At 33.8% G+C, this 53,591-nt stretch overlaps 3 protein-coding genes and 1 long non-coding RNA gene across 4 annotated transcripts; 2 read left to right on the top strand and 2 right to left on the bottom strand.

Annotated features, from left to right (window-relative positions):
* Nucleotides 1–8,970: 8,970 nt before the first annotated feature.
* LOC121173518 (uncharacterized) lies at nucleotides 8,971–11,518 on the bottom strand. The gene is made up of 3 exons (XR_005888589.1): nucleotides 10,062–11,518; nucleotides 9,300–9,786; nucleotides 8,971–9,213 (listed from the first exon to the last, which is right to left on the bottom strand). It is a non-coding gene; the product is annotated as an uncharacterized lncRNA (long non-coding RNA).
* Nucleotides 11,519–11,781: 263 nt separating this feature from the next.
* LOC100795035 (photosystem II 5 kDa protein, chloroplastic) lies at nucleotides 11,782–13,230 on the top strand. Its single transcript, XM_006598207.4, has one exon. The coding sequence runs from the start codon at nucleotides 12,707–12,709 to the stop codon at nucleotides 13,106–13,108; it is 402 nt and encodes a 133-aa protein (XP_006598270.2). The 5' UTR covers nucleotides 11,782–12,706; the 3' UTR covers nucleotides 13,109–13,230.
* A 15,636-nt stretch (nucleotides 13,231–28,866) lies between these two features.
* On the bottom strand, nucleotides 28,867–29,515 carry LOC100527666 (photosystem II reaction center subunit T-like protein). Its single transcript, NM_001248748.3, has one exon. The coding sequence runs from the start codon at nucleotides 29,473–29,475 to the stop codon at nucleotides 29,161–29,163; it is 315 nt and encodes a 104-aa protein (NP_001235677.2). The 5' UTR covers nucleotides 29,476–29,515; the 3' UTR covers nucleotides 28,867–29,160.
* A 9,516-nt stretch (nucleotides 29,516–39,031) lies between these two features.
* On the top strand, nucleotides 39,032–52,961 carry LOC100794153 (actin-related protein 7). Its single transcript, XM_003546842.5, has 7 exons — nucleotides 39,032–39,290; nucleotides 39,430–39,645; nucleotides 40,110–40,251; nucleotides 41,417–41,661; nucleotides 45,252–45,435; nucleotides 52,003–52,070; nucleotides 52,433–52,961. The coding sequence occupies exons 1-7, from the start codon at nucleotides 39,213–39,215 to the stop codon at nucleotides 52,583–52,585; spliced, it is 1,086 nt and encodes a 361-aa protein (XP_003546890.1). The 5' UTR covers nucleotides 39,032–39,212; the 3' UTR covers nucleotides 52,586–52,961.
* The last annotated feature ends 630 nt before the right edge of the window (nucleotides 52,962–53,591 follow it).

Genomic DNA, 53,591 nt, shown 5'->3' with positions numbered 1-53,591 from the left:
TAGTTAGGTTCTTGAACTTTCTTATTTGGATTCTGAACTTATTTGTAGTATGTACCGAAACTTTAAAATAACAAACCTTTCTTAATGAAGCCTTAAAAATTTGTATTTTTTTAGTCAATAGCTCATTCATTGAAAATGTCCCACACTTGTACAAGTAAAAATGATGCTATAAAAGAGTACTACCACAGTGCTCAACAAATAAAAAATGGTAAATCAGACACACGCTCAAAATTATCAAATTAGCAACCCTAAACCTACAATAAAAAAAAACATAGAATCATAATATTCACTTTCTCATGTTACAATGAAACCTTAATAGGGCCATGAGCTTGTCTTTGCTTTATATATATATATATATATATATATATATATATATATATATATATATATATATATATATATATATATATATATATATATAAAATTACATTTTTGAAAATGTAGGTTAATGACCAAAATCTTAATGAACTTATCTCAATCTTTTTTTACTGGCAAATGTTAGTTTTATTAGTAAAAAAAATCACACCCACAACTTTTTTCTCCTTTTTTTCTCTTTTAACCATCCAAGTTACCTTTATATATATATATATATATATATATATATATATATATATATATATATATATATATATATATGAACTTATCTCATTCTTAAAGCAAAAACCTAATCCAAAAGCATACAATGGATTTATATAATCACATAAACAAGTCAAATGAAATAAGAATCAGGTCCAACAAATCATGATTCAAGAACCAATGCACAAACATATTGAAGGCAAGGCCCCCTTGCAAAGACCAAATCCAAGTGCAATGAACCTAGAAAGGGGAAGTTATATGTCAACCTGTTGCCTAATGATGGTCTCCCAATACATTAGCTTTAATCACTATGCTACCTATAAATAGCAAATAAACTTAAATGAAAAATCTTTGAGGGAAAAAGTGAGTTCTACAATCGCTTTAAACCTAATTATATTCTCAATCTTTTTAACTTAGTTTTTACCTTGAGGTGCTTAAAAATTTAAATGACCAAGAAGCAAAACATCAGGCAAATAAACTAAAAAGATTAAAGAGGCCAAGGCTATAAAATCACACTTTGATGAGAGAAAACTTATCTTTTTCTTGGATTCTAAAGTAGAAGAATGGTCAATTAAGACTTAAGTTCTCAAGCTAAGTAAGATTTTTTCATATTAGGTTAGCTTAATAAAAGGTTCTTAGATTTTAATTGATTCTATATTATATTTTAGAAGAAAAAAATGGTTATGCACATATTGAGGTGGTTTTCAAAATGTGTCTTGTGAAGTGTGGACAAATTATAATATGATAATTAATTGGTTATAAGACAAGTGTAGAAACTCTATTATCAATGGATGAATCAAGAAAAGTGTCTTGAGATCGATTAGAAGTCATTACTAACAACATGAGTCGTCATTGAGTATGAATATATATTAAGGTGTTGCAAATGGATCAAAATTTGCATAACCGATACTGACTTATTAAGATTCCTTTCTTTGTTTATTATGTCCTCATCAACTCTTGTAACTTACATAATTTATTTTCCTCTTATTAACAAGTTGGAAAGTGGCAAGTTCTTTGCATTTGTTACTCTATCAAACAGTTATTATTCTTTTGATAGGTCTCTATAAATAGTGTGGTAAGTTCTTAATTGACTCTATAACACATCAATTTCTAGTCCAAAGATATTGTTTGAATTTTTTTTTAAAATACATGACACTAATTTTAATTTCTACTTTCAATTTGGTAATATATATATATATATATATATATATATATATATATATATATATATATATTTTGACAACGTATCATTCGGAAAGCTATAAATCTCTACATCGAATTAAATAAGTACATGTACAAAATAACGTAGTCTTCATGCATAAATAATGTAACATAAACAATGTCACAGAAAAATAAATATGGATACAGTCCATAAGTGTTTCAAAGTGAGTGAAATAAGTTATACATATTTGCTACAACAAGATATTTTCACTCGGAAAAATCATCCCTTAAAATACATCAAAATAAGCAAAAGAAACCTAAGATGAGAGTAAACCTCTACCAAACTCGAACAATTAAACTATAACTAAGACATGTCCTGTCATAGATTCAGAAATAGGCCTAAGATGTAAGATTCAGGAGTCAGAACAAACAAGGATAAATTAATTGATGATAGCAAAGAAAATTATATTGTACGTATTACGTTTTTCATGACAATAAAAACAATTTATTATTTATTCTTTAATTGAAAAAATGCATAATTGAAGTCATTATAATAAGTATAATTTTTATGATTTAAGCATTCAAATTACTAATATCTTGATTCAAATTATTAAATGATAACAATAATGTATATTCTAATTCAAATTTATAACAAATGTCACGCTGTCAGTTAATTAAAAAATAACTTCATAATATAAATTAACTGGTTAAATATTGAACTGGATATTATATGACACGTAAAGACACGAAAAGAAGAAACATAGAGTAGTATATGTTTCTGCAACTTGTGCAATAGAAATAAATACATAAATAAGAGAACTATTGAACAAAAAGTTAAGGTACGTGATGTTTTAGTTTTGATTGATTCTATACAAAGGAGTAGGTACTATAAGAACTGAATATGTTTACCTTCTGGTTACTGAACTTGAGTGAGAAATCACCACCAGCAGATGATTTCTTGTTTGATGATCCCGCCAGCTGTTGCATATTACTTATAACTTTCATGTCATAAGGTTATAGTTTTGCCAACTGATTAGATAAGCAGAACAATTAACCTCAAAATCATAAATTTAAACACATGTTTATTTACTAAAAATATTTCGTACTGTGCAATTTTTTTTAAATTCAGGTATAATCTTAAATTGTTTAAATTAAAATACAAAATATTTAACAAAAAAAAGGAAGATTTATTTTTTAAATTAAGAGTCTAAATTATATTCGATCCATACATGTAAAAAAATTTATAATATCAACTAATCTGAAATCATGAATAATTTACTTATAAGGTAAAATCAAATCATAAGTATATGTTTTAAAAAAAATTATCTTCTTAATTTAAATAAAAAGTTTACGTTTCTAAAAAATAAATAAAAAATAGGTCACATTCGAAAAATAACGTGAATAATCAAATCACTTTAAAATATACACAATACTAGGCATTGTACCTCAACAAATGCGGTTGAGTTTTAGCTTAAACATAAATAGAAGTAGAAAAGCAGTTCAATATCATAACGAAGTTCAGAACTGCTTCATGTCTCGTTCATTTCAAAAAGCATCCATGCATTAACTTAGTTATATTGCATTGACAATACTCATCTGAAAAAAATGTTAATAAATTCAAAGGCATGAAATGATCAATGCGTTATACATTTTCCATAACTTCCAAAATCATTAGTAAGTTTGCAAAGCATGAAACAGCAATCCAGTAGTACTAAAAAGCCTACTCATCATTCAAACAAGCAAATGGTATTTTTCCTGTGTAGGGATCCGATTTAAGAACATGCACTCTAATATGCCATTTATAAACATTTTCAAGTTGCAATGTTGGGAAATTAATTTGGATGACAAGAAAATATGCAGAGTTTTGCAGACAGTTATGTAAGAAATACCTGATGAGTTCTATATGCAAAATGCATGCCCTGAAGAAGAAGGGATTCTTGGCTAGACTGCTTGTCTGAGTTCCGAGCTGATCCAAGCTTCAATGTCACTCTTTTTATATACATCTTGACCAGAGTCATAGAAGCCTGCCTTATCTGCAGACATGGCATAGAAGCCAGGTCAAGAAAGGAATAATTTATTCATTTGAATATGCCACGGGGGAAATTAAGAACCAGAACAGCTGTCTAAACATTAGTTAAATGAAGAGGACAAATAACAAATGCATGTCAAGGGATTAACTAAAAAATGCAGATACACAACACTTTTCTTGTTTTATAGACTTCACCTAATACTTTCAACTGATAATCCCAGTTGAGGGTGTTAGATATTAATTAGAAAAATAATAATAACAAATTTTATGAGGCTTAAATTGTGGAAGATGAAAGTTGTAAGGTTGTGAGTTACAAAGTCTTGAATAAGCAATTATGTGAGTATTTAGTATTCTTGAATAAACAAATTATGTGAGTGGTCACTCTATTTTAGTATAAATAGGGGATCATACTCTTGTATTTGGTGTGCCAAATGAAATAAAATCTTCTTCTTCTTCCAACAAAGTGGTATCAGAGCTTGAGTTCTAGAGTGTTGAGAGAGAAACACTTTGTGAGTTGAGAGATGGCAAGCAATGGCTTGAGTATGTTTCAATTCCCTCGTCTTACCAAAGAGAATTATGATAATTGGTGTCGTCGCATGAAAGCCTTGTTAGGTTCTCAAGATGCATGAGAGATTGTAGAGAAAGGTTATACCCAACCTCAAAATGAGGCTATTTTGTCACCAAATGAGAAGGAGACTTTGTTGAAGTCGAAGAAGAAGGATCAACAAGCACTTACTTTCATTCATCAAGGTTTGGATGAAGCTATGTTCGAGTTGGTGTCAAATGCAACCACATCCAAAGAAGCATGGGAGATTTTGAAAACCTCCCTTGAAGGTGTTGATAAGGTAAAAAAGGTGCGCCTACAAACTCTACGTAGAGAGTTTGAATCATTGCATATGAAGGAATCTGAATCTATCTCAGATTTTGGCAACAAGGTGTTGGCTATTGTGAACCAAATGAAGCGTTATGGAGAAAATATGGAAGATGTTCGTGTGGTGGAAAAGATCCTTCGCTCCTTAATCACTAAATTTGATTATGTGGTTTGTGCTATTGAAGAGTCTAAGGATTTAGACTCAATGACCGTAGACCAATTGATGGGTTCTCTTCAAGCCTATGAAGAAAGGTTCAATAGAAGACATGATGAGCCATTGGAGCAAGTCCTCAAAGCCAAAGCTTCTTTGAAAGAAAATGGAGGAGAAAGTAGTCAAAAAGCACGTGGACGTGGAAGAGGACGTGGTCGTGGACGTAGTCATGGCCAAGGAAGAGGAGGAAGAGGAGATCATGATAATTTTGACAATAATGAATGGAGGAGCCATCAATCCACTAGAAGTCGTGGAAGAGGAAGAGGAAGAGGTAGAAACAATTATGAAAAAGCATATGAAAGGAGGTATGATAAATCTAATGTTGAATGTTTTAATTGTCATAAATATGGCCATTACTCTTGGGAGTGTAGAACAAATGTTGAAGAGAAGGTCAATCTTGTTGATGATAAAGAAGAAGTTGAAGAGTCAACACTACTACTATCACTTAATAATGGTGAGAAGGAAGACAAATGCTTATGGTATCTTGACAATGGAGCAAGCAATCACATGTGTGGATGCAAAGAGAAATTTGTGGAACTTGATGAGAAGGTGAAAGGAAATGTTTCTTTTGGAGATTCTTCCAAGGTGCAAATCCAAGGAAAAGGTACCATTTTAATTTCTTTAAAAGATGGTGCTCACAAATTAATCACGGATGTTTACTATGTTCCTAAACTAAAAAGCAATATTTTGAGTTTGGGACAACTTGTTGAAAAGGGGTATGAAATTCATATGAAAGATTGTTGTTTATGGCTTCGAGATAAAAATTCTAATTTGATTGCCAAGGTGTTTATGTCAAGAAATAGAATGTTCACTTTGAACATTAAAACCAATGAAGCAAAATGTTTGAAGGCTAGCATAAAAGATGAATCATGGTGTTGGCATATGAGATTTGGGCACTTGAATTTTGGAGCACTAAAATCCTTAGGAGAGGAGAAGATGGTGAAAGGGATGCCTCAAATCAACCATCCTAATCAATTGTGTGAAGCATGTCTCCTTGGAAAGCATGCAAGAAGGAGTTTTCCAAAAGAAGCTAATTCAAGAGCAAAGGAGCCTCTCCAACTTGTTTACACCGATGTGTGTGGCCCAATCAATCCTCCTTCATGTGGTAACAATAAATATTTCTTGCTTTTTATTGATGATTATAGTAGAAAAACTTGGGTTTATTTTTTAAAGCAAAAATCTGAGGCATTTGTAGCTTTTAAAAATTTTAAAGCTCTTGTGGAGAAGGAGAGTGGTTATGTAATCAAAGCTCTAAGATCCGATAGAGGTGGCGAATTCACATCAAAAGAATTTAATGAATTTTGTGAAAAATATGGGATTTGTCGCCCTCTAACGGTTCCTAGATCTCCACAACAAAATGGGGTAGCGGAGAGAAAAAATAGAACTATTCTTAATATGACTAGATGTATGTTGAAGGCTAAAAATATGCCAAAGGAATTTTGGGCCGAAGCTGTTGCATGTGCCGTTTATTTGTCCAATCGCTCCCCAACAAAGAATGTCAAAGATCAAACACCACAAGAAGCATGGAGTGAAGTGAAGCCAAGAGTTGATCACTTGAGAGTATTTGGGAGCATTGCATATGCTCATGTACCCGACCAAGGAAGATTCAAGCTTGATGATCGGAGTGAGAAACATGTGTTCATTGGCTATGATGCAAGCTCAAAAGGCTACAAATTGTACAATCCAAACAATGGAAAAACAATTGTGAGCCAAGATGTCGAGTTCTATGAAGAAGGCACATGGAATTGGGAGGAGAAAGAAGACACTTATGATTTTTTCTCGTACTTTGAAGAAATAGATGAAGAAGCCTTGACTCCAAATGATTCAACTCCAGCACTTTCACCAACTCCTTCAACCAATGAAGCCTCATCATCTTCCGAAGGGAGTTCAAGTGAAAGGCCAAGAAGAATGAGAAATATTCAAGAATTATATGATGAAACTGAAGTTATAAATGATTTGTTTTGTCTTTTTGTTGACAGTGAACCCTTAAACTTTGATGAAGCAATGAAAGACAAAAGGTGGAGACAAGCCATGGAAGAAGAAATCAAAGCCATTGAGAAGAACAACACTTGGGAGTTATCAAGCCTTCCCAAAGGTCATGAAGCAATTGGAGTCAAATGGGTGTTCAAAATCAAGAAGAATGCAAAATGAGAGGTTGAGAGACACAAAGCAAGACTTGTAGCTAAAGGTTATAAGCAACAATATGGAGTTGATTATGATGAAGTGTTTGCACCGGTTGCCCGCATGGAAACCATTCGTCTTCTTATTTCCTTGGCAGCTCAAATGAAGTGGAGAATTTTTCAGCTTGATGTAAAATCGGCATTTCTAAATGGCTATCTTGAAGAAGATGTCTATGTTGAACAACCAATGGGTTTTGTCATCGAAGGTCAAGAGGAAAAGTCTTGAAATTGAACAAGGCGTTGTATGGTCTAAAGCAAGCACCGAGGGCATGGAATACTCGCATTGACAAGTACTTCCAAGACAATGGGTTTGTTCGTTGTCAAAATGAGTATGCTCTTTATGTTAAAACTTTTAATAATGGTGATGTCTTATTTATTTGTCTTTATGTGGATGACCTTATCTTTATCGGCAATAACCCAAATTTGTTTGAAGACTTCAAGGAGTCCATGTCTCGTGAATTTGATATGACAGATATGGGACTCATGTCATATTACTTGGGAATGGAAGTGAAGCAAACGGAGAATGGTATCTTTGTCTCACAAGAAAGGTACACAAAAGAAGTGTTGAAGAAATTTAATATGCTTGATTGCAATCCCGTGAACACACCTATGGAAGGTGGCTTGAAGTTATCAAAGTTTGATGAAGGAGAGAAGGTAGACTCCACGATCTTCAAGAGTCTTGTGGGGAGTTTAAGGTATCTAACTAATACAAGGCCCGATATTCTATATGCGGTGGGAGTTGTGTGTCGCTTTATGGAGGCTCCTACCTCTCCTCATCTAAAAGCCGCAAAAAGAATTCTTCGTTACTTGAAAGGTACAATTGATTTTGGATTGTTTTATTCTCCCTCCAATAACTATAAGCTTGTGGGATTTTGTGATAGTGATTTTGCCGGAGATGTTGATGATAGAAAAAGTACTACCGGATTTGTATTTTTTATGGGTGATTGTGTTTTTACATGGAGTTCTAAGAAGCAAGGCATTGTGACACTTTCTACTTGTGAAGCCGAGTATGTAGCTGCAACTTCTTGCACATGTCATGCCATTTGGCTAAGAAGATTGTTGGAGGAACTTCAGTTGTTGCAAAAGGAAAGCACAAAGATCTATGTTGATAATAGATCTGCACAAGAGCTTGCCAAGAATCCGGTGTTCCATGAACGAAGTAAGCATATAGATACAAGGTATCATTTCATTAGAGAGTGCATTACCAAGAAAGAAGTAGAATTGACTCATGTGAAAACTCAAGATCAAGTTGCGGATATTTTCACCAAGCCTCTCAAATTTGAAGATTTTCGAAGATTGCGAGCAAGACTTGGTGTGCAGAAGAATTTTCCAATTAAGGGAGGATGTTAGATATTAATTAGAAAAATAATAATAACAAATTTTATGAGGCTTAAATTGTGGAAGATGAAAGTTGTAAGGTTGTGAGTTACAAAGTCTTGAATAAGCAATTATGTGAGCATTTAGTATTCTTGAATAAGCAAATTATGTGAGTGGTCACTCTATTTTAGTATAAATAGGGGATCATACTCTTGTATTTGGTGTGCCAAATGAAATAAAATCTTCTTCTTCTTCCAACAGAGGGAAGGTTAATAAACTTATCAGTCTTATGATACAAAATATGGTTATTTTATCACAGAAAGATGTTGTGATAATTGGAGGGCATAGTCAGTATGGCAATTCCCTAAAACTTCAAACTCATTCGTTGCTAGAGCAAAGATAAGGAATAAAAAAAAACAGAGAAAATCTAACGATTGTTTGACCTTTACTACTTCAGGATGAAAACAAAATAATGCAAATATGCTTTATGAAACTAGATAGGCCTCCTTTTTATCGGGTAATCTGCCTTTATACTAACTTTTCAATTTGTGCATTAGACAAAAATTTAATGGGTTTAGAATCATAATCTCATTCCCAATGTTTCCATTTATAGGATATGGTCTCATTAGACTAAAAGGCTAAGCAGATGGGTAGATTTATATACTTTCTTTTGCACAATAAAATTTCACTTCAAAACAGAAGTGTTGCTAAAATTCCAACTCTGTTTATGAGAAATACCCTGAGTTCTTCAGCCATCCTGTCATTTCATGTATTAGGAACACCTCGTTTGATGGCAATTTTGCAATAGCACTTGTTTCCCACAGCTTCACCATAGCACGAGCCAGACCTTGCAATTCTCTGTTTCTGCCTGCATTAGCAAACAAATAGTATCTATTAGAAAGAGACATTTGCAAACTGCAAGACATGAATTTAACTAGATAGTTTCTTGCATACCAAGGGCAAAGTGTGGAGCTGTTGTTCTTGCAAGCCTACGGAAGTTAGTCATTTCCTTGTTGGTTAAACAAGGCCTTCTCGATAAGGAAGAAGTCTAAATGGGGTTTTATATCCTGGAACCACATCTGGCAACAAGTATGCGTCAACAGGCAATGGTTGACGGCCTGTCCAACCTTTGAAACGTGGATACCTTGGTCCTAGAAGCCTGCTTTATCTGCAGACATCTTGACCAGAGTCATAGAAGCCTGCTTTCATATCAGAAAGGCAAGGTTTACTAAGTATGATTATTGTTATCACATTCACAAAGAAAGCATAAAAAGGATACATTGGTCATGATTCCTGAATCAAGCATCCAAGCAGTTGGAATTTTGTACTCTTGATATGAATGCATTGCAGAATTTCGCAACTTGATTAGCCTCTATATGCTGCTCTCAGACCCATCACAACCAGAGGATAGGATAGAGTTAGTATCGTCCAAACTATGAACCTGGCATATTTAACATTAAAAGAATAAGGACCAACCCAAATGCATTAGTTTCAAACAAAGTTCTGATTACATCATCTTCTTCACTACCCTTCATGAAAGTCTTACACTTTCTTTCTCATCCACACACACAAGAGAAACATAAAAATCAACACCAAAAGCTCTTCCAAGAAAAAAAAACAAAAAAATGGCTTTTAGCATTTGAAGCAGAACCCATTTGAAATCTAACAAAAAAAAAATGCGTTTTTTTAGAAAGAAGAAGAGAAGTAGTAGTTTACTTGGCATTGGGGACCCTGGCAGGGATCTCGACTTGGAACTCATAGGGAAGACCGAGGAAGCCATGGAGTTGCGATTCTCAGTGGCGAGAACCCGCGGGATAATGCAAAGATTCTTCCTGAATTTGAGGTTAAGGGAGAGGATCTTGGTGGTGGAGCCAAGGTGGTAGAGCTAGTAATCAAGGAGAAGACAGCTCAGCGAGCGTCTTCTCCGTCTCATGGACGGTGCGGCTGCAATAGAGGAGCTTGAACGGGGAATGGGGCTTCGAAAGAACGTAGCTTGTGATCAATGAGAGGAGTGCGATGGTTTTCCCTATGCCGATGGGCATTTCCAGGAGGCAGTGGCCCTTGGCGTCGAGGAAATGGTGGAGAGAGGACATTGGGAAGAGAAGAGAAGGCAGTGGGAAGAGGAGAGAGGGCATTGAAAAGAGGAGAACAAGAAGATGGCTAGTGAAAGGAGAGGAACGACAATAGGTTCAAATTTATAATTATCCAAATTCAAAGATGATTTTGCAAAAACCGTCTCCGTTTTACACTATTCAAAGACTGTTTCACGAAAATCATCTTTGAAATGTTGATAATGTTTACAAAATTGTCATCGCCCCCAAACAACGATGGTCTTTCGACAACCGACTTTAAATACATGTCGTCAAAAATATTTTTTTTGGTAGTGTAAGGCCTGTGAGTTTCTTGTGCAAAATGAGTATACCAAATGTTAGGTAGTCACCACTTGCTAATTCCCCTAAGTTCTTCGAATCTCTTTGCCCACTATATCCCAGTGTATTTTTGTCCATCATCTACTTTCTCAACATAATCTCACCTCCTTGCAAATGCAATAGAACCATCGATTCCTTACTTTCTATTCAGTCCTCTTGACTTTTGTCACCGCATCGTGTGCGTAGACCTAATGCCACGTACATCAACAATCTCGTACATCCAAACAAATTAGAGAAAGAGACTCAGACCTACATACTACTCTCATGGAACCAATCTTGGCCTCTCAAGCAATAGAAATCACTTGTCACATAAATATATCGAATAACATAACGACTATAATAACAGCCATCTAACAATCATAACAAACAACTTGTCGAGGGTCGAACACCTCGGGACCAAGACACAACGCGTATAGATAGAATAACAATATACATATATTGCAGAATGTAAATTCACACACCATAGATATAATTTGTTGTAGTTCACACTCTATAGGTCTTATCATATAACAATAACAACAATTATTTGTATGCATCTCAGTAACTCTATTAGTAGAAAACTGCCACAATAGTCATCAGGTTTTACAATCTATCTTAGCAATATTCTTGCTTATTGTCCTATAGTTTCAGAATAAATAATCATAAGGTCACTTCATCTAGAGGTACAAATTATAAAGCTTTCATGTTACTAGTTATTCTTCCAATTTCAACAATTGTATGTCTAACAGTTTCAGTTTTAGTTTTAGTTTTTTTTAATCAGCAAGTGCTAATTGTTTATATATATATATATATATATATATATAAATTCCTGTTTTTACTATATGGAGGCGAGGCACCATGGCAGATCTATCCATAAGAAACCCTTCTTTATCCCTTTAACTGTCTGTCATGAAGTACTCTACTATTCTCTAGTGAAATTTTCAACCAAATGTTTGGACAAAATTCTGTTGGGGACCCCATGTTTATATCAGTTACAATTTTAGATTAGAGATGAACTTAGATAGGAATAAATTGAACCAAAAACAAAATATAGAAATAAAAAGATGTAGAGATCATCCCTGTAAATACTGAGCTAGTGGAGTGAGGTTCATGGCCAAAACAAGGCAAAATAATAAATGTATTCTTTTGTCAGTGTCTGGTAATTAGGGATGTATACGCACTGATATAGCTAGTTCCTTCTTTACCTTTTATATAAGGTACTTCTATCATCTGGACTAGTTTGGTCAACTCTGTACTATGCAGATATCATTTAGTGGTCTACTTATCTTGTGGCATAATTTTAATTCATCTCTTTCCTTTGTTTACTGAAACTGTCTTTTTATACTTCTGCCGCTGCATTGCTTCAAATACTAACTGAATTTTTCAACCATGCAAACAATTAAATCATTTTTTGAAGAAACCCTGTAGTAATTCCTGATGTCTAGGATTCACCTGTTGCGAAACCACAATCTGGTCGTGGAGATCTTTTTGCTAACATACACAGTTTGCTGCCTCCACCATATAGAACAAGAGAAGAGAATGTCATACAAATCGATCAGTAGTCTATTATAGTCAATTGACTCTGAGATGATATGTAACCCATTCGAAGTAGAAATTTTAAGTAAAATTCAGGAAACTGCAATTTTTTGTGGCTCTTACCTTTTTACTATTGATTTTGGTGAAATATCTAATGTGTTAGCATCTCTTTAGAAGAATGTTGGGTGGCTTGTATTAGTCTATATCAGATAAGATCAACGTGGCATTATTTAAAGGAAACAGAAATGTCAAAGCCAGTACAATCCTCATTTTTCTGATCCTTCTTATTAGCATTTCATGAAGCATCTACAAACGCCCTAGGACCACTAGGCTCCATTATATTATCAATTATTCAACGTGGCAATAACTTATTGGTCATTTCATGAAAGAGATAAGATATTGCATGGTCATACCACCATGTCCTTTTTTTTTGTGATTTACGTTCCATATATTCATCCTTTGGTCCATTCTTTGGTTCAGTATTCAGATTACATTGCAAAAATGGCATCATTCACCATGACAGCTTCCATCCTTGGCGGCCCAGCCGTCACCAACCGGTTGGCAGTAGCAACGCAGAGGAGATCACTCGTAGTGAATGCTGCCAAAGCTGTTGAAGCGGAAAAGGTCAGTTATGACAATGACATGGATGGTAGCAATGGAAGGAGGAACTTGATGTTCGCCGCGGCGGCGGCGGCTGCTGTTTGCTCTGTTGCTGGGATGGCAGTGGCAGATGAGCCAAAACCAGGAACCCCAGCAGCCAAGAAAAAGTATGCTCCGATTTGTGTCACCATGCCAACTGCTAGGATTTGTCGCAATTGAGGGACTCGGTTTTTATTTTACTTCTGATGATCGGAAATGTGCATTAGGGTTGTAGTAATGTTTTGATTTCACATGATCCTCACTGTACTAGATGTTCATAAAACTATCGACTTTGCTTTGTCTATTTGGTGTCGCCAGTTTATGTTCATAAAACTAGATGTTCATAAAATCATTACGTGGGGCGGAGACAACTAATTGTGTGCATTTATGCTGTGATAGGCGATGGGTGGTGGGTGTTTGTAATTAATTACATTACTGCAAGTCGTTTTCTTTATGGGGGCCGATAGGTTGGTTATGATTTATTAAGTTATCATACAAAACTTAATACAGTGTAACCATCGCTGGGGGTTATTATTTGTAATTGATGCCTATTGCTGTTAATTGGCTGGGTATTTCTTGTACCTAGACTTATTAATGAAGTATTTTTGGCATTGCAAAAAAAAAAAGTAACATTATTTTCCCTTTTGATTTTCTTTGTTCGAGGGGAAAGAAAAACAATTTGTAGTTAATGAAGATGAAAGGAGATTGAAAGTTTTTGCATGTACAAAGCATTTGTAAAACCAAAATGATCTGGTTGAGCAGTTAACTAGCTGGTCTGAGATGACATGGGAATATCATTCCCGGGGTATTGGTAACATTTTAATATTTCTGGAAATAATTTTTAAAATTTAAAACAATTTAAAAATAAAAAAGGAAACTATATGTGTATTAGACAATAAATTTTCGCATGAATATCACTTTCCTACCCCTCTTAATGGGAATGTGAAAGAAAACATGATAAAAAAGGAAATTACAATATTTTGCAGGCTAGGGAATCAATAATACTCAGAAATACTTATTAAAAACTTATAATAAACATGAGAATGCATATATTCTTGCGAATCCTTGAAGATTCTGTGATACAAAGATCGTCTAAATCATCCCAATATGCAGACAAGTTATATAATTAAAGATTGGTTCAATGTAATTGTCACAGGATAAAATGCATTTTTGGATTCAATAACCAAAATTTGTTCTTTGTGTGAATTTTAATATATATATATATATATATAAAACTTTTTTTATTAAATTGAATAACCGACAATTATTGAATTTTACAAAGTCAACATTTCATATGCAAAGTGTTCACATGATGAGTTTAGCTTAATTCTTATATGACTCAAAATTATGATAAGGTTCTTTGCTGGAGTCAAACATAATACGATTAAGACATAATAATATATGAAAGGAGATTGTGTCAACTTCATTTTTTGACATAATATATAAATTTTAACATGACAAATGTATGAATCATGGAATTAAAGCATAAAAACTAAAACTATGGTACAATTTATAATATATTTTTAGAAACAAATAATATAAAATATATAGACAGCTTATCATCTAATGCAAAATGTTATAAATTAAGTAAAAAGAAGTCTTATTATTAATGCATAATTGTTTAAAAAAATAGCATAAATTTTTTAAGAATATTGGATATAGGTTAGCAGGACTTGGAGTGTAACCCAAATTCATCCTTCTACCATATTGGATCTAATTTTTGAAACTTAAATTTAAATCTATCAAAACTAGGGATATTCTTCCTGCATCAGTGTTCTTTTTCCTACACCCAGTAAATAATGTGAAATACCAAGTTTTCCTTTCACTTAAAATCTGAAATACACTATCTCTCCACTACTATGCACCCATTTCATCTACACATCTCTTCTCCTCCTCCACAAGTCCCTCCTCCTCCTCGTGTTTGTTTTCAATTTGTGTTTCCTCCACGAGTCTCTTCTCCTCCGTCGTTGTGAGTACTATTGTGTCATCAATGGTGAGTCGTTTTTATTTTTGATTGTGTTTAATCCATACAAATTGACAATTCGTATGGAACATGCAAAATGGTAATTTATATGACCATCCGGATTGACAATCCATATAAGTTATACTTTTATATATTTAAAAATCAATGCATAAATTAATTTCGTTATTAAATTATTTTATAAATAAATATTTTAATAATTTTATATATTTAAAATAGTTATTTATAAAATAACAAAATCTGGAAATTTTTATGATGTAATTTTTTGAAAATTTAGCTAAATAACAAAAATAGGTAATATTGTATAAGAAAAATGTTATTTATTAATATATTTGTATAAATATTATTACATTAATAATATTAAATATATATATATATATATATATATATATATATAAATATTGATTTCAAGTATAAAAATTTAAAAATTAATTTCTACATTGATTTTTAAATATACAAAAGTATTAAAATAACTATTTATAAAATAATTAAATAGTTAATTATAATATATTCAAAATAAATTTGTACATTGATTTTGATGATATATTTTACTTTGCTCAATTAATCATTTAGAGTTAATTTAAACTTTTTTTTATTACATTTCTTAAAATATACTACATTTAATAAATACTAGTATGGTTTTAGAACATTTACTATTATGGTTTTATTTACAATTTAAGACTATTTTGTTGAAGTTGTGGGTTGATTTGAACTATTAGACTACTAGTGTGGCATGTCTAATCTTTTGATCACACACACAAGGAGATATTGTAGATTTTAGGTCATATAATGCTGAAGTGAATGTGTATCTTGGTGAATAAACTGTTTAGGTTAGAAGAAAAATATAATCAGAATATGTTTAAAAATATCATAAATTTTTTAGTTACTTTTTGAGTAATAGAATGGAAAGATTTTTTTTTTATCAAATATGAAACTCAACTATTATTTGAATGATGACATTAATTGATATTGATGTGCAAATTTTTAGATTATGGTTAGAACCAAAGGATTCTGTCGGGCTTTAGGCAGAGTTTTAGGTAAAGCCTTAGGTAGATAGGTTAGTGATGATGAGGAAGTCACTCAACGTCAAAGGCCGACAACATTGACACGTAGACAACGAGCAATTGTAGTTGTTGCCGAGGACATAGAGCATATGGATCATGCTGCTGACGAGGCTCATGAGGAGCATCATGATCCAGTTACGGATGATGTAGGTGTTGATTCATAGGATTTTCCATGTGGGCCCCAAGATACAGTAGTGTTGACATTATATGGTGATTATGTGACATCCAAAGTGTGGGTAAGAGAGAGGTGGTTATTTGTTTAATTATAACATATTTAAATAAGTATTTGTTATTTTAATTTACCTAATTAATTTTAATTATTTGCAGGAATGTACTGAGTTGAAGTTGGCCTATCATGGGAGGAAGATGAAGAAATTTGAAAGGCCTGCACTTGAGATTGAAGGTATAGTGGCTGTTACAGACTTAGTTCTCTTATTACATGTTCACTAGAGACAGGAGACATGGGACTTTTGTTTGCTTTTGTCTGATTACTTGTCTGCTCTATACTTTTCACTCCTTTCACAACTGTTAGACAAATTGTCTCAGTTATCTTACGAAAGAGGTGTTGAATTAAGATACAAAAACTATTCCCCAATTAAAATTTCACTCTCTCTTTTTGGATTAACAATGCACCCTTAAAGCAAAAGATAAATAGCAATAAATAAAAGAAGTTTAAGGGAAGAGAGAAATGCAAACTTGATTTATATTGGTTCGGTCACTTCCCGTGCCTACGTCCAGTCCTCAAGCAACCGACTTCAGATTTTTCACTCTCTTTGTAAAACTCCTTTTACAAAGTCTGAACCACACAGGGACAATCCTTCCTTTGTGTTTAGGAATCCTTACAACTTAAGAGATCCTCAGTCCCTTAACCAATCTCTTTTAATAAGATGAGGAATAAGAATTCTCTCTTTAAGAGAAAAATATTACAATGAAGATCACTCAATGATTCTTTATTGAATTTGCAAGTGTTTTGACCAAGAAATCTTTTTGAGAGGATAAGACATTTCAGTTTAGGAAAACTCTCTCTGAAAATTCGTGTCCCAAGTCACCTATATATAGGCCTTTGATGGCCATTCAAAATCATTTGAAAAGATGTGATTGTTGGGAGTTATTTTCAAAAATCTTCACTGATAATCGATTACCATAATGGTGTAATCAATTGCATAGTTACTTTTGAAGAATTATGACTCTTCTCATTTAAAATTTTGAATATTTAAACACTGGTAATCAATTACCAACTTACTGTAATCGATTACACAACTTGAAATTTAAATTCAAATTTCTTATGGTTGTTTTAAAATGTTCAAAACCTTTAGTAATTGATTACAAGTCTTGTAAAATCGATTACATGCTTTCGAAAATATTTAAAATCTTTTCAAAAAGCATATTGGCCACTGGTAATCGATTACATCCTCTGGTAATCGATTACCAGAGAGTAAATCTAAATTTAAAATGATTTAGATAAAATTCTTTGGCCAAACCTTTTGCTTTTTCAATTTGGAAATTTCTTCCTAAGACTCTAGAGATCAACTTGACTATTTATCTTGAATTTATTGAAGTCTTGTCTTGAATTAAACTTGAGAAGCACCTTTCTTTGGCATCATCAAAACATCATGATATCTTACTTCTACAACAACCAATTAAAACAAATGAGGTTTTTCCTTTCTTTGCAATTGATGTGTCAGACCTCATTATCATAGCCACAAAATCAATATCATACGCAAACAATACAAGCCCATTACAATACATCCTCACGGGTGATAAACATTTACAAAAAGGACAATACATGATTAGTCTTCTTAAGACATTCATTTACTTACTTTAACCAAATACAAAATCATATCAATACCTGAGAAGTATTGAAGGCATCAGAACAATCAATATTTTCACCTACAACATGTTTTTCTCCAATGTCTTCATTCATATTAATTTTTTCAAACATAATGCTCTCATATATCCATTCATCTTCATTCATCTTAACAAAACATAACAAAAAATTTCATACATGTATATACATATAATCATATGCGCAATACAAAAACTCAAATATAGATAATTTTCATTTTCAAGTGACAACAGTGAAGCTATTCTACATACATATAATCATATGCACAATGCAAAAACTCAAATATAGATAGTTTTCACGAATAAATGAAAACTAAAATAAAAAATAAATCCTATGCACAATACAAAAACCTATATTTCTTTTGTATTATATTAATTACATAAAAATAAATTTGAATTATAATTGAATATGTTTGTTGTTTTGAGAACCCCTTGAATCACTACTACAATACTTGATTCAAAGGTATAGATATATCAATAAATATACTTTTTCACATATAGCATGACACAATTTTATTATTTTTTATATATATATAGTAATATATTACATTGAAAGTGATAAGCATATATATATATATATATATATATATATATATATATGTATATATATATATATAATGATTTATATCTAAATTTCCATATTTTCTACATTTGAATAAACTATTTATATAAATATTTGATGTTACTAATGTAATACCATTTAAACAAATATATTAATAAATAAAACTTTTCTTATACAATATGACCTATTTTTTAAAAAAATACATTATAATTTATTTAAAATTTTTATAAGTTATACGAATTGACAATCCGTGTGAACCATATGGAATGTCAATCCGTAAAGTCCATACAGATTGTCAGTCCTTATAACTTATACGAATTGTCTAATCCGTATGGTCCATACGGATCGGTAGTTCACAGATGTTAAAAACTAACCTCTGTCGTTGCCACCACAACACCCACCATAATGACGACCACAAACTCAATGCAGCAGGTAACCAACCACCATGACCCAATGGAAGGAGGAGCTCAACGAACAACAAAGTGAATGGTGTAAGAAGAAAATGAAATCGAAAGGAAGGAAGCAGATAAGAAGTTAATGGAATGGGATGCATCTTAAATGGGCATTGTTATTTGTAACACCCTAAAGATTTACAATTCAGACTATATATAAATATTGTTAGTGCCCTTTGTGAAAACTTAATTGATATTGAAATTAATTGCAATGAAAATTTAAGAAAAATGACTAAGAAAAATTTGAATTATATGTATGTTATTTCATGTGACAAGTTTTAGTCGAATTTGACTTTAATTAAAATTAAAAGATTTTACACTTTGTAAATTTATATTGTTTAGAAACAATTTTATTTTGCTTTTACCTAAGATAATTAATCTTGAGTTAAATCTCATTTAATTATTTGTGTGATTTATTTTGTGTGACCAACATTTATTAAAAATCGGTATTTAATTAAGGACAAATTGTACCTTGTAGAATTTATATAGTGTGAACTTACACATGCAAATTTTCACTATATAAGGTTATACTATGTAAGGTAACACTGAGCAAGATTAATTAAAATTACACAATAACCTAGGTGGTTAGCACAATAATCTATTTAATTAGCTAGAGATTAACTAATTGTGGTTTAAACAAGTTTACCATTTATACATAATCCTACTTAAACCAACTGTAGCAAGTTTTTCAAAAGCAAAAATACCCAAAGAAGGCATGATTTCCATGGCCAAGGCACCCCATGAACCACTAGACATCAAACCCCCGATTGTCTCTTAGACCAAAAACACCTAGCATTGTTAGTACCATGTGCATAAAATAGAAAACAAGAGACTGGGAAGCCATTTTTGGTCTGGCCATGAAGTTCATCGGAGAGGGAAGAGAACATTTGGTTAGGGTTGGCTTGGAGGCTTGTTCTTATCCTAGATCTTGATTTTAGGTTCCCATGCCTTCCTTTTCTTTCATATTGTGAGTGGATCTTAAGGTATGGAGGGGTCATCCTGTTCATGCTCTTGCCTTATGTTTTTTCATGGACTCTTCTCCATTGATATGTGCCATTGATAACCTCAGGTGCTGCCATTCTCCATAATCACTTCTTTGTGTCTATCTTTCTTAAATTTTCATACAGTGATTGCCTTTCTTCTTATATCACTATTTTTTGTTGTTGAATGATATGGATAAAATGGTTTATGTGAATGGGATTCGACTAAATTTGATTTGGAAGCCATTAGAGATGAAATATGTATTTTCAAAGCTTTGCAGTTTTGTGGCCCTTACGCGAGATAGGGGTAGCGCTTAAATGTGAAATTCAACATAATAGGTTATGAATGACTTCTAAATCAATTTCAATTGGATTTTACTTTATTATATATGGGTTATGTAATGATATAAATAGATTCTAATGACATGTTAGGAAAATCCACATTCACAAAGGATTGATAATGTTGTAAGATGGTTGAATGATATCTTTAATTATAAGTAATTATATTGAAATAAGATATCCCTGGTTTTTCTCAGAAAATAGGGATTTGTACATATTGAATTGATTATGAACCTTAATTGGGAATAAGCATTTTTGAGTATTATTGGATTTGATGGTACACATGATTTAGAGACTATGTCTAGTCCTTAGTAAAATACCAAGTATTTCACCAAACCACAAATTTATAGGAAACTTAGTTTCATCATATTGTTACAATTATTCTTCTCTCAAAGTTTGTTCTAACCTCAAACAAGTATTGATGCAATCCTCCCTAGGAAGGGACCAGTCACTAGAGCCATGAGCAAGAGGCTCCAAGAGGATTGGGCTAGAGCTGCTAAAGAAGGCCCTAGGGTTCTCATGAACCTCAAGGTAGATTTTTGAGCCCATGGGCCAAGTTTGGGTCCAATTCTCTTTGTACATATTAGACTAGGATGTAATTATATTTGATCCTTGTATTTAGGGCTCCATATTGTAGGTAGGGTACCCTAGAAATATAGGATTTTTCAGCCCTTGTATTGTAGGGCACCTAGACTAGTTTTTGTATTAGGGGTAGTTTTGTAATTTCACATGCACTAAGTGAATATTTGATGTGTGTGGTTGGAAATAAATTTAATTGAATTGGTAGAAGCCCAATCCAATTAAATTTTAGAGGGGGAGGTGAGCATTTGCTTACTACACCCCATTGCCACATCATATAGTCACACTTTGTGCATGTCTTCATGCTTTACATGCCTCATGACACCTAAGCACACTTAGTGGAGAATCTTGGAATTGATCTTGGATTAGTGGGCTGAACCATAACTAAAATTCACTAATCATAATTAGTGAAATTTTGGCTCCACAAATTCAATTTCAAATTCAAGTGAAATTTGAATTGAAATTCAAATTTTCCTCCAATTTTGTGTGACACTTAGGCTATAAATAGAGGTCATGTGTGTGCATTTTTTTGAACTTTGATAATTTGAATATTAACTTCATATTTCAGAGCTCTTTTAGAGCACAAAATTCCGTGCTCTTCTCTCCCTCTCCCTTTATTCATCTCCTTCTTCCTCCAAGCTCTTATCCATGGCCTCCTATGGTGGTGAGCTTCTTCTAGACTCATCTTCTCCTTGAAGTGGCGTCTCCTCTCTCTCTTCCTTCTCCATTCCGCTGCCATTTATCTTCCAAGAAGCAAAGGAATCCATTGATGAAGAAGATCCTAGGCCTACAAGCTCTAATGGAGCTTACATCATGTGGTATCAGAGCATCTTCATCTAGGTGATGTTCTTTTGCTTCCTCTATCTTTTTGTTCGGTGAATTCTCTTTAATTCTTTGTTCTTAATCTTATTCTCCTTGTATATCCTCCATTGTCTTGTGATTTGGTGTTGTTTAGAGTATATTCAAAAAAATAAACCGATTAAATCTTAGATCTACACTTGTTCTTGCATTTCTATGGTTCAAATTTTGTGGATCTACTCTTGAATCATGTTTTTTGTGTTGATTTTAGGTTCTGTCATTTTTCATTCATAATATTCTTGTGCTGAACCTTTAGATCTAAATTTTCTTCCAAAATATTGATTAGAAAAAAAAACACAAAAATCTAAGTGTAAATCACTTAATCCATGTTGTCTTAGAGTCATGTTTAGTCATAGTAATTGTCACATTATGTTGGTGTTTGAGGATGCAACACAAATTTAGTGCCAAGATGGGTGAGGGTAATCTCATTAGTTAGGCCATTATAAATGATCTTCCTATCAAATTGCCACGGCCTTCCTAAAAGAATATGTCCTGCCTCCATGGGAACTATATCACAATTAACTTCTTCCTTATATGTCCCAATGGAGAAAGATACCTTCACTTGTTGGTTAACTATCATTTCCCCTTGCTTATTGAGCCATTGAAGTTTATAAGGTTTTGGGTGGGGAATGATAGTGAGGTTTAACTTGGAAACTAATCTTGTGCTACAACAATTGCAACAAGATCCACTATCCACAATGAGAGAACAAGTTTTATCTAAAATTTTGCATCTTGTATGAAAGATGTTCTCTCTTTGCGATTGAGATAGATCACAAGATTGACCTCCAAGGAGCCTTCTAACCATTAAGAGGTCACCTGCTTCATGGGGGTAGACTTCCTCACTAGACTCTTCACCCCTTACTTCATCTTCACTTCCACTAGAGGAAGGGCAAGAAGTAGTCTCCTCTTGACTACTATAAATGTCTTCGCATCCTCAAACACCTTCACAGGTGGCCAAAGATCAACTAACTATGAAAGATAAGAGGGATGAGGAAGAAAAATTAGAAAAACAAAAGAAAAAGAAGGATAGTAAGGCCTTGTCTTCAAAGGCCAAGGGGAAGGAAAAAGAGGAAAAGGATTCTTCCAAGAAGATTGTTAAGAAGGAAAATCATTTGCAACAAAAGGTGATATTAAAATAGCACTCCTTCTTAAACAATCTTTCTACCTTCTCCTATCAAGAGAAACATCCCTTAGCACTGCCACAATTCCTACATTTGAGACCTTACCCCCAAAGGTCCAAGAACTCTTACATGAATTTGGTGATATATTTCCCAAAGAGATACCCCCTGGGCTACTTCCTTTAAGGGGAATAGAACACCAAATAGATTTAGTCCCAGAAGCAAGCCTTCCTAATAGGTCAGCCTATAGGACTAACCCTCAAGAGACTAAGGAGATAGAGTCTCAGGTTAAATAATTGTTGGAGAATGGCTGGGTCTAAGAGAGCCTAAACCCATGTGTTGTGCCAGTGTTGTTGGATCCCAAAAAGGATGGTACATGGAGAATGTGTACAAATTGCAGGGCCATCAACAACATCATTGTAAAGTATAGGCACCCCATTCCTAGACTTGATGATTTGCTTGATGAGTTGCATGGTGCTAATATTTTTCAAAAATTGATCTTAAAAGTGGTTATCACCAAATTAGGATGAAAAAGGGTGATGAGTGGAAAACCGCTTTCAAGACCAAGTTTGGTTTGTATGAATGGCTAGTGATGCCTTTTGGGCTCACTAATGCACCAAGCACCTTTATGAGGCTTATGCATCATGTCTTAAGGGATTTCATAGGTAGATTTGTAGTTGTTTATTTTGATGATATTTTAGTGTACAGTAGGAGCCTATATGATCACTTAGGACATCTCAGACAAGTTCTTTCAGTCCTTAGGAAAAACACCCTCTATGCAAATATAGAGAAGTGTACCTTTTGTGTAGATAATATAGTCTTCTTAGGTTTTGTAGTTGGTAGAAATGGGGTCCAAGTGGACTCTGAGAAAATCAAGGCCATCCAAGAATGGCCCACCCCAAAAAATGTGGGAGATATTAGGAGCTTCCATGGGTTAGCAAGCTTCTATAGAAGGTTCGTTCCTAATTTCTCTACAATTGCATCACCTCTCAATGAGCTGGTGAAGAAGAATGTGGCATTTACTTGGGGTGAAAAATAAGAGCAAGCCTTTGCTTTGCTCAAAGAAAAGCTTACTAAGGCACTTGTTCTAGCTCTTCCTGACTTTTCTAAAACTTTTGAGCTAGAATGTGATGTCTCTGGAGTGGGAGTTGGAGCTGTATTGTTACAAGGTGGGCACCCTATTGCTTATTTTAGTGAAAAACTTCATAGTGCCACCCTTAACTACCCCACCTATGATAAAGAGCTTTATGCCTTAATAAGAGCCCTCCAAACTTGGGAACATTACCTTGTTTCCAAGGAATTTGTCATTCATAGTGATCATCAATCACTTAAGTACATTAGAGGGCAAAGCAAGTTAAACAAGAGGCATGCAAAATGGGTAGAGTACCTAGAGAAATTTCCATATGTTATCAAATACAAAAAGGGAAAAACAAATGTGGTAGTTGATGCCCTCTCTAGGAGACACACATTGTTTTGCTCCCTAGGAGCTCAAATTTTAGGATTTGATAATATTAGGGACTTGTATGCTTTTGATGAACATTTCTCTCCCATTTACAAGAGTTGCGGGAAAAAGGCCCAAGATGGATTCTATTTGGCTGAGGGGTATTTTTTTCAAAGAGGGAAAGCTTTGCATACCCCAAGGATCCATTAGGAAATTACTTGTGAAAGAGAGCCATGAGGGTGGGCTCATGGGCCACTTTAGGATAGACAAGACCCTTGTCTTACTCAAAGAAAATTTTTATTGGCCCCATATAAAGAAAGATGTCCATAAGCATTGCACTAGATGTGTGGCTTGTTTACAAGCCAAGTCTAGGGTGATGCCTCATGGGCTATACACACCCTTACTCATCCCATCTGCACCTTGGGTAGACATTAGTATGGACTTTGTCCTTGGACTTCCTAGAACCCAAAGAGGTGTAGACTCTATCTTTGTGGTGGTGGATAGGTTTAGCAAGATGGCACACTTTATACCATGCCACAAGGTGGATGATGCTTCCTATATCTCAAAACTCTTTTTTAGGGAAGTTGTGAGACTCCATGGTTTGCCTAGGACCATTGTGTCAGATAGAGATGCTAAGTTCCTTAGCCATTTTTGGAAAACCCTATGGGCTAAGCTAGGAACTAAACTTCTTTTCTCTACCACTTGTCATCCACAAACTGATGGGCAAACAGAGGTAGTGAATAGGTCTTTATCCACCCTTTTAAGGGTTCTTCTGAAAGGCAACCATAAGTCTTGGGATGAGTATCTTCCTCATGTAGAATTTGCCTACAACAGGGGTGTTCATAGAACCACCAAGCAGTCCCCTTTTGAGGTTGTCTATGGGTTCAATCCCCTAACACCGTTAGACTTCATTCCCCTCCCACTAGACACTTCTTTTATACATAAAGAAGGGGAATCTAGGTTAGAGTTTGTAAAGAAGTTGCATGAGAGGGTTAAGAACCAAATAGAGAACCAAACAAAGGTGTATTCAACTAAAGGCAATAGAGGAAGAAAAGAGCTAGTTCTTAATAAAGGTGACTAGGTTTGGCTCCATCTTAGGAAGGATAGATTCCCTACTAAAAGAAAATCCAAGCTTAGCCCTAGAGAGGATGGACCTTTTTAGGTTTTGGAGAGGATCAATAACAATGCCTATAGGTTGGACCTCCCAGAAGAGTATGGAGTCAGCACCACTTTTAACATTTCTGATTTAATTCCTTTTGCAGGGGGAGCTGATATTGAGGAGGAGGAACTAACAGATTTGAGGTCAAATCCTTTTCAAGAGGAAGGGGATGATGCAATCCTCCCTAGGAAGGGACCAGTCACTAGAGCCATGAGCAAGAGGCTCCAAGAGGATTGGGCTAGAGCTGCTGAAGAAGGCCCTAGGGTTCTCATGAACCTCAGGGTAGATTTCTGAGCCCATGGGCCAAGTTTGGGTCCAATTCTCTTTGTACATATTAGACTAGGATGTCATTATATTTGATTCTTGTATTTAGGGCTCCATATTGTAGGTAGGGTACCCTAGAAATATAGGATTTTTCAGCCCTTGTATTGTAGGGCACCTAGACTAGTTTTTGTATTAGGGGTAGTTTTGTAATTTCACATGCACTAAGTGAATATTTGATGTGTGTGGTTGGAAATAAATTTAATTGAATTGGTAGAAGCCCAATCCAATTAAATTTTAGAGGGGGAGGTGAGCATTTGCTTACTACACCTCATTGCCACATCATATAGTCACACTTTGTGCATGTCTTCATGCTTTACATGCCTCATGACACCTAAGCACACTTAGTGGAGAATCTTGGAATTGATCTTGGATTAGTGGGCTGAACCATAACTAAAATTCACTAATCATAATTAGTGAAATTTTGGCTCCACAAATTCAATTTCAAATTCAAGTGAAATTTGAATTGAAATTCAAATTTTCCTCCAATTTTGTGTGACACTTAGGCTATAAATAGAGGTCATGTGTGTGCATTTTTTTGAACTTTGATAATTTGAATATTAACTTCAGATTTCAGAGCTCTTTTAGAGCACAAAATTTCGTGCTCTTCTCTCCCTCTCCCTTCATTCATCTCCTTCCTCCAAGCTCTTATCCATGGCCTCCTATGGTGGTGAGCTTCTTCTAGACTCATCTTCTCCTTGAAGTGACGTCTCCTCTCTCTCTTCCTTCTCCATTCCGCTGCCATTTATCTTCCAAGAAGTAAAGGAATCCATTGATGAAGAAGATCCTAGGCCTACAAGCTCCAATGGAGCTTACATCAAGTATTCTTTTATATTTTGCTTCCTTTGGTAAATCCCATAAGTATTCTTTATTAATGAAGCCTCTTCAGAGTCTAAGCAAGTATTATTTAGTCCTTGCCTCTTCAAACACTACAGGATTTTACAAGTTTACCTCGTATCAAGAAACCTAAGGCACAAAGAAGCTTGAGTGGTCAAGTGATGTTTATCCCCAATAGGTTCAATGAAGCCTAAGTAATCCAATGGTGTTTGACCCAAGCCTAATGAAGCATATTGGTAGAGTGATGTTTGAGTTAGGACCATTAAAGCCCAATGGGATCCAAATGATGTAGTGGTGTTTGACACAAACCTAATTAGGCTGAAGTGAGCCCGTGATGTTTAACCTAAACCCCAATGAAGTCCAAGTGATAGAAAAAAAAATGACACACACAATTTTTAAAAAAAACTAAATATACACCAATAAAAGATTTCTCCCTCTAGTTGATTCCTTTATGCAAACACCATGTCAAGTCCTATTCCTAACCCTTTAGAACCAATTTAGTAGTCGATATATGATTAGATATAATTAGGGACGATAATACGACAAGACAAGTACAAGTAGTAGTTATCCGCTACCTGTCCTGAATAAAAAAATTAGTCTGACCTCGCTGTATTATCCATCGGGTACTTGTTTATAAAATTATCTACATTTTTTTATATTGATGAGTATTCATAAATATCCATGAATACTTCCTCCAAAAAATAAAATAAATAAATAACTTTAACCATTTTTACATCCTTTTTATTCCATTATATAACTATATAAAATTTATCATATTTGTGGAAAAAAACATTATAAAAAATTACTCTATTTAAAGTATAAATTCAAATAGTCTTAGTTCCTAAAATTTGTTTCAAAATATGTATGATAAATTGTAGCATAGTTTTAGTTTTGTACATATGTGATTTAGTTATTTATCATGTTAATTAATATTTATATTTTACATCAATAAATTCAGTTGACAAGAAGTCATGAAAGAATTAAGCTAAACTCATCATGTGAACACTTTGCATATGTAATGTTGAATTTGTAAAACCTAATAATCGTATTCATTATTCAATTTAATAAAAAATTAATCTATCTATAATATATATATATATATATATATATATATATATATATATATAAAGAAGGTTTAATTTTATGGGGTGATGTCATGCGGCAATCCCATATTTACTCTCTCCAAATAATCTAATTAGTATGATATATATATATATATATATATATATATATATATATATATATTGATTCAAATTAATTAATAATTATATTAACTTTTTAATTAAATTATTTTAAAATAAAGTTTTTTATATAACATATAATATTAAATAAAATTAAGTGATGTCATGTGACAATTTTATATTTATTTCCTTCAAAAAAATATAAATAAAATTATTTTTAAAAAAATTTATAAAAAAATAATATGAAAAATCAAATTATTTCATAAAAATCTATAATACACAAAAGTAAAATTATTTTATTTTTAATGGTATACATTTTAGGAAACAATTAAAATTAAAATGAGGCTAATCAAAATAAAATTAAATACGTAATCATATATATAATCTTAATTCAATTATATAATTTAAATCAGTATTTGATATGAAAATTATTTCTGTTAACCATTAACAGAAAATTGGGAAAATATTTTTGCACATATTTTAAATTTAAATGAAAATACTTTATTACAATATTTATTTTTAGAAACTTAATTAAAAAGGAAACTATTTTTTAAAAAAAATATTTAAATTTAAATAATATAACTTTCAGAATGCATTTATCAATTTTTTTAATGTTGGTATCGGTTTTTATTATGACTTAATATGATTTTTAAAACATAATATGTAATAATAAAAATATATAAAGCATTTTTCGATATCTGATTTTTCCCCCTCCTTTTCTTTTGTCTGTTTCCTTTATATTTATATTTGTACAACATTGCATAAAATATTTATAATATTATCTTTGACAAAGGTTTTGCTACCTAATCAAATGTCACTTTTAACAAAAATGAGTTATTCATAAATTCATTAGATACATCTTACCAATAATACAATTAAAAAAATAAATTAAATTAATTTTTTTAAAGAAAGTAAAAAAAAAAAACATGTAAAACACAGAATTTTACCTAGGACAATACCCCAAACAATAACAATTTTCTAGTGTATAAAAATATTTAAATATTTATTAACATATAATTATTAAAATTTAAACTAAATAATTAATAATAAATTAAAAATTTAAAATAATGTAAAAAATTACTTATACAAATTATAAAAAGTAAATTTAATATCCGTAAAACACGAGAAACTAAGCTAGGATATATTAAAATTCACACAGATCGAACAAATTTTTGTGTAATGGTTGAATTGCACATTGTTATAAATGTTTGGAATTCAAAATTGCACAAATTTCCTTTCATCTTCATAGACTGCAAATTGTTTTTCTTTCCTCCCCTCGAAGGGGGAAAAGTAGTAAGCTCTTATTCAACTTCAAACTAAGCGAACAAAGAAAATCAAAAGGAAAAATAATGTTACTTGGTTAAGCATTAAACTGGCGACACCAAAGACACAAAGCAAAGCTCGATAGTTTTATGAACATCTTGTACAGTGAGGATCAAATGAAATCATCAAAGCATTACAACAACCCCATTGTACATTTCCAATCATCAGAAGTAAAATAAAAACCAAAGTCCCTCAATTGCGACAAATCCTAGCAGTTGGCATGGTGACACAAATCGGAGCATACTTTTTCTTGGCTTCTGGGGTTCCTGGTTTAGGCTCATCTGCCACTGCCATCCCAGCAACAGAGCAAACAGCAGCCGCCGCCGCGGCGAACATCAAGTTCCTCCTTCCATTGCTACCATCCATGTCATTGTCATAACTGACCTTTTCTGCTTCAACAGCTTTGGCAGCATTCACTACGAGTGATCTCCTCTGCGTTGCTACTGCCGACCGGTTGGTGACGGCTGGGCTGCCAAGGATGGAAGCTGTCATGGTGAATGATGCCATTTTTGCAATGTAATCTGAATACTGAACCAAAGAATGAACCAAAGGATGAATATATGGAACGTAAATCACAAACTAGGGCATTGTGGTAGTAGGACCATGTAATCTTATCTCGTTCATGAAATGCCCAATAAGCTATTGCCACGTTGAATAACTGATAATATAATGGAGCCCAGTGGTCCTGGGGCGTGTGTAGAGAAGGATCAGAAAAATGAGGATTGTAGTTGTTTAACGTTAGTCTTATCTGATATAGAGTAATATGAGCCACCCAACATTCTTCTAAAGAGATGTTGACGGAATATTACCTAATTATCTGTCTTAACTATTTCCTGATTGTGTAATTAGCAGCTAACTAATTGTGTAAAGGCTGCAGCAAACATGATGCTCATATGATGATAGCGAATTATAAGTGAAAGTAAAAATTAGAACATCATTGATAGATATACAACTTTCTTCACGCAAATGAAAGAGAGAAGCACTACCAGAAAAGTGACTATTACATAGGAAATTTCCTCTGGATTTTGTAAGAAATCTGCAGCAATTTCCTCTGCAATTTCCTCGGATTTGAATTCAATTAAAAAATTGGTATGAAATTTCCTGTGGAAAAGTTAGCAGGTAATTTTCCTATGAATTTTCTTGTAGAAAATTTCACAAGAAACATTGATGTCGATTTTTGAATCTGCAGTTAATTTTCATGAGGAATTGCTAACCTACATACCCCTATTTTTTAATATGAATGCATTAACAAGTTATAATTAGATATTATCTTAAAATACACTAATGATATAGCTTACTAATGTAAAATACTAAAAAATAGAAGTATTTACATTAGCTAATACTAGTGGGATTTGTTACTCTACACATTTATATTTTTTAGTATGAGTGTATTAACAAATTATAATTATGTGATTGTCTTAAAATACACCATTAATGTAGCTTGTTAATGCACACATAGGAGTGTGTAGGTAACAAATGCGAATGGGATTTGCTAACGTACATATACTACTATTTTTTTAATATGGGTATCTTAGCCGCTTATAACTGGATCATGTAATCCGTAAATTTAATTTAAACATACGGATCAATCATGAACTCACATACCTTCAACGTAGGGTAATTTTGGAATTAACACAAAATATTGGGTGCACAAGCAATAAAGCTGGTGCACCTAGCAACACCCACCTGTATATAATAAAATGAAGCCCATATCCTTAAAAAGACATTTCAATCAAATACCAACTAACAAATGCAAGAGCATTTATTGCAATATCATATCTCAGCATATAGAAAGGAAAAAACTTGAAAGCTGATAGGATAACACTACAAGTCCAATTGGTACTAGTGCTGACTAGGACCTAAATGAAGGTGGTGAAGGAAAAAGAGGTGTTCAAAACAGGCATAGCGAAAAATTAGGATCTATGTTGCATTTAAATTATATTGAATTTAAAGGTGTATGTATCTGGTGAGCTTGTGAAGCAACAAAATTTTTCTTTAATATTGTCAAGACTCTATGTGTATCCACATCTTCCAAAACCAATTTTTGTTAGCAACTCTTTGATGAATAGAACTCTAAAGAACAAACATTATTTCTACTTTTTAAGTCTAAAACTAGACTCTTTTCTAGTTTGTTTTTGGCACACTTTGTCTCTCCTTCTATTTATAATATTAAAGAGATATGAATTTGGGTTTTTTTAAGAAAAAAAAGAAATATCTTATTTAAAATAATTTCATATTTTTTTACCTTTATAAAAATAAAAATTATCTCATATCTTTTATTTTAAGAAACTTCTTGTTATAAAACAAAGATAATTCACAATTAATCACATGATTTGATCCTGATATGTAACAATAGATGATTATTCTTATTTTATGAACAATCTTCACATTTATAAAATAATACTTCTTTTTTATATTAATTATATTCTTGGTGCTAGCAAAGAATATAATAATATTCCACTAAAATATTTATTTGATTAAATTAAATCCTCTAATTTAATTATCAAATAAATTATTTTCTTTTGCAAAGATTGGAACGCTCATTGGTGCGTGATCCCAGAGGTTCAATACTAAATCGGTAGTAAATTAATCATAATTAATTTATTAATCAAGGTAGGCATCTAGTAACACTTCTTAATGTCCGGATAGCATGGAGTAACAATTTTTACCTTCAAGAACCAATAGAAGAATAATGTAATATTTCTTTTCATCATTTATAGCTCAAGGTTAACTTTAGAGTATAGTATTATCGTCAAACTCTAATAAGTTAACACATTTAATCAATGAATGACTTATGAAACTCTTTTCTTCTTTCATTCAATTGCCCTGACCAAGGTCTTAATTGTATCATAGAGTCCAAACTCATTACCTAAAGTTGATAAATTCCTTCATGATTAATCGTTAATTCCACAAGTATTTAATCATATCCAATATTCATTCAACTAATGCCCTAAGGCATTAGGTGTCCGAAATTAAAATATAACAAACAACTTGTTAATTACTATGATAATCTCAAGTCAAAGGAAATTATTATATTTCTTATTGAGAACTTCCTATTGACATATCAAGGTAATATTAACTATTAGGAATTCTCAATTAAGTCAGTTTAATGATGACATCCACATTTACATCATTTATATATTCAATTTAATAAATGGGATCTATTAATCTTTATCTAATAAAGACCATTACATATATATTAATCTATCCGAATTATTGATGACCTATTCACAATAATCTCATGTCAATAATAATTTAGATTAAAATTATAAATGACTTATTTCTCATTATCATAATTTTTATCATGATAGAAAGTCTCTAATTTTAATCAATGACTTGTTAATTAACAATTTAATAAAATAATAAATATGAAAATAAAATAAAGAACAATTCTTTACTAAAATTGATAACATGATAGATTGGATCTTAAACATACATATTTATCCCTAATAGGTGGGTCTGGTGACTCAAGTAGGCCCAAACGCTTATCAAAGAGGCCACAAGGGTGGAAGTATTGCGTGCATTAGGACTTAGGCTTATTCTTTTGTTATAGGTAGCAAATCCAATATGAATTCTCTGTGTAGTGCAATGCACCAATCATGGGATTTAGTTTGTTACTAGATTCCTTTCATTTTGTTAGCCATTTCCATTATAAAGGCTCATGTACTACACAGATGAAATAAATGAGAAAAAGCATAATTCTTAATTTCTCTCTCTTATCTTCTCTTAGGAGGTTTCTTTCTGACCTCGAATGCAGGATCAAATTTCAATTCCTTTTTAGTGAGAATCCACCCTTATTATCCGATGCTTTCATTGAGAGTTCAAGTTCTTTATGTTTATTGCAGATGACCTTTTGCCACTTATCAAGCTAGAGGATGCCTCTTTTGCTTTAGATCCAAGTGGTTCAGATGACCCTCCTTTGATCCAAACTAGCTTCAATGCTTTTTCAGGACAACTCCCACTCGAAGGCATCATGTTGATTGATGGTGGGAGTATCCACAATTTTATTTAGGATTGTATGGTACGTTTTCTCAACCTTCAGGCCAACTCACTTCACCATTGATGGTCATGGTAGGTGATGGCAGCAAGCTCTCTTGCTCTAGTGTATGTTGGGTTGTTCCGATTTTAATCTAATCTCATTGTTTCGACGTGGACTTGTTTGTGATGTCTATTGCAAGAGTGGATCTCTCCTTTTTGGGCTTGAGTGACTCAAGACTTTGGGCCCAATAATGACTGATTATAACCTCCTTAACATGAGATTCATGAAGGAGTCTCAGCTAGTGGAGTTAAAGGGTCAAGCCTCTTCTAGCCAATGAAGCTTAACCATCACCAAGTTAAGCATTTGCTTACCATGAACCAGGCTATAACTTTCTTTCACCTCCAAGTTGCCTCTACTTTCCCAACCCATCCTTTAACTAACGACCTAGCCAATGATGTCGTTTGGCCTATGCAATGCCCCTCCATGTTTCAACACCATGAATGAGTTATTACTTCCTTACCTTTGTCAATTCATCCCCGTATTTTTCGATGATATCCTCATTTTCAAATAGTACTAGAGGACCACCTAAAAGGAAGATTGAGTATTTGAGACATATAATGCCAACCACCGGTGTTGAGCCTGTCCTGACTAAGATTTAGGTCATGCTTGTTTGGCCAACCCCTATTTCCCCTAAATTTTTACATGGATTTCTTAGCTTGACTATTTTTTATCATAGGTTTTTAAAGGACTATGCTCGGGTTGCATCCCCCACTTTCACCTTTCTCTGCAAGGATAGTTTTACGTGGGGCTCGAATGCTTAGCTTGCATTTGAACATCTCAAGGTTACTATGAATCAGGCACCAGTTCTTGCTCTACCTAATTTTTCTTTTCCTTTCATTGTGGAGATTGATGCATCTGGCTTGGGCATGGGAGTTGTCCTAATGCAGAATCATAATCCCATTGCTTTCTTCAGCAAGCAATTCTATGCTAGGTTTTAGCGTTCTTCCACCTATATTCTCGAACTTTATGCCATCACTACCACAGTGAAGAGATGTCGACAATACCTTCAAGGCCACCGTTTTGTCATTCTCACAGATCATTGTAGTCTAAAGGAGTTTATATCCCAATTCATCTATTATTCCATTAAACGTTCTAAGTTTTATTGTATTATTTTTATGAGTGCAATTCCTTCCACCTAGGAGAGGAAAATATGAACCTTGTTTTGCTTTAATTCTATCAATTCAATACTTCATCTTGAGTTTTTTTATATGTTTCTGAACTTAATGTTTTTTTTCATTGGTCATCTTATAGATGAATTCAAGAATTAACTTGCACTTTGGAGAGACTTGTTGAAATCTGAACATGAATTAATTACTTAATTGAGATTATCTTTAGGGATAAAATAATATTGGTCAATCTTGCTAATTCTCAACAATTAATGTTGATTCCTTGTCTTGGTATGTCCAAGGGATTGGGTATTGAGCAAGTAGTTTAGAATTTGCGACCATGCGAGAGTTGGGTAGAATACATTAGTGTATTGGGGATGAGCAACAAAGATGAGTAAAGAATTGTGAAGTTACAATGGATCGAGAGAATTCCAAGTCCAAACCAAGAACAAAACAAAAATACAAAAAACTCATCTAGATCGACGTCACCATTCAAGTATAGTATTTCTATCTTTACTTAATTATTTTATTGTCATTTTATTTTTATTTCAATTTATTTTATGTTATTTATTTTGTGACAATCACAAAATAAAAATACAAAAAATTAGTTTAGTTAAATAATTACATGAAATCCCTCATTTATTTCTTTGGGAGACAACCTGGACGATAATTCAGTTACTACATCATGATTGAGTTACATTTTGCCTATAAGTTGAATTTAACGTGAAATAAAACCCTAACTATAGGACTTCAAGTCCAACTGGTACTAGTGCTAACCAGGACCTAAATGAAGGTGGGCTTGCTGACTTAAGCAGGGATAAACGCTTATCAAAGAGGCCACAAGGGTGGGGAGAATTACGAGCATTAGTATTTAGGCTTATGCTTTTGTCGTAGGTAGCAAATCCAATATGAATTCTTTATGTAGTGATGTGCACTAATCTTGGGATTTAGTTTGTTGCTAGATTCCTTTCATTATGTTAGAATTTTGTTAGCCATTTCCATTATAAAGGCTCATCTATTGTACAAATGGAATAATAAGAAAAAGTATAATTCTTAATTTCTCTCTCTTATGTTCTATTATGAGGTTTCTATCGTGATCTCGAATGTAGGATCTAATTTCAATTCCCTTTTAGTGAGAATTAGCCCTTATAAAAAATGGTAGCCAAATTTTGTTTTTTTGAAAGACAAAATGTGTGTGTGAATATATATATATATATATATATATATATATATATATATATATATATATATATATATAAGATGTATAGTAAGAAGCTATATCAATCCCAAAAGCAAAAAATTGGAATTCCAAGTGACTATAATCCCTCCACTTCTACGTCAAAAAGACTAATAATCCTTCCTATGCATAACATAGGCTCCTTACACCATGACTTAAACCTAACACCTGCCTTGATTCCTTTTTATAACATAACCATTGCCATGAAAAACACATAATGAGATCAAAAGATTGTCCCATGTCAGATGTTTCCCCTTTAAAGATTATCCCATTCCTTGTTAGCCAATTTATCCAACATATGACATGCCAAAAAACTTACTTTACCCTGATCAATCTTGATCACCTCACACAATTTCCTAATAGAGAGTAGAGTTGGCTAATATGTTGAGGGACTATGGATCTGATACTTAACCATCTAAGCATCATATTCCACAACTAGTAAGCAAAAGTCCAATAAAGAAACAAAAGATCAATCCCTTTGGTTGCTAAACAACAGAACATGCAAGAGTTGTGTATATCATGGATGACTACCCCCCTGTGTATCAGTTGAGCAGTAGTTTGGAGCCTATCTATTAGTAGTCTCCAAGCAAACACTAACACCTTAGAGGGAATTTTACATTTCTAGAAGTTCCTAGATTGGGGCTCAATATTTTTCCATCCCAAAAGAAACTTTGATTTAGGTGAAATTTAAGGCTAAACCTATGTTTTAACATGCAAAGAACTCATTTTTGGCATAAAAAACTCAAGCAAAGTAGCTCAACACACCGATTCAAGACATGGCAGCAAGCTTGAAAATTTCAAAATAACATGTTCAAGGAAGTTCAACAAGCATATGGTTCAAGAGATGGAGAGACCCCCTTTACCTCTTGATGAATTCACAAAATCTTGAAGGAGAATGAAGAATGTTCAGTTTTCAAAGTTTCCTTTCATGAATAAAACAAAATGACAGTTTCAAGTTATTAGAGAAGCTAGAACAAGAGAATGAAGAAGAATAAGGTCTAGGATGAATGATGAAACTCATTTACCTAAGCTTGATGAGTCAAAGACTCAAGGACAGTAGGAACAAGCTTGGAAGAAGAAGAAGCAAAGCAGAACTCTCCTCCCTCAAGGTAGAACTCGTGCAAAAATGGTGAATATGAGCTTCGATTTTTTTTTTCTCACAATGCACAAGAAGATAAGGCATGGGTTTCAAGGTGACAAGACTTTGTGACACTCGAATGACCCCCTTGGCTTCCATTTTGAATATGCCACTCCATGCCACAAATTGGTAGTTTTGCTTTTGCAAAACTACCAAAAATGGAAGGGATATGGTTTTCCAAAAATGGGTATTTTTTTTACCAAAACTAGTAAATCTTATCTTAATCGCCTAGTTTATTGTGTTAATCTGCCTAGGAATATGTGTACCTAGAATGAACCTCACACAGAGTTACCGCTCAGTGCATAATGCAATTCTGCTACAGGTGGAATTTTTGTTTAGGTAGTTTCCAAATTCCGGCTAACTAACTAAATAAATTATTTACACTAAAAAAATATAACTAACACTACACTTATACAATTAATATCATATAGAGAATACATTAAAATCACACAAACATGTAATAAAATTACACAGTACAAAATTTCCATTGTCTAGTCCTTAACAGTGCAATTTTACGCGTGTAAGAAAATAAATTGAGAAGGAAATTCCAAGATGTTACATAGAGATTGAGTTGTAGAGCAAAGTGTTAGTGACTAATATTTGTAACTTGTTGAAGTTAAGGGGACTTGGTGGTTTGCCATGAACTGAACTTAGTCTTAGTGGTCGAGACAAGCCAGTATAACTTGTTATGTCGTATCTTACTTGTTCTTTTCTTCTGTACTTTAAACTGACTCAGGGCTTGAATTGAATTTTTGCTTTTGAAAATTTCTATTTGTTTTATAAAATAAGAGGCCATCGTTTGAACCGTCTTGCGAAAATTTGATATTAATTACTTTTATAAAATTAATTATGTATAGAAATATTAATTAATTATTTAAAATTAAAATAAACCTAATACATATTGCTAACCTTACCGTGTAATTTATAAAAAAAAATTGATAATATAAATTGTTGTTATAAATATAACATAAATGAATCATAAACGTTTCATGCTCCATTAACCGTCGTGTTGTTTCACAATTTATTTCTATTAAATATTCTTAATTCTACAAATAAATTAAATTATCTATGTATATTTTTTTCTCTATATATTTCACAACTTGGAAGCAACACCCTCATGGCATGAGATGTAATCCTCAGAATTAAACACAAAAATACTTCACTTTCTTCTTTCATATTACAGAACTTCATAATTTTATTCATTTTTGTTCTTGACATAAGACTTCCTTTCTTTCAATATGTTTTAGTTGGTTTATAATTAGCAATGTCACTTTTTGGGTAGGTAAAGAGGAGAATTTTCTTATGGCAATGTATCATCATTTGGTGAGGAATAGGGATTGAAAACTAGGAAGAGAAGCACCTACTACTTTAAGATCACCCAATGACTAATTATGTATATTATCTTTCTCTATCTTTTATTATCTTTTATGATTTTTTGTTTTTTTTCTCATTTTTCTATTTGGTTATTTTACACTCTTATAATTATTGTTCAGGTTTTCAAACATATTCTTCTATTTCTTTTTACTACTAATATATTTTGAACATTTTTTGTGAATAGTCAACTAAAAAATGTAACCAATAATCTAACTCAATTATAATGTAATTAGATTTAATATACTATTAATTATTTTGAAAAATAGAAATTTTATTTATATACATATAAATTACAAAATTTAATATTTTTAAGATAATATCTACTCAATTAAAAATATAATTAATCATTTTCATCAATTTTAAAATAGTTACTATTATATGCTAATAAATTTTTTAAATATTTTTAAATTTATTTATGTCCATATATTTTTCAAATAAATAATAAATAAAAATATAAAAATATTTTAAATAAATTCATGCATCACAAGAGTTTAAAATCTAGTAAAAATATTTTCTATCAATTTAAAAATATGATATTTATAAACAAGATTAAGAATAAACAAAGAGTCTAATACAAAAAGCAAAAAATGAGGGTGTCCCACTAAATACTCATTTTGATTCCTAAAAGTATGAGACAATAACAAATTGATTTTGAAAGATAAAAAAAAAAATTGAATTTAGTTCTGAAATATACAAAAAAGTGCTACAAATTGGTCATACAGATAATTTAATGATAAATTGATTCATAAACCTTACAACTTAAGGTCAAATTGGTCATAAAAAATTAGAACTTATTAGTTTCTAAGTGATGATAGATTGGTTCTTAAAATACAAAAAAATTATTGGTTTCTAAAAGTGTGAGGTGATGGTATGACAAATTGGTCATGCAGATAATTTAAAAACAAATTGATCCCTGAACTTTATAATTTAAGATCAAATTGGTCTTAAAAAATTATAACTTATTGTTAAATTGATGTTATAACCTAATGGTAAAATAACTAGTTGATTATATTTTTCTAATACAAAAATCAAAATTTTCATGTTTTAAAGATCAATGTATAAACGCTCCACACTTTTGGGAGCAAAATAAATATTTAGACAAACATATCTCTTTTAGCTAGTAAAAAATGAAATAAAATTCAAATACAAGGTAACCACGAAATAGCAGCGGCATACATATACATATATTCAAATTAAAACCCGCTAAAAACTGTAATTGCTTCTTTGTTTTCTTCTGCTGCAGGCTGCAGCTTCTCGCTTCTCAGTTCAGTGCCCAGAGTAGAGGCTAGAGCTCCCCTCAGAAAATCGAACACCTCGGTAGGGTTAGGGTTTTCGTTTTGGTGCAGAGCCATGGAAGCCGCAGTGGTCGACCCGGGTTCCAGCCTCCTCAAAGCCGGTTTTGCGATTCCCGATCAAGCTCCCGCCATGGTATGAAATCAATTCTCACCCCAAAATCTCTTTCCCCCGTTGCTTCTATTTTTCATTTCTCAACAAAAATAAAAGAAATTGTGTTATATTTATGTCCTCCAGCAATGTGTGTCTCTAATTGGGGCTTCTTTTGATTCAGATAATTCCCACCCAGATGAAACGAATGCTCGATGATGGGTCAATGACCGATAACTTGACATTCGATGACATTGCTGTCGATCCGGTGTGCCGAGGTTATGTCAGAGATTGGGATGCCTTGGAGGATTTGCTGCATTATGTATTGTATACTGGCCTTGGATGGGAAATGGGCAATGAAGGACAGATACTGTTCACGGATCCTCTTTGTACTCCAAAGGTTTGAGCTTAGAAGTTTATATATATTCTATTTCAACTGCTATGCGGCTTCCGCTATTTGGCTGCAGTGCTATCTGCTATATTTTATAGCAGATTTTCAGTTTTTTGCGATTTTCTGCGATCCGCTATTGACAACACTGATAAGTACTTACTACTTATATACCCTTTTTATCCTATAGGGTCTTAATGTGTATCTGTACTCTTGAGTGTACATGTGTTTGCTCATGTATTATCCATTTGCCTCCTTAGTTACTCAGTAAATTTTAAATACTCTGACAATTTTGATGTCATCTTTTTGTGCATATCAGTGTATTATTTATGTTTTACATAATAAGCTGTCTATCTGTTATAATCTATCAGGCAATCCTTAAAAACAAAATTAGGGGTAACAAGTTTGTAGTATTCTTTAATTCAACTTTTTCTTTAACAGTTTCTTTAACAGATGTATATATTATTGTTTTCCAGGCTAACAAGGAACAGTTAGTGCAACTAATGTTTGAAACATTCAACATATCAGGGTTTTATGCCTCCGAACAAGCAGTGTTGTCACTATATGCTGTAGGACGTATCTCTGGATGCACAGTTGACATTGGTCATGGAAAAATAGGTATCTGTTAGGAACCAAGAATTGAAATGAAAAAGAAAATAAATGATTTTATTGACTAGTAAGAAAAGAACAGAAAATAGGAGAAAGAACTCTCCTCCAAGGGTTTCCCCTTCACAAAGGATTTTTCCTTTCACAAAGAGCTAAAGCTCAATCTACCAATGATAAGATTCCCTCTCTCTTATCCTTCTTCCTCTATTTATATCTAATAGACTCCTCTAACTAACTAACTAACTAACTCATTAGTAGTCTAACTATATTAACTAACTCTCCCTTCTCTTAAAAATCAACGTTTTTCGAAATCCTAGTTACCTTGCAAGGTCCAGGGTTCTGTGTTGATGGTTTCCACTCCTTCCAGTTCAGTTCCTCATTCATTTCCCAACTTTGTTGTGGAAAAACTTGATGATTCCAACTATCTTCACTGGCGTCAAAAAGTTGAACTAGTTGTTAAATCACACAGATTGCAATGTTTCGTAGTTAATTTGATTATTCCTCCTCGTTATCTCACAGAGGATGATCGTGTTGCTGGTCGTATCAACCCTGATTATGAAGCATGGGAGGTTCAAGATCAAACGCTCCTGGTATGGCTGCAATCAACTCTTTCTAAATCAGTATTGTCGTGCGTTCTTGGTTCAGACTTGGTGGATATCCTTGACATGGTGTATTTGGCACCATAGAAACAGAATCATTTTCTCAAATGACAGCTTTAATGCCTACAAATTGATGGAGGACGCTGTATTCCTATGTTGGACATGGTTTAAGAATTTGGAAAAAGGATTTCATACTCCATTCCACTTCTGGTCCAGCAATATTAGGGAAGGTTTTTGTGTTTAGGGGGGATTAGCATATAGCCTTTCTGTGTTTGGGTGCCTAGCTAGTGGTCAAACCTATGGTTACCTAATTCTTGATGTATTGCGAGTATTAGGTCACCATAGCCTTGCAAAGTATGATGCTAGGTTGTATATATAACAGTACCACTTGAACTGATCTTCATATTATATATAATACTACTATTTTTTGCTGAAAAAAAAAACATTGAAGCTGTAACAAATATTGTATGTTCTATCTAAGTGCACGAGTAGATGGCTAAGTGTTTCTCTTTCAAAATGAACTTGCTGTTGAGCTTACTAGTTGTGCACAACTTGATCCTTTTGGCTTGCCTAATCAGATATTGCACCAGTGATTGAGGGTGCTGTTAACCACATTGCCTCAAGAAGATTTGAGTTTGGAGGTGTTGATCTAACTAATTTCCTGGCTCAAGAACTTGGCAAATCCAATCCGCTAGTGAATATCAGCATCTCTGATGTTGAGAAAATAAAACAGCAATACTCTTGCTGTGCTGAAGATGAATTAGCTTATCAGAAGACCAAAGGTTCCTGCCCTGTGGAGACACATACCCTTCCTGATGGACAGGTATGCCTCTTGGTTCCTCTATCTAATAATTATTATCCAATGCTTGCTCATTTGCTTGTTCCTGATATATTTGGCTAGTTCTTCAATCAAGTTTGTTTTACTGTATATCTGACTATCTTAGTGTGAGTTAACATTGGTTAAACAAATGAGAAACTAACAAAAATGAAAGGGAGGTGGGTTGAAGAATTGGTAATGAGACAACAGGGCTCACTTTAGAATCTTAGATGTTTTACTTATTCTTAAACAAAGCTTATGAGCTGAAGGGAGAAGGTGGCTGACATTTGTTACCTTGAAATACATTCTGTTTTAATTCCATAACAATGTCAAATCTGATCTGGCTGGTCACGTAGAGTTTTCTTTCACTGTGATGCATATGAACTGGATGTTTTGGCGAATCCCTCTTTAAGTTCTCTTAAAGCTTTGTGCTAGAAAATTTTATTTTCCAATATGAGGCTGTTTAGTACTTTTATTTATTGATGTTGAGGCTTGCTAGATTGTCATTAGAATATAAGGCCATATTAACTGGGATTTATTTTTGTATTTAGAATGTTAGAATTGATTGATTATAGTTATTTAGCTTCTACTTTTTGTAGAAATGATAGAGGAGAGAAAAGGGATTTGTATATTGATTAGAAAGATATTACAAAACCAACTATAATCTCTAACAAGAGCTGTACTTATACTACAGAGATTCAGTTGTAACTGAAAATACAGCTGTCATCTAACTAATGACAACTATCAACTAACTACAGTTTATTAAACTAACCCGAGTTATTCACTCACATACACTTACAACTTTAGTTGGTTGAGGTCTTAATGTCTTGCAAGTTGCAAGTTGCAAGTCACAACATTTGTAATATCTTGAATTAATGAGATTTCAGGGACTAAAAACTGAATTTTAAAAAAGTTTAGAGACTAAAAACCGAATTTTTAAAAAGTTTAGGAACCTTGATTGGTCAAACTTTTGTTTAAGGACTAAAAATTGAATTTTTAAAAAGTTTAGGGACCTTGACCAGTCAAACTTTTGTTTAGGGACTAAAAACTAAATTTTGAAAAAGTTTAGGGACTAAAAACTTAGTTGACCCTATTTATTATTAGATTGATCCTATGTAATCAATACTGATCCTATTTGTTCATTATAAATAAAGGCTTAGTATGGTCATCCTAGACAACACAACATTACATAGTGAAGCACTGTTATATAGTTCAAACACTTGAAGGGTTCTGAGAGATTTGTTGTCACCATACCTGTTTTCCGAAGGAATGATGTGGTGAATGAGATGGGAAACATAGAGGTGGTGTACGAAGTTATTGGTTTCCTACTTGTTGAATGTTATCATAGAGGTGGTGGAAAGGCCATGAACCTTTGACAAGGGGTGGGCATGGTATGGGTTAAATGTAAAAGCTGAGCTAAATAAAAAGATTCCAGTTTTAAGGCATAACAGTGATCCAATTTATTTTGGTTTGGTTAACTAGTTTAACCTATAAGATGTGGATACAATTACTTTCTCGAGTAGTTAGTAGTTTGAACCTCATCAATCAACAAAAATGCATTTGAACATAATAAAATCTATTACTATAAAAATACAGTTGATGTATTCCATGTAAAGCTGAATGGCTGAACACAGATGCAAGGTTGAATAGTTGTGATCAACAGTGATGCAATACAACTCAATGTGCCCGCTTTGCAATAACTCCGACGAGGACGCAGCACACCTCTTCTTCAACTGCAGCAAGGTCCTCCCCTTGTGGTGGGAGTCACTTTCATGGGTTAAGTCAGTGGGTGCTTTCCCCAAAGAACCCAAAGACCATTTTATGCAGCATACGGTACCGAACGCTACACGATCAAAGGATATGAGATGGAGCTGCTGGTGGATAGCCCTCACAAGGACCATATGGCAACACAGAAACAAGTTGGTATTTGATAATCAAATTTTTAATGCAACCAAGCTGATGGATGAAGCACTTCTTCTTATATGGTCTTGGCTTAAAGCAATGGAAAAAGATTTTGATACACATTTCAATCAGTGGTCCTCTAATTTGGCAGATGCCTTTATGTAATTAGATAGGGAATGTACTGGCTGAGCCCTCTTCCAAGAGGTGCAGCACACATGTACTTAAGTCAGGGGTTGTAGCTGGTACTTAATTCATCTTGTGTACCAGCTATGTTCAAAATTTATCTGTAATCACAGTACCTCTGGTACTCTTTCATCTATCTAATACATATTTATTTTTGCTGAGCAAAAAAAAAAAAAAAAAACTCAAGAAGGAAAGGATGAACAACAACCCTGCATGGCTCACCAAAATGCTAGGCTGAGCCTTTGAGTTCATGATTGAAACTTGTAACAGTTGAACTGCAGCAATGGTGGCTTTGAATGGTTGAACAATGGAAGTGGAGGCTTTGAATTGAACCAAGGTGGTAGGGGCTTCTAACAGTTGAAGGTGGTGGTGGTAACTTTGTATAGGAATGATGGCTTTAAGCCACTTAGCAGAAGCTTTTTGCGCTAAGAATGAGAGGAGTCTAGAAGAGTTAAGAGTTAGGGCCGTTGAGTTAAACGTAGGAAGATATATTGTTGGAAAGGCACCTTAATTGTAGTCACCCCTAACCTGTCTTAATTGTGGTCACCCCTAAGCCCGCCTTAATTATGGCCTATTAGAGTTGGTTGTCAATGTCTTGGAAAGAGCTACCTACAAAGGGACTGATTAGAAGGCTGAGTAAAGTGTCATTGTATGCAGTCACCAGGATGTTAGCTCTTAGGGGGTTGAGATCCCCCATCAACTAGAGATACAATCTAAATAGTGCTTGTAAAGCAATCCTGACTATACAAACTGGTTTTGTGTGGTAGAGTTAGGCTTTAATTCAAATCCTAAATATATTTTTTGAAATATTAAACTGAATGCAGTTTGGTTAACTGATAGAGACCAGAATGATGGGTGTAGGCTCAAGTAATTATTGAATGAGAGACGTAAAACACAAGCACAAATACAAATCAATAACCAGAGCAACAACTCCTTAGAGAAGAACTTCTCTTTGCCCAAGTGAATGACTGACATGAATACATGAGATTCCTCCCTCTCCATGCACACACACCCTTGTCATGTTATTTACATGAACACCCCCTCCAAATGGCAGGCTTTATCATTCACTGGATAATTGAATTTCATTGTAAAAGAAGAGTTGGATTGATATGAAATCTGTGTGCTGGATACAGTCTTTTTTCGGTTTTGGTTTTGTTTCTGGTTTGTTTTGCCCACCTGTACGGTTGAAGATTTTGAATATAAGGGGGAAAAACTTAAGTGTTTCACCCACTCAGTAGATTTATCCTCTGTAAAGGTCTTGTACAGGCTTTAGAAAAGCTGTTTTTTATTTTACTCTGAAAATCCTATATAGGAGCAGCCGGGCAGGTTCCCCTAGTCTGAACCTGTCTTTTCTTTCTTCTTATGTACTCTTTTGACCTATATAAATATGAATGTTCAGCTGCTGAGTGGAATTGAGATACCCAAGCTTTTACTCAAACTTGCCTATGTTCTTTATCAGATCTTCTATATTTTATGACTTGATCTAACCCTGATCATTGAGTTATGTGTAGGTGATTACAATTGGACGAGAAAGATATACTGTTGGAGAAGCTTTATTCCAGCCATGTCTATTGGGTTTGGAGGCTCATGGTATTGTTGAGCAGCTTGTCCGTACTATTTCAACGGTGTCATCTGATAATCATAGGCAACTTCTTGAAAATACCGTGGTTTGTGGTGGCACTTCTTCTATGACTGGTAAACTGTTATTTAGTGCTCGTGAATCTAGCATATGTGACCCTATGTTTTTTCATTAATTTGAGTAGAATAGAACTAAATATTCGACTATTATATTTTCTATTGTCTTGGGTATTAACTAAACAAGGATTTTAACATAAGGTAAAATTTGATGTGAAATATTTGGCAAGGCAGGATAACTTTAAATATATACAGAGAGAGTGATTGTCTTCTGGTGTGTTATGGCTATTTTCAAAGACAAGAGTCACATGGCTTCTAGAACTCATAGGAACAACTACCTAGAAGCAATATGATAAGGACTTGGGGATTATGGGGTGCCTAAGTCCTACATCAAATAGTATGGGATGTTTGGTGGAGTAATTAAGGGGTTGGGTTCTCCCCCCTTATCAACTAACTTTTAAGGGAGGGTTCCCCAAATGCTTGGGTGCTTATCAATTGTTATTAGAGCCTTCAACCTCAAAGAACTTGTATCTTCTGGATAAAACTTGCTAAAGAAGCTAAGAGAAAAAGGATAAAGGAAGGCTGAATTATCATTGAATGAGATTAGCTTACAATGATTAGTCACTACAGCTGGTTATATAGTTAGTTGCTAGAATAACTAACTTGCAACTAACTAACTAACTCTAACTCAAGTTACATGATCAGATTAAGAACTAACCACTTACAAGCTAATCTATGCTTAAGAGACTCCCTCAAACTAGGAATGGATGTCAGACATTCCTAGCTTGGAATACAAAAACTGAAAAGCACCAGGCATGAGAGCTTTGGTGTAGATATCTGCAAGCTGATTTGCAGAGGAGACATGAAGCAGTTTCACAAGCCCAATCATCACCTTCTCTCGAACTATATGACAATCAATTTCAATGTGTTTGGTTCTCTCATGGAAGACAGGATTGACAGCAATGTGGAGAGCAGACTTATTATCACAATACAAAGTAGCAGGATGGTGGAAATGGACCCTGAATTCCTCCAACAAGTGAGCCATTGTATCTCGCATGTGGCACTTGCCAAAGCTTTGTACTCAACCTCTGATTCCTTGAAATAGTTTCTTGTTTCTTAGACTTCTATAAGATCAATGAACTACCAATGTATATGGCATAACCAGTAATGGATCTTCTAGTATCTATCTAGGCAACCAACCCAATCCGAATCACTAAAGCCTTTTCAATGAACTTCACTGTTAGCAGATAAAAGAATCCCTGCACTTGGTGATCCTTTGATGTATCTAAGAATTCTGGATGCTGCCTGTTGATGAGCTGTAGTGGGTTCAGCAACAAATGGACTCAAATGCTGTACAACAAAAGTAATATCAGGCCTTGTATCAGTCAAATAGATCAATCTTCCAATTAACCTTCTGTAGGAGGATGCATCCTTAGTGGAAAGAGGAGATCCTGAATGTTTGTGTAATCTGGTGGTGTAATCAAAAGGAGTAGTCAGTGGTTTGGAACCAAGCATCCCACTGTTAGTAAGAATATCCAAAGCATACTTTCTTCGAGAAAGATTAATACCAGAGGGTGTCCTGGCTACCACAAAGCCCAGAAAAAACCTCAAATCACTTAAATCTTTTATTTTGAAGGCATTATCTAACAGATGTGTAATATGCTGAATCTCAGCCAAGTCATTACCGGACAATACAATGTCATCTACATAAACTAGTAAAACAGTAATTGTCTTGGATCCATGCTTGAGAAACAAAAAATAATCAGAGGCACATTGCTTATATCCATGTGAAATCAGAAAGGAAGATAGTCTAGCATACCACTGTCTGCTTGCTTGTTTCAGGCCATATAAGGACCTCTGAAGTTCACAAGCCTCTCCTGGTTTATCTGCTTGCATTCCTTCAGGAAGGATTATGTACACTTCTTCATTCAAATCACCATGTAAGAAAGCATTATTCACATCCAGTTGTTTAAGGTGCCAGTGATTGATGGCAGCTAAGCCAACAAAAGTCTGATTGTGGTTAGCTTGGCCACAGGGGAAAAAGTGTCAAAATAATCCTGGCCTTCTATCTGCGTGTATCCCTTACCTACTACTCGTGCTTTATATCTCTCAATTGATCCATCAGATCTGTGCTTGACATTATACACCCACCTGCAACCAATTGCAGTCTTATGCTAAGGAAGATTAGTAAGACCCCAAGTATCATTGAGCTCTAATGCTTTAATCTTTGCATTCATGGCTTCAACCCAGTGAGGATCTTTACAGGCTTGACCATATGACTGAGGTTTAATATGTTATGTGACAGACATAATGACACTATGATAAGAAGAAGACAATCTGCTATAGGAGAGAACAAAACTAATAGGATAAAGGCAAGTACCTGTAGAGCAACTGGCAGCAGTTGATGGTGGATATGAGATATAGAAGTCTTTAAATTTGCTCGGTCTGTGTACCTGTCTCAAAGATCTTCTAGGAGTTTGAGTGATTTGCTGTGAGGTAGAAGGAGTAGAATTAGTGATACTTATTGGATTCATCTATGGTATGATGAGTTGAGGATTCCATAGGAAATTCATCAAACTGATCATTGACACTATGAGATGAAGAAGTGGGTAAAGGGAGACAGTAATTGGATTAGGTTGATTTTGATCAGTGAAAGGGAAGCAATCTTCATAAAAAATGACATTCCTAGAAACAGAAACAGCTCTGGTTTTGAGATCTAAAGTGATGTAACCCTTTGTATTAGGTTTAAATCCTAGAAAAACAGAAGTTGCAGCTCTTGGATCAAGCTTCTTTCCATTTCCAGTTAGGGTGCTAGAAAAACACAGACAACCAAATACCCTTAAGGAATCGATGTCATAAGTAGTTCCATACCATTTTTATATGGAGTTTTATTATGAAGAAAAGGAGTAGGCATGCAATTAACAAGAATAGCAGAGTGAACTAAAGCATAGGACCAAAAGATAGAAGGCAGATTAGATTGAAATAACAAAGATCTAGTGACATTAAGTAGATGATGATGTTTTCTCCCCACTATTCCATTCTGTTGGGGAGTTTCAACACAAGAAGTTTGATGCAAAATTCCAGTTTCATCATAGAACTACTTCATAATGAATTCTAAACCATTATCAGACCTAATGATTTTAATCTTTGTATCAAACTGCCTTTCAACAGTGCTAACAAAATTCTTCAAATGAGATTGTGTCTCAGCCTTAGAATGTAATAGAAAAACCCAAACAAACCTTGCATGATCATCAACTATAGTAAAAAATTCTTGTAACCATTCAAAGAAATCACATTACAAGGCCCCCAAATATCAATATGTATAAGAGCAAAAGCACAAGAAGCATAGGAATTACTGTCAGGAAATGACAGCTTTTTCTGTTTTGAAAGATGACAAGTATCGCATACAAATTGTTTGTCTGAATTGAGAAGAGGATGTCTGTTTTAACAACAAAAACCTTTCAAATGATGGGTGGCCAAGTCTAAAATGCCACAAATCTATGGACATTCTATTACATGAGAAAGCTGATACATTGGGGGGGATAAAATCTGTTGTGAAACTGGATTTATGCTCTTTGCAATCACCAAGAGGAAGCATCTTAAGCCTATAAAGACCTCCCACCATACCAACTGTACCAGTCCAATCCTCTGCAGGTTCTGCATATCCTGTGTGAAGCATTTATCATTCACGAAAGTTAGCTTACAAGGCAAACAAAAAAGTAATTTAGATATTGAAATCAAGTTGAATTGGAAGCTAGGTATATATAAGACATCCTCAAGATATAGGGATTGACAGAATTGAACTCTGCTTGCATGAGTTGCAATGACTGTGACCAGTGGGAAGTTTGACAGATATAGGATCTATCTTCTTGTAAAAGGAAAATAAATGAGAGAAGGCTGAGACATGATCTGTTGCTCCTGAATCAAGAATCCATTCATTTGGACTAGATTTACTTACACTGCATGTAATGGATAATACATTACCTTTGTGTATGTTGCTAGAACCATTGGAACCACTAATTTGATTCACATGTGAATTGTTGTGAATTGAATTTTGTTGTTGTAGCACTATCATCAAAGCCTTATACTGTTGAGAGGTCAACTCTACTTCATCACTTTGTGCCTCTTGATTCCTTTCTAGGACAATACCATCACTCTCTTCTTTCACAGCATTGATATTGTTGATGTTTGAGCCTTGAGGCTTATAGAGCTTGTGTCCAGGAGGATATCCATGCTTTTCGTAACACTCATCAACAGTGTGGTTGGTGAAACCACAATGTGTGCATATCTTGCTTCCTCTTCCACTAGAACTCCCTCTGCCTGAGCCACTTTTGATTATTTCTTCCTCCTTTGGAAACATAATTTGGAGTAAAACCATTTTTTCTAAAACATTTGTCAACAGTATGATTATCCTTACCACAGTATGTACACGAATTCAATGGAATTGTGCTTGCTGCTGCATTGATTAGATTATTGTCTCCCATCAAATCACTGCTACTTATCTGTCTTTCTTGTTGGACAGCATATGAAAAGACCTTAGCTATGCTAGGTAATGGATCCATCATCAGTACACTGGATCTTACTGTGTTAAATTGATCAATTAATCCGCTAAGAGCATCACACATGCATCACTCGATCTTGTTTCTTCCTTTCCATAACATTACTAAGAGCATCACACATGCATTTTGGATCACATGTACACATGGGATTAGGTTTGTAACTTTCTAATTCATCCCAAATAATCCTCAATTTTGTAAAATAATCAGTTATAGTGCTATCACCTTGCCTGATTGATGCCATGTCTTGCTGCAACTAAAAAATTCTTAACAGATCACCTTGTGAATATCTTGACTTCAAATCCTTCCATATATCTCGAGCATCATCCATCCATAATATGCTCTGTCTAATTGAAGGTGTAACCGAATGAACAAGCCAAGAAACAACCATGTTGTTACACCTCTTCCAAGCCATGTGAAGGACATGATCTGGTGCATACCTTTTGATTGAGCCATCGACAAACTCAATTTTATTTTCCACACTCAATGCAGTGAGCATTGATCGACTCCAGGAATTGTAATTTGATGAATCAAGAAGGGGTGAAACCAGTGCAGTTGCAGGATTCTCTCCCGGATGAAGGTAAAAGGGACTATTTATGTTTAGGGATTGATCTTGCTGTGATTAGTTGCTACTCATGGTGAAGAATCAACTGAATAGAAAAAGGAACAAGGATTGAAGAGTCGCGCAGCGGAGCTCTTCAAGAGAAGAGCTTTGATACCATCAAAGAACTTGCATCTGCCATTGATGGATAAAACTTGTAGAAAAAACTTGCTAAAGAAGCTAAGAGAAAAGGGATAAAGGAAGGCTGAATTATCATCGAATGTGATTAGCTTACAATGATTAGTCACTACTACAGCCGGTTATATAGTTAGTTGCTAGAATAACTAACTTGCAACTAACTCTAACTCAAGAAACATTATCAGATTAAGAACTAACCACCTACAAGTTAATCTATGCTAAGACAACCATCTCTTTTAGCTGCAAATGAGTGGTGCGGGTGGTGACGCTGGTATTGCAGTGTTCACCTGGGACTAGTCAAAGGGCTAGTGCACAGCCAACATGCTTGGGTGTTGGGGCTGCGGAGTGTGGTGGGATGTTAGGATCCAATTGCAATCCATTGGGGCAAGAGCTAACAAGTGATTTGGTCAGTGCAGGCAACAAGCTAGACCACAAGAGTTCAGAGTTGGGTATCGTGGGAGAGCTCAAAATCTAATCTCAAACCATGGATCTAGTAACCATACTAAGCCAATAACATGAACTTCAGTAGTATAGTTCCTTGGAGGGGTATTAGCCAAGGGCAAGACTTCATTAAAGACATGGAGAACACTTGTGACTTTGTTCATATTGTCATTAAAGTATAATAATTATAATGATATATATATTGAGTAAATTACATTAACTACCCATAAGGTTTTATGAAATTACACAAATTTCTCTTGCTTTTATCTACTCTACACTAACTCCCCTTAATTTTTGAAAAATATACCTTGAAACCTCCTTGTACATTACACAACCCCCCTAATGGGAGGTTACTGTAAATGTTAAAAAAGTAGGGGTGTTTGTGTTTCACAAAACCTTAGAGGTGGTTAGTGTAATATATTCAGTTATTCACACACATATATTGAATGCTAACTGTTAAAATATCAAAATCTTGTGCTTTTTCATCATGCAAAATGAACATTATATAGCACTATGGGTATTATAATAAATTCATTTTGTTCTTTCTCGTACTGACGTGCATCAAACAACGAACATCGCAATTTGTTATGTTGTGCATTCACCCCCAAATAGTAGACTGAACAAAACTTGTCTTGTAACTCACTTGTCCTGTGCTGTTCTGCATGTATTGTTCCTTGATATGCATCAAATGTACTGTATACTCCACTCTTCAATGACTTCTTTGCATTTAGTTGCATATGGAATTTAGGTTTTCTCTGATTAACCAGGAAATCTATGTTGGTTAAGGCATCAATTAGTTCAGTATGTTCATGACAAGATGAGGGTTATCTCACAGTAAGCTGATAGCTTTTTATGAAAAAGCTTACTCGTCAATGTTGGTTCTTACTTCAGGTTTTGAAGAGAGATTTCAGAAGGAATCTAGCCAAAGTTCATCTGCTATTCGACCTACCCTAGTAAAGGTATTCTTGTTGTCAAGTAAATAATTTAATACGCATGTCTGACAGGCACTATATTTATTTTATCTTGGAGTATTTTACCATTGAAAGAATTTGTTATATTTTGTGGCCATTAATTTTTGAAATCTTGTGTGCATGGTAATGAAATATGGGATTGAAATGCTTGCTGTCCATGATTTTCTTTTATTTTGCTATTCAGATGCTTGCTCTTCCCGAGGCACTCCCCTGTTCCCTATCTTTGTGGGGATAGAGTTGCGCGCTAATCTTTATAAGAGTTCATTGTTATCTCTATACTTTTGTTATAAATTATTCATATACTAATTTATAATTCCTATGATGGGCTGGTAATCTCGGTCATTTTGCAGCCTCCAGAATACATGCCAGAAAATTTAACCATGAATTCTGCATGGGTGGGAGGTGCCATACTTGCCAAAGTAGTATTTCCTCAAAATCAGCATGTAACCAAGGCAGATTATGATGAAACTGGGCCTTCCATTGTGCACCGGAAATGCTTTTGATGGGATTCATCTGCACAATTTCTTCAAACAGCCAGTTGCTTTACACTTGTATTAGTACATGTGGTAGGCCTTCATTTGATTCAGATTCTAAATGCTAGACTCGCTAGATGTTTAGGTGCTTGAATGATTTTAAAAACCGTAGTGGATCTCCATAACTATATGCAATCATATTTCCTTGCTCAAGTGTCAAGGCACCACAGGTAGATGATTTCAGTAAAATCTTGTTCTGACAATCATATAATGTACATGGCAAGGGTACTATACTTCATGTGTAATGTTGACCTATAGGGTTTTAGCATTTTATATTAGACTAGCATTAATATGCTATGAATGCTGCACCTGTTATAATATATTCAACGTGTACCAGTGTTGTAGGCATGCAGGCTCGGTTGGAGCACTTCCTTCAAGTTGCTATCGTATCATTATGTTATTAATTAACTTTTCCTACGCAAGTATTAATGGCCCTCTTTAATTTTTATAATTTGTTCATCATAAAGTTCCAGCGATTAGTCGGCATAAGTTGATGATCCACTCCATGCTTTGAATTGAATTTATCGATCTTTTAGAACTAGTATGAAATGAATTGAGTGATTCCGCTATCAACGGAGAATAAAAAAACAATTGCATGATATGCTCTAGCTGTGATGGTTCCAAATGCTTGGACACAAGGCTGCATTGTGTTGACATTTCTACTAGGAAATAGTAAATAGACCGTACAAGATAGGAGATGGAACAAGGATATTTTCCATTTCATATTTTTAACGACTAACATTAATTTTTTAGTATCTGAAATTTTACAAAGCCAGTTAATTTAATCCTTAATAATTTAAAAGAATAAATTTAGTCGGATTGTATAGCCATCTTTCAATTTGATATGAAATTAGAACTACGATTAACGTGGTCTCTAAAATAATCAAATTTGTCTATTCAACTCTTGAATTGAATAACTATCGTTAATAAGAACCTTGAACTTGAAAATAATATGTTAATTCGGTCCTTAATGTTA

This window comes from Glycine max, chromosome 15 (genome assembly GCF_000004515.6).
Source record: "Glycine max cultivar Williams 82 chromosome 15, Glycine_max_v4.0, whole genome shotgun sequence".
NCBI classification, from domain to species: Eukaryota; Viridiplantae; Streptophyta; class Magnoliopsida; order Fabales; family Fabaceae; genus Glycine; species Glycine max.
This window is presented reverse-complemented; position numbering and strand designations above follow the sequence as displayed.

Coding starts and splice junctions, on each gene's coding strand:
- LOC100795035 (XM_006598207.4), top strand. CDS start 12,707: ATGTCCTTTTTTTTTGTGATTTACGTTCCATATATTCATCCTTTGGTC.
- LOC100527666 (NM_001248748.3), bottom strand. CDS start 29,475: ATGGCATCATTCACCATGACAGCTTCCATCCTTGGCAGCCCAGCCGTC.
- LOC100794153 (XM_003546842.5), top strand. CDS start 39,213: ATGGAAGCCGCAGTGGTCGACCCGGGTTCCAGCCTCCTCAAAGCCGGT. Junction 39,646..40,109: donor ATCCTCTTTGTACTCCAAAG/GTTTGAGCTTAG, acceptor ATTGTTTTCCAG/GCTAACAAGGAACAGTTAGT. Junction 40,252..41,416: donor CATTGGTCATGGAAAAATAG/GTATCTGTTAGG, acceptor TTGCCTAATCAG/ATATTGCACCAGTGATTGAG.